This window comes from Bufo gargarizans, chromosome 6, assembly GCF_014858855.1.
Source record: "Bufo gargarizans isolate SCDJY-AF-19 chromosome 6, ASM1485885v1, whole genome shotgun sequence".
In the NCBI taxonomy this organism is placed as follows: domain Eukaryota; kingdom Metazoa; phylum Chordata; class Amphibia; order Anura; family Bufonidae; genus Bufo; species Bufo gargarizans.
In genome coordinates, this window is record NC_058085.1 from 170,291,663 (window position 1) to 170,363,751 (window position 72,089).

The following is a 72,089-nucleotide window of genomic DNA, read 5'->3' on the forward strand; positions in this document are numbered from 1 at the left end:
GGGACACGACCACTGGCTCCCTACACTTAATATGGAGGGAGTCAGAGTCACCTGGGTTCCAGCAAACAGAAAAACACAAATGAGTGAACAAAACTTATCTGTAGAAGACTCAGAAGTAGGATCAGCATGCGCACACACTCCAGGAAGGAATGTAAACCGCAAAGTGAAGCAGTCTGGGAAGGGATTTAAAGGGATGCAATCAGTGCAACTACATGACAACTGAGAGAGGCTAACGAGATGAGAAAATGAAAGCAAAACAAAAGGAAGCTCAAGGAGGAGGTTCTGAAAGACATCAGTCAGAGCTTCTCAGATGTCTGGTGGTGACATTATCAAAATTAGGGTTATTCACTTTGGAAAAAAGACTACTGAGGGGAGATCTAATTACTATGTATAAATATATCAGGGGTCAGTACAGAGATCTATCCCATCATCTATTTATCCCCAGGACTGTGACTGTGACGAGGGGACATCCTCTGCGTCTAGCGGAAAGAAGGTTTGTACACAAACATAGAAGAGGATTCTTTACGGTAAGAGCAGTGAGACTATGGAACTCTCTGCCTGAGAAGGTGGTGATGGTGAGTACAATAAAGGAATTCAAGAGGGGCCTGGATGTATTTCTGGAGTGTAATAATATTACAGGATATAGCTACTAGAGAGGGGTCGTTGATCCAGTGAGTTATTCTGATTGCCTGATTGGAGTCGGGAAAGAATTTTTTATTCCCCTAAAGTGAGGAAAATTGGCTTCTACCTCACAGGTTTTTTTTGCCTTCCTCTGGATCAACTTGCAGGATGACAGGCCGAACTGGATGGACAAATGTCTTTTTTCGGCCTTATGTACTATGTTACTATGTTACTATGTAAAATGGTAATGTTACTCTCTTCAGAGACAGGATTTGTTAATTCCTTTTCTTAGAACACGGAAGACTTAGCAAATAAGATTTTACAATCTTTTAATAAAAGTTAAATGGAAAAACAGTGGATATACACTGTACATTTACAGAAAAATGACTATTCTAGATAATAATTAAAGGTAATTCACGACAGTTAAAATGAAAAGGGATAATGAAAAGTATACTTAAAGAGGACCTTTCACCGATTAGGACACTGTGAACAAAGTATACAGACATGTAGAGCGGCACCCGGGGATAACACTGCACTTACTATTATCCCTGGGCGCCACTCCGTTCTCCTGCTATGCCCTCCAGTACCTCCGGTCACAAAGTTATGGTAGGCAGAGTCTGCCCTTGTTCTTCTGTAGCGCTGGCCAATCGCATTGCAGAGCTCACAGCCTGGGAGAAAATTACCTCCCAGGCTGTGAGCTCTGCGCTGAGATTGGCCAGCGCTAGAGCAGAACAAGGGCAGGCTCCGCCTACCATAACTTAGTGACTTAAATCTCCGCCTACTATAACTTAGTGAGCGGAGATACCGGAGGGCACAGCGGGAGAACGGAGCGGCGCCCAGGGATAATAGTAAGTGCAGTGAGATCCCCGGGCGCCGCTTTGTATGTCTGTATACTTAGTTCACAGTTTAATAATCGGTGAAAGGTCCTCTTTAAGTTCCTGTGTTTCAGTCCTTGAAGCCGTTGTGCAATCCAACTGGTATAATATCAGTGGACCCTGAGCACTGACATTCAGAATGCGATACAAATCCAGGTGTTAAGGCAGGGCAGGGTTGCCATACAATGCTCTGACATTATCTTATAACAGTTCTAAAACAGGAGGTGCCATCGATTCTGCCCACCAATGGTACGAACATATGGGCAGGATCAAGAAGGTGTCAGCAAGGTTTATGACCCAGCTAAGGTCAGCCCAGAATGTCCTTATTCTCTAATTCTGGCTGGGCCCACAGTTCTGTGGAACCACTAAATACAGCTATGGCAATCAGATATTAATGACCCTTATGATTTTACAAGTCTAACAAGACCAAACTTGAGTCTGCTGGGGCTTGTGGTTCTCCAGGACGGCTTAAAGCTGGCTTTTCAGCCTTTTAAGGGCACAAGAACATACTGTTTGACATCTTCGTGATCACACTGGTCCACCGAGGTTGAATTCGGCCTTATCCAGTGCAGAATATGCCTACGACCAGAGATATGAAAAATGCCTATGTTTCAGTCCCTCAAAGGTTTAATAGGTCGTTTTCCCAGCTCTCTCTGGTTCCCTGTGTGGACTGTAGTCAAAATGTCTGGCTAATGTTATCCCAGGATCCAGTATTTTACGATGAGCCTTGGCAGGAGTGCTTTTGAAGCTCCCATCCTTATCTTTATGGCAGGGAAGTATAATTTTCAATTACTAGGACAGAGCTCCAAGCAAGGGAATATTTCTCTTTCAAAGCAGAATAAAAGGGGCCTTTAGGCCTGCAAGTGTGTATGTATTTAAAAAGGGGACTCTACTCTGGGTACCCTCGTCACAGAGAGCATTATATAAATGGGGCATTACACTACAGAGGGAGAGAATTATATATACATGGGAAATTATACTATGGGGAAAGCATTATACATAAGGGGCATTATACACCAGGGGGAGAGCATTATATATACACATGGCATTATACTAAAGGGGAGCATTATATATATGGGGATATTATACAGGATGGGCCATTTATTTGGATACACCTTAATAAAATGGCAATGGTTGGTGATATTAACTTCCTGTTTGTGGCACATTAGTATATGTAAAGGGAGAAACTTTTCAAGATGGGTGGTGACCATGGTGCCCATTTTGAAGTCGGACATTTTGAATCCAACTTTTGTTTTTTCAATAGGAAGAGGGTCATGTGACACATCAAACTTATGGGGAATTTCACAAGAAAAACAATGGTGGTTTTAACGTAACTTTATTCTTTCAAGAGTTATTTACAAGTTTGACCACTTATAAAATGTGTTCAATGTGCTGCCCATTGTGTTGGATGGTCAATGCAACCCTCTTCTCCCACTCTTCACACACTGATAGCAACACCACAGGAGAAATGCTAGCACAGGCTTCCAGTAGCTGTAGTTTCAGGTGCTGCACATCTAGTATCTTCACATCATATGCAGCACCTGAAACTACAGATACTGGAAGCCTGTGGAGGCACAGATACTGAAACAATGCACACCATTGTTTTTCTTGTGAAATTCCCCATAAGTTTGATGTGTCACATGACCCTCTTCCTATTGAAAAAAACAAAAGTTGGATTCAAAATGGCCAACTTCAAAATAGCCGCCATGGTCACCACCCATCTTGAAAAGTTTCCTCCCTCACATATACTAATGTGCCACAAACAGGAAGTTAATATCACCAACCATTCCCATTTTATTAAGGTGTATCCATATAAATGGCCCACCCTGTACTATAGGGATAGAGCATTATATACGCATAGCATTATACATACCATCACTATAGGGGGAATTATACTGCATGGGGCACTATGGGGGGCATTATAATACAGGCTAAACAACTACAGGTGGCAATATACAAAATAACACATTAGATGTACTGGTACTACAGGGGGCATTATAATACAGGGTGCACACTACAGAGGGTCATTATAACCTCAGGGCACACTGCATCAGGGCTTTATAAATACTGGAAACTACTAGGGACGCTATTTTTTAAAACATTTTTTTACTACTGGTGGATCTAAAGGGGTGCCATATAGATGGGCATTATTACTGCTGGGGGTATTAAAGGGAGGGTCTTAATACCTATGGGGCATTATTAATATTAGGGGTACTGTGTGGGCATTATTATTATTTGGCACAATATGGAGGGCATTACCATTAATGGAGTTGCTACTAGCGGTACTGTAGGGGGCATTGTTACTATTGAGGGCAGCCTGTGTGCCTTTAGGGAGGACTATCTGTATGACACTATTATTTCTGCAGTATAGTGTTTATGGGGATTGTAGAACATAGTATTTAGAGTAGCTGCAGGATTCCAATGTTGGGGCACCAGGACGGGGAAGATGATTGAAAAGTGTGGAACCTAAGATGTCTGTGTGTCAAACTGATCTCTGAATGGAGAAGACGAGGAAAGAGGAAGTCCACATCAAAGGAGACATCACTGGATGTAAGAGGCATGTGGTTCTGTATTGCCCTGTACTGTACATTTAGTAGTGCTATAGGTAATGTCCTTCTAAATATGCACACAACCATATTTTCTGTTCGTGTCCTTTCCACATTTTTGTGGATCAAATGTGGACCCATTAATTTCTAAATTTCGATTTTCACCTCAATTAGCAGAAAGGATAGAATTGGCACTGGACTGCAAGGCAAGAGAAAGCGATTGTCAAGATACAAGGCCGATGATTACATTTGATTTGATGGCAATAGTAGACCAAATTCAAAGGAGAATTGAAAGATGGAAATAACCCTGTAAAAATACAGTTTCACAGACTATTGGTGTCATAGTATGGCTCCATACAACTGGGTGGTTGTACCATGATGGATTGCATATGCCCTAAATATTACATTAAAACGTCTTAACATTTTGGTTACTGCACGGTTAATAATTAACATTCATGTAAGGGAGACTGAGGTAATTGTTCTTTTCTTACTGAAAAAAGCACATTTCTGAGTGAGAAAACGAAAAATTAGAAAAAGAGAATGATTTACATTTGGCATCAATTACACAAGGGCAAAGAGTGTACATGTAGATGTTGATAATCAACTGAGTCTTTCAAAATCCTCGCCAAATTAACAAAATAACAGAGACTTGATGAAATAATAGGAGTAATTGGAAATTATTATGTAGATCACATAGTCTCATTAGATGCAACTAATTTGTTTGGAACAAAGCAATTTTCTTATCTGTTTCCCTTTCGTTGAAATGTTTTAGAAAGCAAAGCTTTAATAAATTTTCTTCTTTATAAAAGTTTAAGATGCTGAACTAGATATCACTAAAAAAGGCTTGTCAAAACTTGGTCTAAAGAATATTTTTCAGTTTAAATTTGTATCATTAGCGTGAATATTAATTACTGTAGAGGCTATAAAGTAGAATAATTACTTTGAATCGGCATATAGTGTAATGCTATCATGCTAGCTCAAGAAACTCTTTTTTTTAACAAGTCTCTTTTTATTGTAAAAGTATGTAAGGGTACAAGTGTTATAAGACAGTATCTTGATGACATTAAGGGGACTTACACACCAATTTTTCCAAATAGTCATAACACATACAACAAGGTAATGAAGAACACATTGGGGGGGGGGAGAGGGGGAAGGATAGAAAGAAGGGGGGGGGGGACATGGGGAGTGGTACAAGTTTCAATCTCAATGTATACTTGTAGAACACAGGTACAAGATTGATGCACATCAGCACAAAGTATTATTCATAAAGATAAACATCCGTAGATAAGACATGTCAAGTGCGGGTACAAATTATACTGAAACCAGACAAGGAACATGAAGACCATGCTTATATACTGATACAACCTACATGTATTGCACTACAAGCTATCCCCTAGCACATTGCACATATTGTAGATGATAACATAGTAACTGTTAATATTTTGAGTCCAAGTTGAGGTTGATAGACATATGTCATAGGTCTCTCAGCAGCTTGGAGAATCACGGAACAGTTTCCATGGACTCCACAACTTATGGAACTTGGCATGCGATCTGGATGCCCAACTAGCTAGCTCCTCCATCAGGAAAATTTGGTCAATTTTGTCATACCAGCTTTTCAATGTCGGAGGGGAGGTATTAAGCCAATTCACTGGTATCAGCAACCTTGCTGCTTGGACTAGAAGGGTAGGTAGATCTGAAATCGAGGGCTGCCATGTTTTGGATGGTAACCATAAAAGAACTGAGTGGGGCGATAACTCAATTGTAGTTCCGCAGATGTCATTTATTTTCTGTTCAATTTGTTCCCAATATGAACGAATCAAAGGACATGACCACATGATATGGCCTAATGTGCCTTTCTGGGACTTACACCTCCAGCATGTATCATGTTCCATGAAGCCCATTCTAAAAAGCTTATGTGGGTCGTTGTACCACCTGGTCAGTGTTTTAAAAGAGTGTTCCTGCACTTTTATGCATCTGGAGAAGCCATGCGATCTCGAGAAAATTATATCAATTTCCTGAGGAGAAAAAAGCCGGTTGAGATCGTTTTCCCAAGCTCTTATGAAGGCCGGAACACTGCTTCCTTTATTAGGTATTAAGCGCTTATATAGAAGTGAAACACTATGCCTCGGGAGGTCATCGTGAGATAAGAGCTGTTCAAACCAGGTTGGAACAGGAGTGTTAGTAAATTTAGTGGAGAGATTCTGACACACATTGAGAAATTCTAGATTTGCCAGGAAATCTCCTCCTTTGATATATTTAGAACTTAAGGCAAGAGTGTCTTCTTTTCGTTTCACTATTTGTAGCAAATCAGTTAACGCTACCGCCTTAAGACTGTCCCAAAATTGCGGAATGTCGGCACCATCTGGTCTAACTAGGTAAGGAGTGAATTTTGCTGGTAGGCGAACAGGGGGATCAGAGAGAAGATGAAATTCGGATTGGAGATTTAGCATGGTTAGGTATATACCTTTGGATAACCCCATGGGAGCATTACTTGGAGTAGCAATTCCCCATAGTCCCGCTTGTTGTTTACTGGACATAAGGTCCAACTCTATATCCACCCCAAGTGTTCGGTAGCTGGGGACACAAACCTGCAACCAGCGTTTCAGCTGAATCGCCTTATAATAAAACTGTATATCAGGCAAACCCATACCTCCATTCATACGAGTCCTGATTAATTTGTCATATGCTATCCTGGGTTTTCTATTTTTCCATAAAAATGAGGTTAATACCTGCCTGACTCTTTTAAAGTACGAGTTAGGGATGTAAATGGGAACCATTTGAAGAAGGTACACAAGTTTTGGGACAATATATGTTTGGAGAAGGTTTTTAAGTCCAATCCAGGAGACCCAAGGTAATGTTAATGACTGGAGCTGAGTTTGAATTTTTGTCAGTAGGGGTAGGTAATTTAATCTAAACAAGTTAGAGGGGTCTTTCGTGAGCTCAATCCCTAGATAGGTGAGGGAGTTTTCGTTCCATTTGAACGGAAAGGACGTTTTAAGATAGTGCATTGTATGAGGAGTCATAGCTGTGCCCATAGCTACCGATTTTGAGTAATTTATTTTAAAATTGGATAGAGTGCCAAAAGTGGAGAAGAGGTCCAAGACGTGAGGGAAGGCCTGTTTGGGGTTCGTTATCAATAACATTAAATCATCCGCAAAAGCTGCGCATTTATGTACAGTCTTATGCAGGGTCAGACCTTGGATGTCTGGGTTGTCTCTAAATGCTTGAAGTAGCGTCTCCATCACCATTATGAACAAGGTAGGTGAGAGGGGGCAACCCTGTCTAGTGCCGTTGGTAATGGCAAAGGATTTGGACAGGGTACCGTTAACTCTGACTTTCGCACTTGGATTCCTATATAAGGACATAATAGCTTTAGTGAACAGATCAGGAAATCCGAATCTGTGCAAAGTGCGCTGAGTGTAAAGCCAACTGACCCGATCAAAGGCCTTTTCCGCATCGGTACTAAGTAACACCAATTGCTTAGAGTTTTTCCTGGCCCAGTAAATCGCATTTATAAGTCGACAAGATTGGGAATTGCCTTCCCTCCCCCTGACAAAGCCTGCCTGTTCTATATTGATAATACGGGGTATTATGGAACTTAGCCTAGTCGCGAGGATTTTGGCCCAGATTTTGACATCAATGTTGAGCAAAGATATGGGTCTATAGCTGCCACAATCCCTTGTATCTTTACCATCTTTTGGGATAATCGTAATTATTGCTTCTAACGCTTGCTTCGGAAGGCTCCCGCCTATAGATAATGCTTGGCACCAATTAACCAATTGCGGAGATAATACGTTTAAAAATTTCTTATAATAACCTATGGGTAGGCCATCTGGTCCTGGGGCCTTGCCCAAGGGCATACTTTTAATAGTTTTCCGCACTTCCAGTTCAGAAATCGGTTGAAGCAGAGAGGAGCTGTCCTCCTGGCTAATTCTGGGGAGATGTAAAGAGTCCAAAAAGCTGTCTATCTGATTCACTCTCTCTGAATCAGACGTAGTGTGTTGTGTTGTATTTTCCTTCCCGCTATCTAGATTATACAAGGCCCCATAAAAAGAACAAAACTCATCCGCTATGGCTTCTGTCGATGAGACCAGTTTACCGTTCCTGGCTTTGATCGAGGAGACAAACTGGGCAGCTCTTCTTTGATTAACCTGATGTGACATAAACTTGTTTCCCTTATCACCATGTATGTATTGTTTAAATTTTGTATATTGGTAGGCCTTTGCACATTTAATATTGAGTAGCTCTTTCAATTGTCTCCTCAAGTGCGTAAGTTCTTCCAGTGCTGCAGACCTCTTGGATTGTTTCTGAATAGATTCAATCACAGAGATTTGGCGTATAAGGGAATCAAGCCTCTTCTGCCTCTCCTTTTTAATCTTGGATCCTAAAGCTATAAATTCTCCCCGAATAAAGGCTTTATGAGCCTCCCAGATAATAGTTTGAGATGTGTCTTGCGGCTTGTTCTCTTGAAAGTAATAGGAGAGTTTAAGGGTGACGTCTTCAACATTTTTATCAGTGTCTAGTAACGTTTCATTTAAACGCCATACCCATTCTCTTGCTGGAAGATTGGAAAAATTTATAGAGGAAGTAACTGGGGCATGATCGGAAATAGTAATGGGGCCTATGACCGACTTTTTCAGCATAGTTAGGTGGGAATTGGACAAGAAAATATAGTCAAGTCTTTGGTAAGACTGGTGGACCGCTGAGTAAAAGGAATAATCTTTCACTAAGGGGTTGAGCGACCTCCAGGTATCTGTTAGATGTAGGTTGTGGAGAAGCTTATGAATTCCACCGAGTGTTTTCTGAGATTTGGTGGAGCTACCTAGTGACGAATCTAATTGGGGGTTCAGGTAGACATTTAAGTCACCACCAATTATTTTAATCCCCTCTGCGAAATCGTTTAATTTGGAGAGGGTTCTCTTAAGCCAATTATATTGCTTGACATTTGGTGCGTAAAGACAAGCAAGGGTTACTACCAAGTGACCGATTTTCCCTTTGATAAATAAGAATCTGCCTTCAGGGTCTTGTTGAGCAACAGTTAAAGCGAATGGGACATTCTTGCTAATGGCAATGCTAACTCCCCTGGAGGCAGATCCATATGTGCTGTGAAACCACTGCGGATATCCCACTTTTGGAACGTTAGGTATTTTATTAGTTTTAAAGTGGGTCTCCTGGAGAAAGCATATGTCACTCCTATTTTTCTTTAGGAGAGTGAGAATTTGAGATCGCTTCTGGGGTGTATTGCAACCTCTGACATTAAATGTAGTGACGTTTAAGTCTGTCATAAGGAGTATATAAGGTAATGATAATAAGCTAATTGTGCAGATGTGCAGAGAGGTGAGACTACTGTTGATTCAAATAAGTCTGATCCAAATTGTGTAGAGGGGTTGCAGAACAAGATGGAAGCGCACCATGTAAATATGCTGAGTGCAATTATACCAGAATTCAAGAAGCTAAGTACCAATGGGGGGAGTAAACTGGGTGTATAGGAAAGTGGACAAAGGGATAGGCAACTAGTGGGAAAGCGCCACTGAAGTGGGTTGCAGTGGGACATATAGGGACCGAGATGTATCCTAACCCGATTCATCAGAACCCACATTACTCATAATTAGAAAATTACAACCTTAAAGTATATGAATACTTAAATTATTATTAAAGCTAACGATCTAGGTAGCTAAAGGAATGCACACCTATAGAGATGCATAACAAGCCATAGAACATGAAGCAGCGTAAGGTACGATCAGATCCACTGCTGATATATATATATATAACAGGTTCCTATTAACTTACAGACATAACAATGATATCCTGTGACACTATTGGAAGAAATCGCCTGTAGCCAGCAGAGCTGCGACCTGACCCCCAAAGTCTCAGACACATAGGCTCTGTAGATAACATATCTTTGGACCGATTAAAGTCAGGAAAGATCTCTTTTCCCCACAGGCTTACTGCTGTTGGATGACCTTGATTTGGACGGGGTGGACCAGGTCTCTTGGGTTAGCAGGTGTGGAAGTTTGGGAACTGAGATGTCCACTGCAAGCCAGTTATCCACTCTAATAGGAGGAATATCTAGGATCTTCCAGGCCTGGGGTAGATCCTGCGGAGTGCGTATCGCACAGCGGCGACCGTTTCTGGCGAATGTGATGCCGAACGGGTACAACCATTTATACAAAAGCTTGTTGCTTCTCAAGTGGTCGGTCAAAGGTTTTAGAATCCTGCGTTTCGTTAGTGTAGATGATGCGATATCCTGGAACAGCAGGACGGCTGAATCCCCAATTGTAAGGTCTGAGCTCTTGCGGGCTGCTTGCAAAATGGCCGCTGTATCTCTGTAACTTAAAAGACCGCAGATCACATCTCTGGGGGCTTCACCCTCCTTAGGTATAGGGCGCAGGGAGCGATGTATTCTTTCAATCACGATCTTTGCAGCCCTGTTATCTCCCAGCAGCTCAGCAAACAGAGTTTTAGCAGCAGCTTCCAGATTATCTGGAGTAATAGATTCGTCCATCCCCTTTATCCTTATGTTCTTACGACGGCTCCTGTTCTCTTGGTCCTCTATCATGAGGAAGGCAGAGTTGAGAGAGGAGACTTGTGCTTCTAATGCCGTAATTATGCTGGCGCTATGCGACACTATGTGGTCTTGTCGGGTCTCTAGCTGTTCGACCCGATTCCCCAGGGCACGCATATCATGTCGCAGATCACGTACCTCCTGAAGCAGAGGAGCCAAAGCAAGGGATAGTGTTTCCTTGAAGAAGGCTTTGGTGAGCATATCGGTGTCCGTCTGAGCTGTTTCCTCCTCCGGAGTGCCTGTATATTCAGCATCTTCCTGGTCAGATTCCCGCTCAGCTTCTTTCTCTATGCGGCGGGCCGCCATCTTAGCCGCACGGGCCGGTGATAATGCCGACTTCTTACTGAAGAACCTGTCCATATCCCCTTGATTTTTCTTGGATCTTGGGGTATCAGGGGCATCTCTAGATCTGTCTCTAACGGTTTTGCCCATTTTGGATCAGTTTAAGGTGTGCAAAAGCTGTGTAATGTGGGTTTGATGGGAGAGAGCTCCTGCTCAAGCCTCCGTCTTGTTCAGCGGTTAGGCTCCGCCCCCAGCTCAAGAAACTCTTAACAATTTTATATTCAGTAAGGGCATTCATGTATCTGTAAACACACTACTGTTTGGCAAATAAAGTAATTTGCTTGTTAAATAAAGGGGTTGACGTACGAGCACTGCTGATCAGTGTGGGTACCGGCAGTTAGACCCCCCGCAAATATTGATGACCTATCCTGAGGATAGGTCAATAAAAAAAGTGGACAACCCCTTAAAGGGTCAATGTACTGTGTGTTGGGTTAAGGTGTGGAGCAGACTAAAGCTTCATGCAGGTTGCTGACCATGACAATCCAACACAATGGGCAGCACATTGAACACATTTTATAAGTGGTCAGAAACTTGTAAATAACTCATGAAAGAATAAAGTTGCGTTAAAACCAAGCACACCATTGTTAAGTTGGATTCAAAATGGCTGACTTCAAAATGGCCGCCATGGTCACCACCCATCTTGAAAAGTTTCCCCCCTCACATATACTAATGTGCCACAAACAGAAAGTTAATATCCCCAACCATTCCCATTTTATTAAGGTGTATCCATATAAATGGCCCACCCTGTAGTATATTACATCTTATCTATAATAATTATTTTATTATTAAACCTTGCATATCCTGCATCTGTATGTTCAGACAATTACTTAGACTAGAAATAGCCCCCATATAGTGACTCAGAGAATTACACTTTACAATAATCAATGCAACGGAGCTCAATTATCTCAATTTTACATGTGCTATAATAATCAGGAGGACCTTGCAGACAATATCTTACCCTCATGGATTATCTATTTATTAGGGGGCTTTATCATTTGTTTTCACTGCCAAAGATGGATGTGATGCAATTTTGCACTTGATTATCAATTGTGTAGTACTGATCATTAAAAAATAAATAAAAAAGCAGCCAAAATTCTAAATAAATTTGTTTTCTGAATAGTATGAATATTAAATAAAATAAAAAAAGCCTGATGGAATTATTCCTTAAAAAAATAGTTTTATACTTAGATATAGTACCAAATACTGATAAAGATAATTTGAGGGAATCCTACCTTAAAGGGGTTGCCCCAAAACTTATGGCTGGGATATGCCAGAAATACCAGACAGGTGTGGGTTCCAACTCTGAAATGGGGCCCTCAAAGTGAAGTAGAGCAAACTATGCATGCATAGACTCCTCTCATTCACTAATATTTGCCTTATATTTGCGACTGTTCTCCTTTCAATTGGGGGACCCCATTCTGGAAATAGTTTCCTCCAGAGGTGGGACTTATACAAATATTACATTTGTGGCACATCCAAGTGGTATGCTATAAATGTTCCGATGGGACAACCCCTTTAATAACACTCAGTATGATAGAGAACTTTGTTACTCTTCTTTAGGTTTAATATAACTTACATTAAAGGGCATCTGTCAGCAGATTTGTACCTATGAATCTGTCTGACTTGTTGCATGTGCATTTGACAACTAAAAGGCATCTGTGGTGGTTCCATGTGAAAAAAAAAAAGTTTTAACATATGGAAATACACCTATAGGAGCAACAGGGGCATTGTCATTACTCTTTCTGCAACTGCCGCACCCTCCTTATTTTTATTGAAAGGGTCAGGCAGTGTAAATGTGATCACAACTGGCCCTGTCAATCAAAGTGCAGAGGGCACAGCATTTGCCTCAGAGAGCTGAACCTCCAAGAGTAATGACAATGCTCCTGTTTCTCCTAGATGCTCATTTGCATATATAAAACCTTTTTTTTCCTGAGAGGTTTTTGCCAGTCCAAGAGCAGCAGAAAGCGTGGTTCTGTAGTTTATAGGTTTATTGCCAGCACCACAACAGAATACATTCTGCTGCAAATGCTGAGAACCTGTCCTTTATTTTCCCCTCAAACAACATTTTTAATGTATCCTTTTGTAATTGTGCATTTTCAGGGCACTTCAGTGCATCAACATACCTGTACTATTAAATGCATTGTATTACTGCAAGATAGCATTTAGTTAATGCAAAGTTGCAATGGCATTTTTGTTGTGAACACCATTGTTGTGTTCCGTTCCGCAAAATGGGGTTCCGTTGCTCAGTGATCCGTTTCCGTTTTTGTTTCCGTGTGTCTTCCTTTATTTTTGGAGGATCACCAGACATGAAGGAAAGTAAAAAAAAAAAGTCTAAGTCAAGTTTGCCATGCAAATGATAGGAAAAAAACGGACACGGACGCGGATGACAATCTTGTGTGCCTCCGCGTTTTTTCACATACCCATTCACTTGAATGGGTCCGCAAACTGTTTTCCGTGAAAAAAATAGGACAGGTTATATTTTTTTGACGGACTGGAACCACAAATCACGGACGCGGATGACTAACGGTGCATTAGCAGAGTTTTCAACAGACCTATTGAAAGTCAATGGGTCCGCAGAAAATCACGAAAAACGGAACAACGGACACGGAATGAAACAACGGTCGTGTGCATGAGGCCTTACTCTAAGGGCTGTTTCACACGAGCGGATGCCGTGCGTGACATCCGCTCTGTGAATGACAGCCAAGACCCGATGCGGACAGCAGAAGCACGGAGCATTAACATGATTGATAATGCTCCGTGCCTCTTTGTGATCTCTTTACTACGAAATCACAGTGACAACTTTATCTTGCTGTGATTTCGTAGTAAAGAGATCACAGAGAGGCACAGAGTATTATTAGTTATGTTAATGCTCCGTGCCTCTGCAGTCTGCATCGGGTCTTGGCTCTCATTCACGGAGTGGATGTCACGCACGGCATCCGCTCGTGTGAAACAACCCTAAGACAATGTGTAATCACAGCAAATGCATTCTACTGCAACCACTGCATTATACCCATGTTGGTGAATGCGTTTTACTACACAAACTGCATTTACTATAACCGTTTTAGTGAATGTGGTGCATTCCTTCAAGACACTGTGCATTCAAAGCTAATGCTTTTTCCTGCAAACACTGCATTACTACAACTGTGTTAGTGGATGCGTTTTACTGCAAAAACTGTATCTACTATATCTGTTTAGTGAACATTTGATATTACTTCAAGATACTGTGTACTCGCAACAAACACATTTTACAGTAAAAACTGATTTACTACCATTTTAAATATAAGTGTGAGTGTCTTTGTAGAAGGGGATATACATTTAATTGCACCTCTGAGTTTTAATTACAGAAAAAAACACGTTTATGCATACTACCATTTAAAAATCTTTGCACCAAACCTATGACTACATTTATATAGGTCTCATAAAAAAATGTCTGGTGACTGGTAAACTGAAGAGTGCAAAACAATAGACCCATGATAGAATTTGAGTAGTAGTGCAAACAGCAGTAGCAGCACCATCCATTCGTTAGGCAGCAGTAGTAGACCACAGTTCTCCCTGGCTTCCAATAGGCAAAATATTATTATTAAAGGGACTCTGTCACCAGTTTCTAACCCCCACTTTTAAAAATATTGTTCTGTCCATGGAGCCCTTGTGATTACTATGGTGTTGTTATAAGCTAAATCTGCTGGCTCGTTTTGTTAAAAAAACGTTTTATCTAACCTGTCAGTCATATTGTTAAGGTGCCCAAGGCGTTGCTCATGGCCTGAAGATGCCGCCCGCCGCCGCCGCCGTTGGTGCCCAGCTCCTCCTCTGCTCTCGTCAGCGCCGCCGGAAAATACTGAGATACGCCTCCGGCTCTCCCTCACTCCCCCCTCCTTCTTTTCTAAGATCCCGCGCATGCGGCAGTGTTCGTCTTATCAGGAGGTTGAGCGAAGTGCGCGCGCATGCGCACTTCGCTCAATGAGGCTGAACCGAAAAGTCCGCACGGGCGCATCAGGCACAGGCCTGTGCGCACGCGCGGGATCTTAGAGAAGAAGGAGGGGGAGTGAGGGAGAGCCGGAGGCGTATCTCAGTATTTTCAGGCTGCGCTGACGAGAGCAGAGGAGGAGCTGGGCACCAACGGCGGCGGTGGGCGGCATCTTCAGGCAATGAGCAACGCCCTGGGCACCTTAACAATATGACTGACAGGTTAGATAAAACGTTTTTTTTTTAACAAAACGAGCCAGCAGATTTAGCTTATAACAACACCATAGTAATCACAAGGGCTCCATGGACAGAACAATATTTTTAAAAGTGGGGGTTAGAAACTGGTGACAGAGTCCCTTTAAGGACAAAGAGTAGGAGATTGTGGCCTGGATGGCTCACTTCTCCTCTCACTCACATTAGGATGATGTTGAGGTCAGCTTTGAGTCTGACATCGTGCTTTGGAGCCAGGGGTCACAGCATTCCTCCTGCTACTCCTCCTTGTGGCCCCAGAATCACCTCTGTCTTCACTTCCCTTCCTAGTGAGGGGACTTCTTTTTACATAAGAAAATGTAAGAAAAACAAACAGTCAATGTTTGAAATGTCATGAGGAAGAGGGTCAGGGGGAGGTGGAGGACCTCATGCATAGCTGGTATTGATGGTCAGGAGGGGGGGGGGGCATGATGGCATATCACAGTCTATTAAAAGTGGTGGGAAGGGTGAGGATTCTGAAATTATTCTGTCTTAGACATAAACTAGAATCTGGATCGGATTGCTTAGGAAGAGGAGACATCATAGGAGAGTGGTGGCTACCGGTGATTGACTGTGGAGAAGGTAGATCAGTTTTCTATGTCTGGTATAACAAACGCCTGCTGATGATACAAGCATTGTTGTGGTGGTGACAATGAAGGGCAGAGGCAACCTTTGGCCAGGGCCACATTTACTTTTATTAAAACAAGCACAACAGAACTCTATTAAATGCAATCAGAATATTTAATCTTTATTAAAGGTGCTCCAAAATATATATAAAAATGGCTGACACTAGTGTTTCAGTCCCATAACATGGGCCTTGTTGACAGCCTGTACTATATACGGATAGAATCACCGGTAATTATAGAGAGAATCTACAAAATAATTTACATAACGTACAGTACATGGGATAGTAATCTTCATATATATTTTTTATTTCATATATATTTTTTAACTTTAATAAAGACTAAATACGCTGTTTGCATTTAATAGAGTGCTGTGGTGTTTGAATTTATTACAAATTATTCCTTTAGGCCTCATGCACACGACCGTTCTGTGCATCCGCGGCCGTTGTTCCGTTTTCCGTTTTCTTTCGCGGACCCATTGACTTTCAATGGGTCCCTGGAAAAATCGGAAAATGCACCGTTTGGCTTCCGCGTCCGTGATCCGTTTTTCCAGTCCGTGAAAAAAATAAGACCTGTCCTATTTTTTTCACTGACAACGGTTCACGGACCCATTCAAGTCAATGGGTCCGTGAAAAATCACGGCTGCACACAAGATAGTCATCCGCGTCCGTGATCCGTGATCCGTGTCCGTTTTTCCTATCATTTTCAATGCAAACGTGACTTAGTTTTTTTTTTCACTTTTCATGTCCGTGGATCCTCCAAAAATAAAGGAAGACCCACGGAAGAAAAAACGGTCACAGATCACGGAACAACGGAAATCCGTTTTGCGGACCGCAAAAAAAAAACGTTCGTGTGCATGAGGCCTAACACTGAGCACCAACCAATCTGCCCGAGGTGACGGACAGTTTTTGCATAACTGATTTTCTTATACTCAACCCAAGAATTAGTAATGCAGCTGATACTGTGACTAGAGATGAGTAAAGTGTGATTTGGATCCTAGACCTAAAGTCTCTTTGCTGAAAACTTCATTTTAATACTGTACAAAGATTCATCAGTACTGAAGCCAATGTTGGACACCTGTTTTAAAATGGTTTTCCATTTTAATAATCAAATGCCGAAGTTACTCACAAAAGTCTCCGATAACTCAGTTCACCTCGCAGGAGCCCATGCATTTTAATGACATACGAAGACAAATAACCGTACAGCATTAAAACTCTGCTCATCCCTACTCAAAGTATTAGCTGCATCACCAATTCCTGGGCTGATCATTGATAACGGAATGTGTGACCAGGAAACAACTCTACACGCCCCGCATCTGATAGTGTGTAAGGTTAAATCCTACCTGGCTAATTTGCTACTAGTGCAGACGCTGCCGTATCACTTAGTGCATTCTGCTGCCTTTAGGGAAATTATGTCATATGATCAGTGTCGCTGGAAAATACCTAGTTGGCATAATTTCTTTTAAAAAAAATCCCTGCTTTGTATTGTCACATGGTGAAAACTAAGGGCTCTTTCACACTTGCGTTGTCCGCATCCGGCGTGTACTCCACTTGCCGGAATTACACGCCGGATCCGGAAAAACGCAAGTGAACTGAAAGCATTTGAAGACTGATCCGTCTTCAAAATGCATTCAGTGTTACTATGGCAGCCAGGACGCTATTAAAGTCCTGGTTGCCATAGTAGTAGTGGGGAGCGGGGGAGCAGTATACTTACAGTCCGTGCGGCTCCCGGGGTGCTCCAAAATTACGTCAGAGCGCCCCATGTGCATGGATGACGTGCTATGCGATCACGTCATCCATGCGCGTGGGGCACCCTGACGTCACTCTGGAGCGCCCCGGGAGCCGCACAGACGGTAAGTATACTGCTCCCCCGCTCCCTACTACACTTTACCATGGCTGCCAGGACTTTAGCTTCCCGGCAGCCATGATAACCATTCAGAAAAAGCTAAACGTCGGATCCGGCAATGCGCCGAAACGACGTTTAGCTTAAGGCCGGATCCGGATTAATGCCTTTCAATGGGCATTAATTCCGGATCCGGCCTTGCGGCAAGTCTTCAGGATTTTTGGCCGGAGCAAGAAGCGCAGCATGCTGCGGTATTTTCTCCGGCCAAAAAACGTTCCTGTCCAGAACTGAAGACATCCTGATGCATCCTGAACGGATTTCTCTCCATTCAGAATGCATTAGGATAAAACTGATCAGGATTCTTCCGGCATAGAGCCCCGACAACGGAACTCTATGCCTGAAGAAAAGAACGCAAGTGTGAAAGAGCCCTTAGGCTTCTTCTTGCAATTCTCGCTGTGGAAAAGTGCATGCCACTGTGGAGACCTGAAACAGCTGCTACAGTCAAAGACGATACATGTCTTTCATGGCCCACTGGGCCAGTGTTTTTTATAGCAGTGGTGAGACAGCACCCCAGCAGTGAGGCCAGGTCATACTGACATCTCCACTCCACATTTGTGTCGGTCTGGTTCCCATACCAGGCAATTGCCCTCCTCCTCCATGTCCTCCTTCATGGACATTCTCCCATCCTCAACAGAAGCAGGGCAGAGCATTGTTCCCAATCCAATTCCTTCCTATGATATGTGAAAATTTAAGAGTTGCCATGCTGAGTTAGAGCTGATCAGCCTGGTGTCACGGCTGAGGATAGGGAAGACCCTCAGCCGTGCGATGCCAGAAGATGTTACGCGCTGCTTGACCAGGATGACAATATTAGGGAGCAGGTAACCTCGTATCGCGTCCCTAAACTGACCCTGACTCCTATCCATATGAGTAAACCCTGAAGGTGGGAGGACTCATACACCGGATGCCTAGGGGTCCCTACTAGCCCTCAGGATTGCCCTGGAACAAGGAGCAGGGTAAGACGACCTGTTCTTTCTGGACACGAATGAACAGGAGTCTCACTGGCCAAGCTGCAAGGAGCATAAACAGCCTATGGATATGGCAGGAGGCTGAAAAGCACTTCCACACCTACCTGCCACAGACACTCAGACTGGATCCCGTGCAAGACAGCAAGTGTCCACACCCAAACACCAGTGGACACCGCACACACACAAACACACAGGAACCCAGATCCATAGGTGCATAACATCACAAGGAAAACATCAAGTGGACATCACATAAACTTAAGAATGACAATTAGTTTATGACCACAAGGGTGGCCCCCACTGGCAGATGTAAATACCAGGAGAGTGTTTCCAGCAAAGCATGGCTGAAGCACCCCTCTGACCTGCACTATACACTGAGGCTTTATAGGCCCAAGTAGTCACACCCACATAGAGACACACCCAGTGTTCACACACACAGAAGGGAATTAACCCTTCCAACACCAGGGAAGGGAAGACAGCAACTTAAAGGGGAAGTGAACACACAACCAACCCCGTGCACACCAAACAAGGAAAGTGCACACATACAAACCAAGTTGCCAAGTACAACCGCATGCACTTACAGCAAGCTGCCTAGCAACAGCTCAGGCTGCTATGCTGCAACAGTACAACATAACTTGTTGCCCGCGGCAACCACAAGTGAGGCAGCACCCTAGCGGCCCTCACCTGTGGTTGAACACCTACATACAAACCGCAGCTTGACTCCAACTCCAACTTGAAAAGATGGTCAGCAAAAATAGAAGGAACATTGTTGCTGTGCTGCATTTGGGGGACATAACACATTACCAGCATGGCACACTAGATAAATCTAGCTGTGCAATGCCTTTTGAAAAAGTACTGTGCATCTCATTTCAGCCATTCTTATGTGCAAGGGACTCCATCCTAGACTTGCAGTGACAGAACGGTCTGCCATTGCACTGTTTGATCCACTACATTCCAACTTGCGAGAATTGTACCATGCATCTGTAGGATCAGCGTAATAATCTGTGAATGATAACTTCATGCACCAGATCACCTCGGCAGGAAACATGTGTTGTTTTTAATTTAGACAGTGGCAGCTCATCAGTGACACTTGTTACAGTCTCAGGTCCTTTGGTCAGGCTACCAGATTTGTCAGTAGGTACAACTGTGGCATCAACAATGTCATCCCCTCAGATTTATCTTAGAGCAGATGCTCCTGCTGATGCAACAAGTGGAGAAAGAAGAACAGACTCTGCATCTTGCTGGCTGCCCTGTAGCCCTGTTGGGGACTCACATTCATAAACTTTCATGGAGGAGGATGAGGAGCTACCACTAGAGAAGGTAGCTCCTCAGGAGTATTTGAGTAAATCCGAAGTTGATTTGCTCAAATACTTTGATTTTAATTCTATTTCCATACAGCATTAAAATGTATAGGCTCAGTGGAGCCAAAGTTCTTCTACTCCGAAGTTGCGCAAGACTTTGGTAATTTACTACTGTATTCATTTTAAAAACAATTTAAAATAGCAATCTGAAGTGAGCTTTGGTACTGGCTAGCCAGAACTGGTTCACTTATGTTTACCTAGTCTCTTCTCTCAGTAGTGCTTTTTTTTTTTTTTTTCAAAAACATTTTAAATTGAGGTAAAGAGAGAGTAAGCAAACAATGTAAAGTATAATATACAACATTTATAGTTTGACTATAGCAATCAGGTATTTAAACAATAAACAGACAATTTAAAGGGGTTGTCCTGCCATATATATTAATGACCACAAAAAGAACAATGTGAAATTAACATAGTTCAACTGGACTGACAAAAAGAAAGCATTTAAAGCATTAAAATCACTAAAACAGGAGGGTGGCAAGGAAGCACTGAAAAACTATAAGGAAAAAATAGAATATGTAAAAAAAAAACTAATAAAAGCCGCCAAACTAGAGACCGAGAGATTAATTGCCAAAAAGAGCAAAGCTACCCTAAAATGTTCTTGAAATTATATAAATGGTAAAAAGTATAAATCTGAAGGTGTCGGCCCTCTACAGAGCAATGAGGGGGGAGTTGCAGAGAGCGACGAGGAGAAAGCAAAGCTATTAAATATTTTTTTTCTCCACTGTATTCACTAAGGAAAATAAACTGTCAGATGAAATGCAGAATGTAAAAGAAAAATCACCCATTAAAATTGCCCTGTCTGACCCAGGAAGAAGTACAACAGTAAAAGATTAAAATTAGAGATTGCCTTGCGGTTCGCCCAGCGGTCGTTTCGTGGTGAACTTTGCATGTTCGAGATTCGCCGGACATTCAGTGTTTTGCCAGTGTAGGGAGAGGTTGCTGTGTGGAGCAGGGACAGGCTGTTAGGGACACCAAATTCTAGCTAATAGGGCCACAAAAGTCATTTTAAGCACTAATATAGGTGTGCTATCGATATGTGTGATACACAGAGGGGTGCGATATACTTATAATATACTTTTATAATGAGTCAAAAACACATACAGTACAGACCAAAAGTTTGGACACACCTTCTCATTCAAAGAGTTTTCTTTATTTTCATGACTATGAAAATTGTAGATTCACACTGAAGGCATCAATGCTACGAATTAACACATGTGGAATTATATACATAACAAAAAAGTGTGAAACAACTGAAAATATGTAATATTCTAGGTTCTTCAAAGTAGCCACCTTTTGCTTTGATTACTGCTTTGCACACTCTTGGCATTCTCTTGATGAGCTTCAAGAGGTAGTCACCTGAAATGGTTTTCACTTCACAGGTGTGCCCTGTCAGGTTTAATAAGTGGGATGTCTTGCCTTATAAATGGGGTTGGGACCATCAGTTGCATTGTGGAGAAGTCAGGTAGATACACAGCTGATAGTCCTACTGAATAGACTGTTAGAATTTGTATTATGGCAAGAAAAAAAGCTGCTAAGTCAAGAAAAACGAGTTGCCATCATTACTTTAAGAAATGAAGGTCAGTCAGTCCGAAAAATTGGGTAAACCTTTAAAGTGTCCCCAAGTGCAGTCACAAAAACCATCAAGCGCTACAAACAAACTGGCTCACATGTGGACTGCCCCAGGAAAGGAAGACCAAGAGTCACCTTTTGCTGTGGAGGATAAGTTCATCCGAGTCACCAGCCTCAGAAATTGCAGGTTAACAGCAGCTCAGATTAGAGACCAGGTCAATGCCACACAGAGTTCCAGCAGCAGACACATCTCTAGAACAACTGTTAAGAGGAGACTGTGTGAATCAGGCCTTCATTGTGGAATATCTGCTAGGAAACCACTGCTAAGGACAGGCAACAAGCAGAAGAGACTTGTTTGGGCTAAAGAACACAAGGAATGGACATTAGACCAGTGGAAATCTGTGCTTTGGTCTGATGAGTCCAAATTTGAGATCTTTGGTTCCAACCACCGTGTCTTTGTGCGACGCAGAAAAGGTGAACGGATGGACTCTACATGCCTGGTTCCCACCGTGAAGCATGGAGGAGGAGGTGTGATGGTGTTCGGGATTTATTCAAAATTGAAGGCATACTGAACCAGCATGACTACCACAGCATCTTGCAGCGGCATGTTATTTCATCCGGTTTGCGTTTAGTTGGACCATCATTTATTTTTCAACACGACAATGACCCAAACACACCTCCAGGCTGTGTAAGGGCTTTTTGACCATGAAGGAGAGTGATGGGGTGCTGTGCCAGATGACCTGGCCTCCACAGTCACCGGACCTGAACCCAATCGAGATGGTTTGGGGTGAGCTGGACCGCAGAGTGAAGGCAAAAGGGCCAACGAGTGCTAAGCACCTCTGGGAACTCCTTCAAGGCTGTTGGAAGACCATTTCAAGTGACTACCTCTTGAAGCTCATCAAGAGAAGCCCAAGAGTGTGCAAAGCAGTAATCAAAGCAAAAGGTGGCTACTTTGAAGAACCTAGAATATGACATACTTTCAGTTGTTTCACACTTTTTTGTTATGTATATAATTCCACATGTGTTATTTCATAGTTTTGATGCCTTCAGTGTGAATCTACAATTTTCATAGTCATGAAAATAAAGAAAACTCTTTGAATGAGAACTTGTGTCCAAACTTTTGGTCTGTACTGTAGATCTATATAGTGATCACCTGGAAGTCAGGGGCCTAGGGCCTGGGGGCTTACTAGGGCCATTTTTATATACGGTAAGGCTCCAGACGGGGTCGCTCTAATCAGGGCGGGTGGTCTGTGGTTAGGCTATCAGGGCCAGAATAGCACCCCCCTGTAGGGCAATATCAGGGACAGTTCTTTGCTCACCCTGTCCTTCAATACCACATCATCATCTAGCCCAGGGATAGATGTTTTTTGCTTTCCCTCTGGGATTCATGGATGTGAACTGGAACCCCACGGATTGTGGTAGAACATATGGTTTCTGATTTGGTGTCACCGAGCACCTGATTTAGTGCCGCCGAGCACTTGTTATTGTCTCCCACATCTATGCTTTTTGCTCAAAGGGGTTCTGCACTTTGTTTTTGGACCCTCATAGTAAAATTATCAAAGGTTACGTTTTATCTTTATGCATATTCTAATGGATTGCCTTCCTTGTACAATGTTATAATATACTTTCTATTTTAGAAAGTATATTATAGTGCATTTGTATTGTGCGGCAGTTGTGTTCAGTTCTGCTGCGATACTGCAGGTATATAGAGGGACAAGCGTTACTGGAACAAATAATTTCTACTGGTGTGATATACCAGTCGCCCCCCAAAAAACGAATTAAAGCAGGGTGTTATATACCAATATACTTTCTTTATAGTGCAATTGGGTACTGTACAGTGCATTTGTTCATGCACGTACGCAAAAATTATATTGCCGATATTTCGCATTGAAAAAAAAATTCATGGAGATCGCAAATTCGAATAATACATCTGGTATGTCACTGTTCATGTTGTGGGACTATTTGTGCACGTCTAGTAATTGTTTCTTGGCTGCAAATATAAGCTTAATGTTTTTCAGGTTCGCCTGCCATTAAAATGAATGGGACCCACCGCGAACTTGCGGTTCGCGAACATTTGATAGCTTTTGCGCAATTGCATTTGTGAACTGTCTCGGGAGATGTTCGTTCATCACTAATTAAAATAGATAAATTGACAGGGCCAGATGGCATAAACCCCCGTATCCTAAGAGAATTAAGTAATGTCATAGCCAGACCCTTATTTCTGATATTTGCAGACTTTATACTGACAGGGAGTGTTCCACAGGATTGGTGCATAGCAAATGTGGTGCCAATATTCAAAAAGGGTGCAAAAACAGACCCCGGAAACTATAGGCCGGTAATTTTAACATTTGTTGTGAGTAAACTGTTTGAAGGTTTTCTAAGATATGCTATCTTGGAGGATCTCAAGGAAAACAAGTAAATAACATCATATCAGCATGGCTTCATGAGAGATTAGTCATGTCAAACTAATTTAATCAGTTTCTATGAGGAGGTAAGTTCTAGACTTGACAGCGGCAAATCAATGGATGTCGTATATCTAGACTTCTCCAAAGCATTTGACACTGTACCACATAAAAGGTTAGTATATAAAATGAGAATGCTCGGACTGGGAGAAAACGTCTGTATATGGGTAAGTAACTGGCTCAATGGTAGAAAACAGAGGGTGGCTATTAATGGTACACACTCAGATTGGGTCACTGTCACTAGCGGAGTACCTCAGGGGTCAGTATTCGTCCCTATTCTCTTCAATATATTTATTAATGATTTTGTAGAAGGCTTGCACAGTAAAATATAAATTTTTGCAGATGACACTAAACTGTGTAAAGTAATTAACACTGAAGAGGATACTATACAGCTACATATGGATCTGGATAGATTAGAGGCTTGGGCAGAGAAGTGGCAGATGAGGTTTAACACCGACAAATGTATGGTTATGCACATGGGAAGGAATAATGCAAATCACCCGTACATACTAAATGGTAAAACACTTGGTAAAACTGAAATAGAGAAGGACCTAGGAATTTTAATAAACAGCAAACTAAGCAGTAAAAACCAGTGTCAGGCAGATGCTACCAAGGCCAATAAGATAATGGGATGCATCAAAAGGGGCATAGATGCCCGTGATAAGAACATAGTCCTACCACTTTACATATCACTAGTCAGACCACACATGGAGTACTGTGTACAGTTCTGGGCTACTGTGAACAAGGTAGACATAGCAGAGCTGGAGAGGGCTCAGAGGAGGGCAACTAAAGTGATAACTGGAATGTGGCAACTACAGTACCCTGAAAGGTTATCAACATTAGGGTTATTCACTTTAGAAAAAAGGCGACGGAGTGGAGACCTAATTACTATGTATAAATATATCAGGGGCAGTACAGAGATCTCTCCCATCATCCATTTATCCCCAGGACTGTGACTGTGACGAGGGGACATCCTCTGCGTCTGGAGGAAAGAAGGTTTGTACACAAGCATATAAAAGGATTCTTTATGGTAGGAGCAGTGAGACTATGGAACTCTCTGCCTGAGGAGGGGGCGATGGTGAGTACAATAAAATAATTCAAAAGGGGCTTGGATGATTTTCTGGAGTGTAATAATATTACAGGCTATAGCTACAAGAGAGGGGTTGTTGATCCAGGTAGTTATTCTGATTGCCTGATTGGAATAGGGAATGATTTTTTTGCCTTCCTCTGGATCAACTTGCAGGTTAACAGACCGACTTGGATTGACACGTCTTTTTTCGGCCTTATATACTATGTTACTATGTATACAGTACTTCTCAAGTTAGACTTCTCTTTTTTTCATGCATGTCATGATGAGTAGTGTCAAAACTAGTGATGAGCAAATTTTTCACAAATTCAATTCGGCTTCTTTGCTAAATTTGTTACAAATTATTTAATAATAAATTGCATTCCATTGTATTGAGCGTGTAATGACGGTGATTGCGCTGCCCCCCTTTCATTAAACCCCTCAGATGCTGCGTGCAACTCCGATTGTGGCATCTAAGTGTCACATTCAGTCTATCAATGGGTTAATAAAGGGTTAAACCAATAAAATACATACTCACCTTATCCATTTGATTGCTGATAGGCCATCACAGCCATCTTGATTAAAGAAAACAAGTCAATTTTCTCGTACAACGTCAGCATGGGTTAGAATTGGTGTCAATCAAGATGGCCGCTGCGGCCTCTCCACTATCAGATGGATGAGGCTAGTATGTATTTTTTTACCACCATTTCAAGGAAAAGTGATTTACCACGAAGTGCCAAGAAATTCATTATTGGCAAATCAAATTTTTCCTGAAATTCAGGTCGAGTTTTACTCCATTAACTTCAATTCACTCGAGTCAAAACCATTAAAAAAATGGAATAATATTTTGCAAAAAGAACACAGCTCTGAAATCTTTGCCTAGTCTTTCCTAGTATTGCAGAAAAAATTTGATCTGCTTCTTTGCCAGTGAGGAGCAGACATACTATAAACCCTTTGTTTTTGTTTTTTGCAACCTCAGCAGAGTAGTTTCCAAATATTAGGACTTTATTACTTCTCCTGAATCCGTTTTCAATATGATCTACTTTATGCATCAGTGCCTGGTTGCTTTTAAGCACTTGCCTCACTTGTTCCAATTCATCCTCTACTAGAGCCAATCACTGCTCTAGTTCAGACATCTGCCTAGTATGCACAGGTACCAGTTTCTGTATCTGTTAGAGCATGGAGGCCTTGATGTTAGAACTCAGGAGCTTTGCCACCTCAATAACTAGGTGTTTGTAAGTAACATCCAGCACTTCTATGACTTGCTCCTTTTCACCATCAATTTGTTCAGGGCTGGCAGAAGGTGGTTGTGACATGAACCTTATTAATTGAATAGTGCAGGATGGTCCAGGTGCCGTGTTGCCACAAGATTTTCTGTATTCTCTCTGTGGAAGGGAAATTAAACTGAAGTACTCACCACTACATAATACATATTTGTCCATGAGGTGCAAAACATAGCAGTCAAATGCCCAAGTTTTTCATGGCTCAGCAGTGGATCTCTGTTTCAATCAACCTGCCATGCATGCACTAGAACCCAAAGTCCCTCTCTGTAGTTTCTTGTCCAGCCTCCTGTGTCATTTCAGAGAGGTATTTCAGTGTGATGTCACACCCAATTGGACAAAGATAGCCTGTGCTAGAATACAAAACATCACTTTTGTAAAAATGAACAAGGCATGGATCTGTGGGAACTTTAGACACCTCCAACTGAGGCTGATAAATAGATCTGCCATATCTAGGGTGGCTGTTTATCACTGGCCCCATTACGCCACTGACTCTGCCTGCCATTATGTTCAATACCGTATGGCTGCTGCTGTTGCTGCCTCCACTGCCACAGCTGCTACACCTCACTGCCACCTCCATAACCTATACTGCCACTACCATTACTCCTGCACAACCATTACTACTTCTACTACTAATACTGTGACAAATCCACACACAAATCTACTGCCTTGTCAGTTCCATGTTTTGCTGCTACTGCTGGTCCTACTATTGCTGACAGTAATTGTCCCTACACAAGTTACTGTTTCTGCATCCACACTATACTGCTTATAGAGATAATTTTTGCCTTTTTAACTTCAGAACAAACCCCAGTTTCTGACAATTAACACTTCTGTGTGTATAAATATTGACAAACATGCTGCCCCCATTAACACATCATTTTTGGATGCTTGTGCAAAACAAGTCACTGTTTCTCATAACATTAACATGTTTGTATAAATAATTGCAGTAACATGCCCCCATTAAGGCTTAATTTGTGGATGCTTTGTTCCAACAAGCTATTGTTTTTCCAATAATATCTTGTGTATTTAAACACCATCTTTCCCCAATAAGGGACAATTTTCGGAATGTTTCTAATATTAAAAAGCATAACAAATGCCACCGCACAGTATGTTTTTAAACATACTGTTTGTTAACACCATCATACCTTTACCAATAGCTATATACAGATGAAGCCAAGCTAAACATGATAGTAAATTCTTTAAGTTAACAATGGCAAGAAAATGTTTTCAATGGATTTCAATGGCTTGTCACAAGATAACACTGTGACTTGTTATCAGAGTAAATTTTAGCTCAGCTACATTTGTATGTCACTGTAATTATTTGCTATTGCTGTCATTACATTTATAAATTTAAAAGGAAGGGGGAAAGAGCAAAAATGTGTAAACAAAAGAGAGAGAGAGAGAGAGTAAGACAGACAAGATATACAAACCGGATTCCAAAAAAGTTGGGACACTAAACAAATTGTGAATAAAAACTGAATGCAATGATGTGGAGATGGTAAATGTCAATATTTTATTTGTAATAGAATGTAGATGACAGATCAAACGTTTAATCCGAGTAAATGTATCATTTTAATGGAAAAATACGTTGATTCAAATTTTCACGGTGTCAACAAATCCCAAAAATGTTGGGAGAAGTAGCAATAAGAGGCTAGAAAAAGTAAATTTGAGCATAACGAAGAGCTGGAAGACCAATTAACACTAATTAGGTCAATTGGCAACATGATTGGGTATAAAAAGAGCTTCTCAGAGTGGCAGTGTCTCTCAGAAGCCAAGATGGGTAGAGGATCACCAATTCCCACAATGTTGTGCAGATAAGATAGTGGAGCAATATCAGAAAGGTGTTACCCAGCGAAAAATTGCAAAGACTTTGCATCTATCATCATCAACTGTGCATAACGTCATCCGAAGATTCAGAGAATCTGGAACAATCTCTGTGCGTAAGGGTCAAGGCCGTAAAACCATACTGGATGCCCGTGATCTCCAGGCCCTTAAACGACACTGCATCACAAACAGGAATGCTACTGTAAAGGAAATCACAGAATGGGCTCAGGAATACTTCCAGAAACCATTGTCAGTGAACACAATCCACCGTGCCATCCGCCGTTGCCAGCTGAAACTCTACAGTGCAAAGAAGAAGCCATTTCTAAGCAAGATCCACAAGCTCAGGCGTTTTCACTGGGCCAGGGATCATTTAAAATGGAGTGTGGCAAAATGGAAGACTGTTCTGTGGTCAGACGAGTCACGATTCAAAGTTCTTTTTGGAAATCTGGGAGGCAATGTCATCCGGACCAAAGAGGACACGGACAACCAAAGTTGTTATCAACGCTCAGTTCAGAAGCCTGCATCTCTGATGGTATGGGGTTGCATGAGTGCGTGTGGCATGGGCAGCTTGCATGTCTGGAAAGGCCATCAATGCAGAAAAATATATTCAGGTTCTAGAACAACATATGCTCTTATCCAGACCTCATCTCTTTCAGGGAAGACCCTGCATTTTTCAGCAAGATAATGCCAGACCACATTCTGCATCAATCACAACATCATGGCTTCGTAGGAGAAGGATCCGGGTACTGAAATGGCCAGTCTGCAGTCCAGATCTTTCACCTATAGAGAACATTTGGCGCATCATAAGGAGGAAGGTGCAACAAAGAAGGCCCAAGACGATTGAACAGTTAGAGGCCTGTATTAGACAAGAATGGGAGAGCATTCCTATTTCTAAACTTGAGAAACTGGTCTCCTCGGTCCCCAGACGTCTCAGTGGTGAAAATGGCCTTGTCCCAACTTTTTGGGGGTTTGTTGACACCATGAAATTCTGATTCAACATATTTTTCCCTTAAAATGGTACATTTTCTCAGTTTAAACTTTTGTTCCGTGATTTATGTTCTATTCTGAATAAAATATTAGAAGTTGCCACCTCCACATCATTGCATTCCGTTTTTATTTACGATTTGTATAGTGTCCCAACTTTTTGGGAATCCGGTTTGTAAAAAAGTCCAAGTAGATCTCAGATTGTCATATATAAATTTTCAGGACAATTAGAGCATACTTAATTTATGTAGAATGATTGTGACAACAAATTAATTATTTTTCAAAAATTCCACAAATTGGACATATATTTTTGTATTTCAGGAAGTTTGCTCAATAAAAGCAGGGGGGAGTGAAGATATTCGGTTGGTGGTTTACCATATTGTACTGCAGCGGCTTTACTAACATTTCTATTGATACTCCTGGCTTGACCTTGAGTATTCCTCTGATTAACCCTCTGAAGAAACTCTTTTACAGGACTAAAACCCTTTAATTTCTTTAACACCTCCTAAAAATTCTGGGCCCAACGGGGACTAAAGATCAATGACTAATGCATTCAGACACAACTGCCCCCCCCCCCCGGTTGGATAAACACTGCTGGAGATGCCTAAATGGGGTTGAAGAAAGATACGGATGGGGCTGAAATTTAGGCTGCGGAACGTGTAGGACAAAGGTGGTGTGGTGTTTTTAATATTGGTGGAACAAAGTAGCAAAGAGAAAGAGGGGAGAGGGAAGGGAAAGAAAGAGAAGAGAGGAAGAAGGAGGAAAGAAAAAAAAAGGGGGTCCTGGGTAGAGGAAATATCTAGCTGGTGGTCTATTATATTATATGGTAGTTGTTCTAGCCATCGACTCCCCCAGTTTAATTGTGCTTAATCTCATGAAGAATTCCCCCTTATGGTATTAACTTTTAACCCTTCTAACATTTCCATCCCTAAACCCCTCCCGGACTAAATCAGGACTAAGGACTATCACCTTTACCTTCAGCGTCATTGAACTCTATCCTATGTTGAAGATTTAATAGATAAGTGGACACTAAGTCATTGGCTTTTTGTTAACATCTGAGACGACTCTGAGTGTCCTTGCGGAAAACAAGGATAACACCTACAACTCAGCTGTTGGGTTTTGTTGGTGCTTTTGCGTTACCCTCATCTCCCCCTTGATTTTTTTTTTTTCTCTTTTCTCTGTGTTATTAACAAATTTTCATCACTTTGTCATTTCTTGGTGGTTTGTGGTGGATGGGTAGAAGGGAGGAAAGAAGGCGAGGGAGATAGGGGGAACCTAAAATGCCGGGTTAGAGAGCGGGCCCAAACAGCAGGGTTTAAATAAATTTTTAGCTCCTAACTCACCAGGTTTTAGATCCCCACAGAAGGAGAGAACGATAGAACCAGGGTCCCAAGGTCTGGTGCAGGACAATGGGACAGTGGGGGAAGGGGGGGAGAGGGGAACTATAGTGACATTCACAGAAATTGACGCAAGGATGATGAAAGACATATTTTGCACTCGAGGATAGAGAATGTAATGGGGAATATAGTGACTCAGATCAGGGCAGTGCAAACGGATGTCAGCGTAATACGGGACGAGATGGAGAAAATAAGGCAGCGCTTACATGAGATGGAGGAAAAGGTTCCTGTTTTGGAACAGTCGCTACAGAAATTAAAGAAAGAGGTGGTCTCGTTAAAGGAAATGAATACTAGGATGGAACAAAAATTAATAAGCCAAGAAGATAGATCAAGGAGATCTAATATAAGATGTGTAGGGATCCCAGAGCGCACAGAGGGCGATAACTGCACTGAATATATGGATAGATGGATAAGGGAGAATTGTAAGGAGGGTGTTCTTTCCCCATTATTTGCCATAGAAACAGCACATAGGGTCCCTACAAAAAAGAGGGTTCCAGGGGAATTTCCCAGACAGATATTGGTTAAATGTTTATTAGCTAAGGACCGTGATATAATAATATCTGATGCAAGGACCTCCGAAAAATATCAGATACAGGGTGTAAAGATAAGGTTATTTCCAGACTATTGTGCCCATACTAATGCCCACAGGAACGAGTATATTGCTGTTAAAAATAGATTAAGGGAAGCAGGTCTAAAGTATAGTTTACTTTTCCTGGCAAAATTAAGGGTGGAATATAAAGGCAGGACTGTTTTTTTTCAGACCCCGGAGGAGGTTAGCGACTGGGCGGATGGGGAGGTCCTTTAAGGTTGGGGGTCGCGGAGGGGAAAGGAGTTAGTATGCTAAGATATGGAGTCGCCCTGACTGCTGGCTAATGAAGGGGGGGGGGGGCTTTTCATGGTGGGTGGGTATTCATGGGTTGAGGGAGACGTGTGTTTTTTGTTTTTTTTTCCCCCTGTATATTTTGTCTTTCCCCCGCTGCTAGATGGTCAGGATTGTTTTGTTGAATGTGAGAGGTCTACGTGAGAGAGTAAAGAGATATGCTATCCTTGAGTGGATGAAGAGGTTCCTGCCAGCTATCATCTGCCTACAGGAGATACATTTGGATAAGGAATCTTTAAGATGGTTGGAGAAGAGATGGATAGGGGAAAGTTACCATTCCGTATATACTACTTATTTAAGAGGGGTCTCAATTTAATTCATAATAAAATTAAATTTGAGTGTCTGGTATATGAGGCCGATGATCGTGGTAGGTACCTCTTTCTAAATTGTAATATAGAAGGGGTTAAAATGGTAATTGCAAACATATATATTCCTCCACCATATAAGCCATATGTTTTGTATCAACTGTATAGATTTATGTTGAACAGACAGGAATCCATAATGATTGCGATAGGAGATTATAATGCAGTAATGGATCCACTCAGGGATAGAACGTCTAGCAGAGGGGGAAGAACACAAAAAGTAGATTTTTATAAACTAGCCCATGAATTTAATTAGGTTGATGTTTGGCGCTTCCAGAACCTGGATGAAACCATGTATTCCTGTTTTTCTAAAACACATCAAACTTGGTATAGAATAGATATGGTCCTGGGAAATAAAAATGTAATGTCTTATAATAGGATTAAAATAAAGTACTTGCCCATGGCCCTATCAGATCATAATGCGGTGGTAATGGAACTAGATCTGAATAAAAAGAAGGTTTTTCCACTGTTTAAGTTTAACCCCCATTGGCTATCAATGATTCCAGATAAAAAGAGTATAATGGAAGAATAAAATAAAAAAATCAGTGAGAATAATCATTCCGCGAGTAGGTTAATCGTTTGGGACACTGCTAAAGCATATGTAAGAGGATTGCTTTTAAAAAAAGTGAATTACTGGAAAAATACACTAGAGAAAGGGGGACTGTACTGGAAAAAAAGTTCAAGAAGCAGGAATAACATGCATAAGACACCCTACTGATCATAATAAGAAAATATGAGAGGAAGAACAAGAAAAGTTAAAGGTATATCAAATGGAGAGAAGCAGGAAAGAACTACTTTTCCAAGGGATTCGGCTAGCCTCAGAGGGAGAAAAAGTTGGTAAAATTTTGGCAAGTATAGTAAGAAATCAAAGAGGGAAATCTTGGATAGGGGCGATTAAAGATAAAACGGGCGAAATAATCAATACACCTGAAGGAATTAAAGAAGTGTTCCTAGAATATGTCCAGGAGTTATATAAGTCCAAGGTACAATACACAAAACAAGATCTAGATCTATACCTAGGCCAGATTCCCCTTAGAGAGATATCCCAGGCCCAAAAAGAATTTTTAGAAAAAGAAATATCGATGGCGGAAATAAATAAGGTTTTGGGGCAGGTAAAATCTGAAAAAGCACCAGGATGTGATGGGCTTCCTTTTGAAATATATAAAACTTTCTCCCAGGTGCTAGTACCCGAATTAAAAACAACATTGGATGAGGCTAAAAAAATAGGGGATCTACCAGATTCTATGCAAGAAGCAATTATTACACTAATCCCAAAAAAGGGTAAAGAACAATTAGACCCTGGATCATACAGGCCAATATCTCTTTTAAACACGGATGTTAAAATTTTGGCAAAAGCTTTGGCTGATAGGTTATCAAAGGTGGTTAAAGGTGTAATAAATGAATATCAAACAGGCTTTATACCTGGTAGAACGATATATTCAAATATAAGAAGGCTGTTTTTAAATATTGAAGCCAATAGATCAGAAGTGGGGGAGAAAGCGGTACTTTCATTGGACGCCCAAAAGGCATTTGACTGCATTGAATGGGAATATTTATGGATAGTACTAAAAAGAGGAGTAATAATATCGGAAATAGAGTCTTAAATTTACTTGAATACATATGGGTGGAAATAAAAAAAATATTAGAGATTAAAGGGTTTTTGCACTATACACCTATTTGGAAAAATATTAATCTTAAGGAACTGCAAGGGATTAAGACGTATATAGACTGGGAAAAAAAATGGGATGAAATACTTAAACCAGATATTTGAACAGGGTAAACTGAAAGACTTCAATACAATGGTTAGAAAGTTTGGTATACCGCAAAAGGATATATATAAATATTTTCAGCTTAGGAATGCATTGCGAACAGTTATGCAAGAGGATAAATATAAGATGGAAAAATCTGATACATTGCACAATTTTGCCAACGTGGGTGAAAGAGGAGGAACAATGGCTAAAAGATACAGGATATTGATGGAGGGAAAAAAGAAACGGGTTACAATACTTGCCAGAAAAAAATGGGAAAATGAACTCCAATTCTTTAGGGAAGAAAAATGGAACGATGCTTTAAAAAACTATTCTGGAGTTTCTAATAGGGGCTCACATAAGATCTCACAATTTTTCGTAGTTCATAGGCTGCATCGATCCCCACGGATATTGAAAAGAATGGGTGTTAGAGTTTCGGATAATTGTACAAAATGCAGGGGAGAGAATGCTGATTTAATACATTGTTTCTGGAGATGTCCAAGACTGTTCAGATATTGGACAGAAATAACAAATACTGTATACCTAATTTTGAAGGTTCAAATATCAGAAGATCCCGTGACTTGTATTTTGGGGGCAACCAAACATTTGATGCTAAATAGAGATACACGAATGGTCTTGAGTAAAGTGCTATTTCAAGCTAGACTCCTTATACTTAAGAAATGGGTAGCGGCGGACCCTCCAACAGTGGGGCAGTGGAGAAAAGCAGTGGATAACCTGATTAAAGAAGAACGAGTGATGGAGGGCCATAGTAGAAAAGTAAAAAGTGTCGATGAAATATGGAAGAAGTGGTTACTTTAGGGCTGGATAGATTGAGGATTTTTTTTTGTTTTTGTTTATTGCACGTCCCCCTCTCCCTCCCCATAAGGTTGGTAGGTGTGTGGGTAAATGGGGATTGAAGATATTTGGTTATTTATCGAAAAAACTAGTATGTTTTTGATAGACCAAAAATGTAACTTTTTCTTATTGATGTTGAATTTTTTTCTATTCTGTTGAGATGATGGAAATAAAGAGATATTTAAAAGAAAAACAAAGAAATCAAAAAGAATGATTGTGACAACAAATTAATTATTTTTCAAAAATTCCACAAATTGGACATACATTTTTGTATTTTAGGAAGTTTGCTCATCTCTAGTACATACCAAGTGGTGCCTATTATTAGGAATAGTGGCCAGTGCAAAAACTAAAGGATTTTAGGATTTTTTTTCTTTAAATATAGACAATAACATTTAAAATTAAAAATAACATTACTAAAAATTATTTCAAAATATATTTAACATAAAAACCTTATATAGCTTTTATTCTGCTGCCCAGAAACAATAATTTCACATGATGAGCAGCACTAATGATGGTTTCTCATGCTGAACAAACATTTTGCTTATTTATCGGGTTATCAGCTTGTACTTTTGGATGGGCAGATTTTCGGGAATTAGCATTTGCTAGAATGTTTGTCCCTGTCAATCTGCCTGAATGTCTGCATGTGTAGACCCACCATTAGAAGTGGTGTCCAATAGTAAATCCAACACTCAATTTATCTTTCCTGCTTTCACCACAATGCTTTCCACAAATAATTGGAGGTTCTCAGTCATATGTTTAACCATTGTTGAAAGGCATACACATTAGCTAGAATAACCAGGGTGTTACCAATTTAACCTGTAGCCAAAATATATCTGCCCTTTGGAATTGATTGATTGACTAAGATTTGAAAGGGGACATGTCTCCTTAAAGCAATACTAGTACTGTGCGCCTCTGGAAACAAATGAATGGGCACTGTAAAACTATAAGGGAATCTGGAATAAGATAAAGCCAGAATTTGAAGGTGCCTGAAATGTGTTTTTTGGATGAGCAAATCAATTCTAAACAAACTTAATTCAACTCAAATTTTCCATAAACGTGGGTCGATTCCGAATCCAAATTATTAGCAATTTGATTCAGGCGAATTTCTCTACATGGTAGGAGCCAGTTTTCTTATCAGAAGACACACATAATGAAGAAGGAGGATAACATGATTTCGGGTGGTTTGTATTTATACATACTCACAAGTATTTGCCACCAAAAAGCAAACAGTATTTTGGAAATGTAAGATGTCAGTGATTGGTTTTAACAGATGCCTCTTCCTAATAGCAATGGGAGTAAGTCTTTATATATAAAAGGAACAGGGACTGTTCTCTCTGTGATTTCTAGCCTCTTTTACTAAAGTCCATTAGATCACAAATTACATTCATAGGAGGGTAATTGGTTTTGGCCTAAGAGCTCTGTGAGCCCTTATAATTGTAATGACTTCTGGATAGTCATCCTCCAATATGTTGGCAAAATTAGCTTAACTATTGCCAGGATAGATTCAGGGAGGACACATTCCCAAATTCTTTTAATCTGGATATTATTTCTCCTTCCTCTATTATTCTGGTCCTCCAGGTAGGCTAATAAAGTGTTCTTGGCACTTGACGTGGTAGGCCATTGCTTCTCAGTGTCTTCTAGTGGCCACTTGGGAATATTCTATGGCAGGCATGCTCAACCTGCGGCCCTCCAGCTGTTGCAAAACTACAACTCCCATCTTTCCCCGACAGCCTACAGCTTTCAGCCTACAGAAGGGCATGGTGGGAGTTGTAGTTTTACAAAAGCTGGAGGGCCGCAGTTTGAGCATCCCTGTTCTATGGCTTCAACCAGTAAGCTAATTTGGTGCATATCTTTTTGGAGCAGTGAGAGTGAAATCTTCATTATTATCAGATTATCTCTCACTAATTCTTCACTGGAATGTGAGTGGTTAAATTGTTGAGAAGGGTTTTTATGAGAAGAAAAAAAGAAATAAAGAAATGAAACATTGGTAGATTTTTACTCAAAAATATATCTAAGTTACCCATTTTATTAATTTGTTTGGATACTATGCCTATGTCTCTTTAGGAACACTGTCTCTGTATTTGATAATGGTTGCATGATTCAGTATAAGAAATCAGTGCCATGGCTCTAGTTAGAATCATGGCCGAAGATGACCTATTCAGTTGTAGAATCAGCTCAGCAGAGGAATAGAATATTTCTATTGCAGGTTGGCAAAGAACATATACACATAGTTTACTTATAATTATGTTATATGTGAACCTTCCCTTTGCTCTTTCCTACAGGACCACCTATAAACACAAGAATACAGTGTCAAAAAGTGAATCCAGCCCTGGCCCAATGTGTGCTTGAACAAAGTAACTAAGAGCAAGTCAGAAACCATTCACAAATGTATAAAATATAATTTTGTTTCCCACAATAAAATGTACGTGTGACTGTGTGCTATAGACATAAGATTGTTGAACCAAGTTATATAATACATACTGTATATATTGAAGGTGAAATAATCATGCTAAAATAGAGGAAAAACTACTTTTGCGGATCTGTGAGTCACTAAAGTATATCAAATTCTCACATAAGCACAGTATATCAAACTCTCAAAAATCCTACAATGTCTTTCAGATGTTCTTTCTATGCCTTGTCTCATTATACATTTAAATATAACCTTTGCAGTTTTTTTTTATTCAATGATTATAGGACATCTAACATTGTAAAAGGAGCAAATATAGCATTACACGATTGTATAATATCCTCAAAACTCTCAGGTCCTAAATTATTTATAGTTTTTCCTTGCTGTCTACATTAAATTACTATTAGAAGTTGAAAACTGCATTAACTCTACAAGTCCATGAAAATATAAATCTTTTAATATTAGTTTAACTTTTACTAGATATCAATACATGCATGGTGACATATATTGATGTGAAGCCTCTTCACTATTAATGACGTTCCTAATCTGATTCATCCTTATGTCATAGCATGTACTTAGAGCACCTTCACACATGACAGGAAATCCTACGTTATGAATGCAGGACTTAAAGTAGAAATGACAGGGTCAAGAGTGAAGATGACCAATTAATATCACAGAGTACTTCAAAAGACTTTGACATTTCTTGAAGGGTAAGTAACTTTCTAAGCAATTAGAAAGCCGAAGCCAGTCAAAGCAGATTAAAAAGCCAGGTGGCACCATTGTTCAGAATGATGCCATTTATGTCTACAAAATGTTAATATTTGATACTAGTTGAACTTTTATCATTCTAAAAAGAGGAAGTTTGAAGTGTTCAAATACAATGAAACAGTGGGCATCTGTAATAGTGGATCCATTCCAAATGTAATAATTAATGATCGAGCACCAAAGTATTCGGGTGTTCGGCCCGAACACATTGCTATATTCATGAGCTCGGCCGAGCACCTGAGTATAATGGAAGTCAATGGGAGACAACCAGGCACCGCCTGCTCTGAAGAGGGGAGGGTGCCTAGTCATTTAAAAAAGTCAGAAAGGATCGGGAACAGCATGGGGATGATGTCTGGATGCATCTTGGATTCCCAGGTCGCTGCTGGGAACCATGTTGTCCGAGTTGTACGTCACTTTTACAGACTGACAAAAATACGCACAAAACTCCCCCCAAAAAATCTATTTTATATTCAATTGTATATACAGTGCAAGTGCTGCAAAAAATTACAAGCAATAGGCAACCTGTATATCACATAAAGGAGGGCCTCATTCACAATGTGGTACAATTGTTCAGGTAGTGGGACTCCTACACTCATAAAGCCTATGCACTGAATGAAAGGGCTACCAAAAATTATAAGGAACCGGCACTCCAAAAAACACTTTGTTACACATAAAGGAGGGCATCATACACACCATTGAAAAATGATTATTGATGGCCGCTGGTGACCCTCAAAAACATTTGGAGCAAGGGCCTGCTGATCTGACCACCTAAAACCTTAGGGGTGAGGGCCTGCTGCCGCATTGGTGACTCTAGATAACCTCTGGGCGATTGCACATCCCTGTGACAATCCATTTGCATCAACTTTCGATGTTCTTTTCTGCGCATACCATGGTGATCACGGGTAATGTAGAATCAGGGTTTGATGCCAGAGAGGGAGCTTGAGAAAGGGATACCACATCCAAGGGAGGTCAATGTCTGAAATCTGATTGGCTGTTATTGCCTTGCCCCTTTTTTTTTTTTCCTAATTGTGAACCACCCAAAGAGGGTGGGTCAAGGTATTAAATGCACAAACATCCAAGGAAGGCAGCAGGCACGCAGCAATTACCCACTCCCGACTCGGGTAGGTAGTGACGATAACTAACAATACAGCACTCCTAAGCGGCCCTGTTTTTGGAATGAGTACACTTTCCGTTAACAAGGATCTATTGGAGGGAAAGTCTGGAGCCAGCAGCCAACTTGCTCCAGGCCTCCAAAACATTCACCTAGTGTGCCATCATGGTGAGGATTGTGTTGACCAGACTCTTGGCTACTGAGACTGGACTCGTAGGTGAGGGCCTGCTGCCGCTTTGTTGACTCTAGATAACTTCTAGGCAATTGCACGTCCCCGTGACGGCAACGATCCATTTGGATGTCTGCCCTATCAACTTTGGAGCAATTTTTCAACAAGGACCTTCTGGTATAGCACAATGAGAGATGCAGGCATGAGAGATGAGACGTTCTCTTTGTAGCAGGGATCAAGAAGGGTTAACAACCAGTAATTGGTGAGCTGACACTCTAAAACATAATATGCGAGTGCCTGCTGGAGAGCTGACGCTGTAAAACAAATGCGAGTGCCTGCTGGTGAGCAGACGCTGTAAAACATTATATGTGAGTGAAAGAAAGGGGCACACTCAGATGGGAGCACTGGAGTAGCCAAGGTATACAATTTAGTAAAACATATAAAACAGATAACAAACCCCTAAAAAATGGGCATAAAACCATACATAAACATAGCCCTATACAACCTGTACTGGCTACACACCGCTTGAGGAGCAAGTGATGCGTCTCATGCACCAGTGTACAGCTTTGCCCTTGGCTACTCAAGATGAAAACAATAGTTTAAATGAGACCTGTATTAGCTCTGCACCGTGATAAGTGCACCAGATGGTCAGTCCCATATACAAATGCGCTACAATGTGAATAGCCGTTTCAATGTAAAGAGACGTTTAGCGATTTGTCTACTCAGACATGTGGCTATCCCAGCAGCATTAAAACATACTCCAAATGCAGTCCAGTTCATAAATGTGATAAGTTCATAGTCAGTCACTTAACAGTGCCCGGTGTATGCACAGCTACAAAACAAACTCCCCACAGGAGCAGGGTCTTACCCTTCTTCACTGCCACTCTGCAGCGCTGGTCCCAGGCGGCTAAACACCAGTGGCATCCCACGTGGTGTGCTAGACCTCAGTGTGGCGTCCCACGTGACCTGGTTGCTCGGGAAACCAGATGAAGCTGAAGGGAGGGTTTTTACCAGATCCAAATGTAACAGACTTTCTTTGTCTCTTTGTAGATTTTGTCTCTGCTGGACTAATGAGTCGAATGCTCACTCCTTACGCCAGACGTGTTTCGAGGTGCTGTACCTCTTTTTTCAGCGGCGAACTGAGTGAGCATATCCTCACTCTTATATAGGGGACAAATATTCCCATAGTGCATCACTTTATCCTGTATTACTAAACTCTAAAATGGAGTAGGATCTCCACAATATCATGCATTCTCAAATCCTGGTGTGGAATCGGCCAATATACTGTAAAATACCCAATCACATCCTAAATGGCATATTATACATATATATATATATATATATATATATATATATATATATAATAAAATGATAAAACAAATATGTATCCTAGCATATTTGGGACTGGAGAAAATCACATAGGTTACACAGTAGCGCAACAAAAAAAGCACCAAGAACGCATCAGAATTTAACTGGCGTCTTTCGTGCAGTTCTGCTATTTTTGGGTTACAATTCCCCATCATAAGTAGGGTATTTATGAATTTGTCAATAATAACACTTATGGGTCTGAAAGGAACGCACCAATATAAAGAGAACGTTTTGCCCTGCAGTTTTGCTATATTATTATTATTTTTTATGGAATTCCCTCGAGAGACAAAGTTCATGCATATTAATTCCTCAAGATCCTTGTAAGAGATGGAACATCCTTACAAGGATGGGATCTGGGATCCAAGATGTTCCATCTCTTACAAGGATCTTGAGGAATGAATATGCATGAGCTTTGTCTCTCGAGGGAATTCCATAATAAAAAAATAAAAAATAAAAATATATAGCAAAACCGCAGGGCAAACGTTCTCTTTATATTGATGCGGAGCTAATACAGGTCTCATTTACACCATTGTTTACATCTTGAGCAGCCAAGGGCAAAGTTGTACACTGGTGCATGAGACGCATCACTTGCTCCTCAAGGGGTGTGTAGCCAGTACAGGTTGTATAGGTGCTACCTTTGTATAGGGCTATGTTTATGTATGGTTTTATGCCCATTTTTTTTAGGGGTTTATCTGTTTTATATGTTTTATTAAATTGTATACTTTGGCTACTCCAGTGCTCCCTTCTGAGTGTGCCCCTTTCTTTCACTATTTAATTTTTCACTCTGTGCCTGAGGGTGGGCCAATAAGGTGAGCACCTTATCCATCCACGGTGAGAGGTTAAGCCGCTGAGATTTCTATTTCATCATATGTGAGGGCCTGCAGTTGAGTTGACCCTATTAAAAAAATTTGAGCGGAGGAAATATATACAATCTGGAGGAGGAGAAAACAAGATTTAAATATATATATGCCCTTACATATATGCATGTATATTGGCCCTTTTGCATGGGCCGATCCAGGTGGTATGGGTGTATACATGGAGATGTATGTATGCCCTCTTGTCAGCATACATCTCTATGTATAATATATCCATAGGCAGGTGGGCTTATTACTGCCCATTTATGCCCCAGAATTATATTGTGTGTATGTATATACATGTATGCCTAAGTGCCCCAGGTTGGGTGGATATATATGTATATACTGATTTGATCCCCAGGTTGTGTAGTGTGTATATGTGTACATATATATATATATATATATATATATATATATATATATAGATATATACGTGGGAGTGTGTGATCTTGTGATGTTTAGCAGCTGGGGGAGGATGCTCTCAGTTACAGCTTGGGCAGGAAGTCCTTTGTTTCAGTTCAAGCATTCCGTCACATGCCCACGATTATGTCATCACCCTCTTGTTGTAGGAGGGGGGCTGCTTTTGGGCTATATTAGCCCAAGCAGGACAAAGGGGCGGCCTCTTGGAACCATACTACAATCAGAGACACATGGGAACAGCTCCCTGAAGGAAGAGAAGCCACATGCCCCTGGAGATGGCTGAGTAACCCTTTCCCTCCAAACCCCTAATCCCCCTTGAACCCTTGGTAACCCTTACCTTCCCCTGCCCTGATTCCCCCTATACTCCTACATCCCCTGTGTTCCCCCAGGATTGTAGATCCCTCATATCCCCTGCTACCCTGGCATTGCCCCTGTGCTTCTAACCCTGATACCCCTTCACGGCTGCCCTGCTTAACCCAGCAGCAGCAGTGTCCATAATAACCCCTTGTTATGCCCCGTAGGGATAGTAGATTGACAGGATTGTGTGGGCTACTGGTAAAGTGTATGTATGTGTATTATTGTAATTGTAGTTAGATTCTGGGGGGAACTTGGGAACTGTGTAGTGTAGTTTAGTGCTGTATTTATAGTACTGTATTGTTAGTGTATTGCGTGCGTAGTGTATTGTGAGTATTAATAAATATCTTGTTTTATTCGTAATTATCTGTGTAACGTGTGGTTATTAGCGATAGTTCAGTAAGGCGCATGCAGCTAGTTTAGTGATTAGCGTAAGGCAAGGTATAGTGAAAGTATTGCATTATTAATATAAATGTATAAAAAGGCGGAGTCATCAATAGACGGCCCCTCCTATTTATGAATATTAATTATCAATATTTGCATAAATATTGGTGATTAATATTCCCCCTTTACAGGAATACACTACAGTAGATTGAGTACATTATAAATTATAGATTGAAATTGCCTTTGTGTTTATTATCAGCTCAGCTCTCCTCTGGTGGAGTTGAGAAGTCAGGGGCAATCCAGGCCTTGTTCATTTTTATCTGAGTCAACCTGTCAGCATTGCCAGTGGACAAGTGGATACGCTTATCTGTTATAATGTCACCAGCAGTACTAAATACACATTAATACAAAACACTGGCGGCAGGGCAGGCCAGCACCTCCAAGACGTAGAGAGCAAGTTTGTGCCACGTGTCCAGCTTGGACATCCAGTAGTTGTAAGGTACTGAGGGATCATTTAGGACTCTGACATGGTCTGCTATGTATTCCTTCACCATCTTTAAAACGTTTACCTCCTTGTACCACTAGGCCGCGCTTCAGGGTGTGGTTGCTGGTAGGGTGTCATGAAAGTGTCCCATGCCTTGGAGAGTGTTGCCCTACCTTTGTTGGAACTCCTGTGTGTTCCCCTTGTCTCCCTTCCTCGGTTGCTTAAGGAAGTACAGACTCTGCCACCAGTATTGTCAGATGGAACATTTTGGAGCAATCTCTCAACAAGTACCTTCTGGTATTGCACCGTTTTACTCATCCTCCCCACCACAGGAATGAGAGATGAGAAGTTCTCTTTGTAGTGGGGGTCGAGAAGGGTGAACACCCAGGAATCTGTGTTATCTAAAATGCGTATAATGCGAGGGTCGCTGGAAAGGCAGCCTAACATGAAGTAAGCCATGTATGCCAGAGTACCAAGAGGCAAGACATTGATGTCAACATCAGGATGACTCTCCATCTCCTCTTCCTCCTCCTCCTCTTCTGCCCATCTGCCAATCCATGCTGAACAGGTGGAATTAAAGTTCCATGGGTACTACTCTATGTAGCAGAGTCTTCAGCTCCTCCTCCTCCTCTTCATGGTCCAATTTGCGCTGAGAAGACAAACTGAGGGTGGGCTGGCTATCACCCTGTGTAATGTCCTCCCCCATTTCCTCATCTGCCACATTCAGAGCGTTGTCCTAATTGTGAGCAGCAATCGTTTGAGTAGACACAGCAGTGGGATGGTTATGCTGATAATAGCGTTATGGCCACTAACCATCTGTGTGGATTCATTAAAGTTTTTTAAAACCTCAGAGGTCAGACATCAATGCCCACTCCTCGCTTGTGAATAGTGGCAGTTGACACAAAAGGCGCCGACCATGTTGCAGCTGGTATTCCACAACTGCCCTCTGCTGCTCACAAAGCCTGTCTAACATGTGGAACGTAGAGTTTCAGAGTGTGCTCACGTTGCACAACAGTCGGTGAGCTGGTAGCCGCAAGCGCTGCTGCTGCGTTGACAGACTGCCTGAAGCTGTGGACAACTTGCGGAAATGGGCACACACATGGTGTGTTTTCACTAGTAGCTCTGACTAATTGGGGTAGGTTTTCATAAACCGCTGAACCGCTAAGTTTAAGACGTGGGCTAGGCATGGGATGTGCGTCAGGTTGCCGAGCTCCAAAGCCGCCACCAAGTTACGGCCATTGGTTGTAGATTGAGTGGCGAGAACCACAGCTCAGTCTAGTCCCTTATACCCTGCCACAGCTCTGCGGCTGTGTTATGTTTGTCCCCTAAGCAGATCAGCTTCAGCACGGCCTGTTGACGCTTATCCACAGCATTGCTACACTGCTTCCAGCTACCGACTGATGGCTGACTGCTGCCGGAGGTGGAAGTGAAGGAGGAGGTGGCGGAGGAGGAGAAGTGGGGGTTGGAGCCAGTAACATAGCTGCTGGCGGAGACCCTGATGGACGTAGGGCCCGCAATCCTGGGCGTGGGTAGCGCCTGTGCCATCCCAGTGTACGACTCACTCCCGCCCTCCACAACATTCACCCAGTGTGCGGTCAGGAAAAAGTAGCATCCCTAGCCACCAGCACTTGTCCATGTGTCCGTGGTTAAGTGGACCTTTCCAGTAACTGCTTTGGTCAGGGCACGGGTGATGTTCTGAGACACATGCTGGTGTAAGGCAGGCACGGCACACCGTGAAAAATAGTGGCGGCTTGGGACTGCGTACCAAGTGTCCACAAGCCTAAATGGCAAAATTTGAAGGGGCAGAAATTTCTAAAGTTGCACCTTTAGTCCTATGGCCTGTGGGTGGGTATTTGCTCTTGCATTCAAATGTGTTATGGACATTTGGATGCTGTGCTGAGACAGGGAAGTGGATGTTGTTGCTGATGGTTAATGCAAAAGTCCAGTTGCAGGGCGAGGGGCATCCGGGCCTGCACCTTCGACAGGACATTGGCCAGCAGTGTGTAACACAGGAGAAGAGGAGGCAGTGCTGTAACCCGCAGACCCAGATTGTGGACCCGGGCGTTCAGCCCACTTATTAGGGTGCTTGGATGCCATGTGGCGGATCATGCTGGTGGTGGTGAGGTTGCTAGTGTTAACGCCACGGCTCATTTTAGTAAGGCACAGGTTGCAAACTTCTACTCTTTTGTCATCTGCACTTTCATCCAAAAAGCACCATACTGCGGAACACCTACCCCTTGGCAAGGTATATTTACGCATAGGGGTGCTCGGTGTAATGGTTGCAGGCCTGTTTGGTGTGGGCCGACTTCTCCCTTTTGCAACCCCACTGCATCTTCCAGCCTGTATTGGTGCTGCGGATCCCTCCCCCTCTGTACTGCTTTCCTCACTCGGTTTTTCACCTTCCCATGTTGTGTCAGTGACCTCCTCGTCCACCACCTCCTCTTCCACTTCCTCACTCTGCTCATCCTCCTGACTTGATTAACCACAACCTCAGTGATTGACAACTGTGTCTCATCATCATCTACCTTGTGAACGAATGATTGCGATTCACCACCGTCATCTTCTTGAGACTGTGAAGGCTCAAGAGGTTGTGAATCAGGAGACAATATCTCAGGTCCCTCTTCAAGTGTGCTGGGCGCGAGGGCCAAAATGTACTAGTGGCGCTGGAAAGAGCTCCTCAGAATATCCGAGTGTGGGATCACTCGTTTGGCAAGCCTCTCCATGGTGGGAGGAAGGATGATCAGAGTGAGGGTTCGGTTGACCAGACTCTTGGCTACAGAGACTGGACTTGGTGGAAGAGAGGGTGGTGCTTAACCGACTGGAAGCATTATCTTCAGCAATCCAACCGAACAACTGTTCGCACTGGTCCGACTTGGACAGTGTTGTCCTGCACAGCCCAGCTAAGTTGGACATGAAGCTGGGTACCCAGGGCCACGGTATCGCCTTCTTCATATTAATGGTTTTGTCACTAGATGTGGCGCAGATTTTTTTACTGTATGCTGTAGTTTATATATACAGTATATTTATATTCTTCACTGTATCTGGGCCTGACAACCTCATAAGGTGTTGAAGCACAGATAACTCAATTCATGGATTACACCGTTTACATAAAAAATGTGGCTAGATTATGGGGAAAAAAATAGTGTTTTCAGTATTCAAATTTTTTCCCTATATCTGGGCCTGACAACCACACAAGTTATTGAAGCGCAGATCACACAATTCACAGATTACACCATTGACAGCAAAAATGTGGCTAGATTATTGGGGGGGGGGGGGGGCGGAATAGTGTTTTCTGTATTCTAATTTTTTTCCCTATATCTGAACCTGACAACCACACAAGGTATTGAAGCGCATATCACACAATTCACGTATTACACTGTTGACAGCAAAAATGTGCACAGATTATGGGAAAAAAATTGTTTTCTGTATTTTACATTTTTCCCTATATATGGGCCTGACAACCACACATGTCATTGAAGCACAAATCACACAATTCACGGATTACACCGTTGACAGCAAAAATGTGGATAGATTATGAGAGAATTTTGTTTTTCTGTATTTTACATTTTCCCCTATATATGGGCCTGACAACCATACAAGGTATTGAAATACAGATCACGCAATTCACGGATTACATCGTTGACAGCAAAAATGTGGATAGATTATAGGGAAAAAAATAGTGTTTTCTGTATTATAATTTTTTCTCTATATCTGGGACTGACAACCACACAAGGTATTGAAGCGCAGATCACACAATTCATGGATTACACCATTGACAGCAAAAATGTGGACAGATTATGGTAGAAAAATTGTTTTATGTATTTTATTTTTTTCCCTATATCTGGGCCTGACAACCACGCAAGGTGTTGAAGCACACATGACACAATTAACGTATTACACCGTTGACAGCAAAAATGTGGACAGATTATGGGAGAATTTTTTTTCTGTATTTACATTTTTTTCCTATATTTGGGCCTGACAACCACACAATGTATTGAAGCACAGATCACACAATTCACAGATTACACCATTGACAGCCAAAATGTGGATAGATTATGGGAAAAAAATAGTTTTCTGTATTTTGAATTTTTCCCTATGTATGGGTCTGACAACCACACAAGGTATTAAAGCGCAGATCACACAATTCATAAATTACACTATTGACAGAAAAAATGTGGATAGATTATGGGAGAAATTTTTTTGTTTTCACTAATATTCTATCTATCTCTACCACTGACACACAGAAGGTATTGCTGCACAGATGTCACAAGTCACTGCAGACACCTTCTATATACCAAAACAATTGCTATTTTGCAAAGTATAAAAACAAAAATCGAGTACTACTTTGCACAATTAAATTGCTGCCACCACACACGATAGTCCTTAAAAGGACTTTTGGGTCATTGAAACATTATTCACTGGAATATATTGCTATCACAATCTCCCTACACTATCTGTCCCTTCCTAAACGCATCTCTCCCTGACTCGTAATGAGCCGAACCCGCATGATCAGTTGCTAAATAGCACCTGATGATGCGTTCCGGCCAGCCAATGACTGAAATGCCAGTACTGCCAGTGATGGCAGTACTTATCTGCATGCTTATTGGCTGCTTAGCATTAGTGATGTCGCGAACATAAAATTTTACGCTCGCGAACGGCAAACGCGGATTTCCACAAATGTTCCATTGCGATTACAACTGAGTTCCTAATGGTTGTATTGCTAGAATTGACGAATATAACGAATATAGCACTATATTCTCAATCTTCGTTATATTCTAGCAATACAACCATTAGGAACTCAGCTCTAAGTTGAATTCGCAATGCGATTAATATAACCTGTATTAATCGCATTGCGATTACAACTTAGGTCTGAGTTCATAATGGTTGTATTGGTCGCACCGTCACATGGTAAAGGGGGACGGGGGTGTGACTCACTGCAGCCTGGTGAGCGGTGGGGCGCCACAGCAGTTGCCCTGCAGGAGTCTCTGGTGCCGGGAGGAGGAGGTAGGTAGAGCGGCTCTGACTTTATAGACCAAATTATTTTAATAATACCCCAATAATAATAAGTTAATAACCTAAACCCATTCATAAATTACTGTGGATTATTATAGAGACGGCCCCAGGCCAGGAAACATAAGAGGTTGGGTTGAACTGTGGGCTGGGGCCACCATTTAATAATCTTTGCTCAGGGGGGCCCTCATAAATATAGACCCACATGGTGTGGACTGGTTATTTTTTACTAAGGAATATAGTTTAAATGTTTATGTGCAAAAGAGAAAATAAGAAGTCAGCTCCAATCAGATATCTGCACATAGACCAAGACTCTGGGTCTAGGCAGATATCTGATTGGAGCTGACTTAGTGATTTTTTTTTCTCTTCATCTCTTTATTATGGCTTCGGGGGGGCAACGCCACTGTAACCATTAGGAACCCAGCTCTAAGTTGAATTCGCAATGAGATTAATATAACCTGTGTTAATTGCATTGCGATTACAACTTAGTCAAATTTGTGACACTGCAGCTTCAGAATGAATCTAAGATGGATGCTGTCCCTAAGATGGATGCTGTCCTTGCTATTTGATAGGAGGTGGGAGGGTATGCTGATTGGCTGGAATGTGTCTGCTGACTGTGAGGTACAGGGTTAAAGTTTTCTCATTGATGACATATAGGGCGGCAGACCGGCGAACAAGCTATGTTCGCCGGGAACAATTCGCCGGCGAATAGTTCGGGACATCTCTACTTAGCACGTGCCGAGCATAGTCATGCTCGAGCCGAACAGGTATTCGGCCGAGCATGCTCGCTCATAACTAATAATATAAATAATTAGAGTTGAGCGGACACCTGGATGTTCGGGTTCGAGAAGTTCGGCCGAACTTCCCGGAAATGTTCGGGTTCGGGATCCGAACCCGATCCGAACTTTGTCCCGAACCCGAACCCCATTGAAGTCAATGGGGACCCGAACTTTTCGGCACTAAAAAGGCTGTAAAACAGCCCAGGACTAGAGGGCTGCAAAAGGTAGCAACATGTAGAGAAGTCCCCTGCAAACAAATGTGGATAGGGAAATGAATAAAAAAATAAAAAATAAAAAAATTATCCAATATCAATTGGAGAGAGGTCCCATAGCAGAGAATCTGGCTTCACGTCACCCACCACTGGAACAGTCCATTCTCAGCTATTTAGGCCCCGGCACCCAGGCAGAGGAGAGAGATCCCGTAACAGAGAATCTGGCTTCATGTCAGCAGAGAATCAGTCTGCATGTCATAGCAGAGAATCAGGCTTCACGTCAGCCACCACTGCAACAGTCCATTGTCATATATTTAGGCCCAGCACCCAGGCAGAGGAGATAGGTCCCGTAACAGAGAATCTGGCTTCATGTCAGCAGAGAATCAGTCTGCATGTCATAGCAGAGAATCAGGCTTCACGTCAGCCACCACTGCAACAGTCCATTGTCATATATTTAGGCCCAGCACCCAGGCAGAGGAGAGAGGTCCCGTAACAGAGAATCTGGCTTCATGTCAGCAGAGAATCAGTCTGCATGTCATAGCAGAGAATCAGGCTTCATGTCAGCCACCACTGCAACAGTCCATTGGCATATATTTAGGCCCAGCACCCAGGCAGAGGAGAGAGGTCCCGTAACAGAGAATCTGGCTTTATGTCAGCAGAGAATCAGTCTGCGTGTCATAGCAGAGAATCAGGCTTCACGTCAGCCACCACTGTAACAGTCCATTGTCATATATTTAGGCCCAGCACCCAGGCAGAGGAGAAAGGTCCCGTAACAGAGAATCTGGCTTCATGTCAGCAGAGAATCAGTCTGCATGTCATAGCAGAGAATCAGGCTTCACGTCAGCCACCACTGCAACCATAGGCGTGCGCAGCCTACTGCATTAGGGTGTGCACCCTAAAGCACAAACACACACGCCCCGCGCACGTGTGTGTATATATATATATATATATATTATATACATACACACACAGGCCGGGCCTCACCCTAGTGTTGTCGTGACTCCGCCTCTGCGCCTAGGAACAATATATAGGGGGGGCACATAAGATACCACAGTCAAAAATGGGGGGGTCACTAATAATTTTTACCACTTAATCATACTACTGAAAAAAACTAAATAAGTATATCTAAATAAGATTACAAAATACGAGAGTATTGCGGTACGCAGGGATACCTTTTTATTGTACAATCCTAATACTTAAAAGACAAGCTTTCAAGAGTTTTCCTTTCTTCCGCGGTATTGCTTCAGACCTGAGAAAGAGAGAAACACTCTCCAAAACTTTTCTTTAGAGTTTAAAGCGTTTCATCACTATAATAAAATAATTTACTTACAAAAGAAGCTGTTCAGTCGTCTGCTGTGCCTTCCTCTACTTGCTTCCGCGGATCTTCCCCTGCTTTCAGTCTCTCCTCAGTGCGCAGGTGCACTGTTATGGGGCATCTGTGAATGACACACTGTTATGGGGGCATCTGTGGATGACACACTGTTATGGGGGATCTGTGGATGACACACTGTTATGGGGCATCTGTGAATGACACACTGTTATGGGGGCATCTGTGGATGACACACTGTTATGGGGGATCTGTGGATGACACACTGTTATGGGGGATCTGTGGATGACACACTGTTATGGGGGATCTGTGGATGACACACCGCTATGGGGGATCTGTGGAGGACACACTGTTATGGGGGATCTGTGGATGACACACTGTTATGGGGGATCTGTGGATGACACACTGTTATGGGGGATCTGTGGAGGACACACCGTTATGGGGGCATCTGTGAAAGACACACTGTTATGGGGGATCTGTGGATGACACACTGTTATGGGGGATCTGTGGATGACACACTGTTATGGGGGATCTGTGGATGACACACTGTTATGGGGGATCTGTGGATGACACACTGTTATGGGGGCATCTGTGGATGACACACTGTTATGGGGGATCTGTGGATGACACACTGTTATGGGGGCATCTGTGGATGACACACTGTTATGGGGGACCTGTGGATGACACACTGTTATGGGGGCATCTGTGGATGACACACTGTTATGGGGGACCTGTGGATTACATATGACTTAGGAGGGCTATCAGTGGATATTATACAGGGGGTAATATAACTGAGGGGTATCAGGGTAAATTATACATGGGGTAATATAACCAGGGAGTATCAGGGTAAATTATACATGGGGTAATATAACTGAGGAGGGCTATCAATGACATTATACAGGGGTAATATAAGTTATATTACCCCTGTATAATGTCCCCTGATAGCCCTCCTCAGTTATGTTACCCCTGTATAATAATGTCCACTGATACCCCTTAGTCATATTACCCTGCCCTGTATAATTTAACCTGATACCCCTCAGTTATATTATATAACTGAGGGGTATCAGGGTACATTATACAGGGGTAATATAACTTATCTTACTCCTCACCCCTGTATTATGTCCCTGATAGCCCTCCTCAGTTATATTACCCCTGTATAATTTAACCTGATACCCCTCAGTTATATTATATAACTGAGGGGTATCAGGGTACATTATACAGGGGTAATATAACTGAGGAGGGCTATCAGGGACATAATACAGGGGTGAGGGGTAATATAAGTTATATTACCCCTGTATAATGTCTGATAGTAGCCTAGCCCTCCTCAGTTATATTACCCCTCATGTACCCGGATACCCCTAGTTATATTACCCCCTGTATAATATACCCTGATACCCCTCAGATATATTATATAACTGAGGGGTATCAGGGTAAAACAGGGGACAACAGAGGAGGCGTAGCACTGTGGGACAGGGGGTTACAAAGGTACATACTTCTTTTTTTATGTGCCCTCAGCCCTCACCCCCACCTCACCTCACCAACTTGCAGGCGCGCTATGTGCACACAGACGCAGTGTGACGTGACGTGACATGACGTCAACTCCTGCGCCGCACAGCACGCACCGTACGGCTCCCTCTCTGCCTCCGCTGGGTCCAGGACTCCACCCCCTATGTGAATACTAGCCGCCGCCCGCCCACAGCCAGGTATTGTAAATTAATTTACAGTGCGGCGGGCGGCGGCAGCCAGCATAACAGACAGGGGAATCAGCGGCGGGCAGTGAGCACGAAGGTGGCTATTAGGGTGTGCCCAGGCACACCCGGCACACCCCGTGCGCACGCCTATGACTGCAACAGTCCATTGTCAGATATTTAGGCCCAGCACCCAGGCAGAGGAGAGAGGTCCCATAACAGAGAATCTGGCTTCATGTCAGCAGAGAATCAGTCTGCATGTCATAGCAGAGAATCAGGCTTTACGTCAGCCACCACTGCAACAGTCCATTGTCAGATATTTAGGCCCAGCACCCAGGCAGAGGAGAGAGGTCCCGTAACAGAGAATCTGGCTTCATGTCAGCAGAGAATCAGTCTGCATGTCATAGCAGAGAATCAGGCTTCATGTCAGCCACCACTGCAACAGTCCATTGGCATATATTTAGGCCCAGCACCCAGGCAGAGGAGAGAGGTCCCGTAACAGAGAATCTGGCTTTATGTCAGCAGAGAATCAGTCTGCATGTCATAGCAGAGAATCAGGCTTCACGTCACCCAACATTGGAACAGTCCATTGGCATATATTTAGGCCCAGCACCCAGGCAGAGGAGAGAGGTCCCGTAACCCTCCCAGTTAGGGGGAGGTAGTTAATGTCTAATCTGCAATAGGGATGGACAGGTCCTGTGGGATCCATGCCTGGTTCATTTTTATGAACGTCAGCTTGTCCTCATTGGCTGTAGACAGGCGGCTGCGTTTGTCTGTAATGACGCCCCCTGCCGTGCTGAATACACGTTCATACAAAACGCTGGCCGCCGGGCAGGCCAGCACCTCCAAGGCATAAAAGGCTAGCTCTGGCCACGTGGACAATTTATAGACCCAGAAGTTGAATGGGGCCGAACCATCAGTCAGTACGTGGAGGGGTGTGCACACGTACTGTTCCACCATGTTAGTGAAATGTTGCCTCCTGCTAACACGTTGCGTATCAGGTGGTGGTGCAGTTAGCTGTGGACAAAACTTGTGTTGACAAAACCTTTCCACATCTCTGCCATGCTAACCCTGCCCTCAGAGGAGTGGCCCTGACACAGCTGCCTTGGCGAACTCTTGCTCCTCCCCTGCCTTGGCCTTGGGCTTCCACTTGTTCCCCTGTGACATTTGAGAATGCTCTCAGTAGCGCGTCTACCAACTTGCGCTTGTACTCGCGCATCTTCCTATCACGCTCCAGTGCAGGAAGTAAGGTGGGCACATTGTCTTTGTACCGTGGATCCAGCAGGGTGGCAACCCAGTAGTCTGCACACATTAAAATGTGGGTAACTCTGCTGTCGTTGCGCAGGCACTGCAGCATGTAGTCGCTCATGTGTGCCAGGCTGCCCAGGGGTAAGGACAAGCTGTCCTCTGTGGGAGGCGTATCGTCATCGTCCTGCCTTTCCCCCCAGCCACGCACCAGTGATGGGCCCGAGCTGCATTGGGTGCCACCCCGCTGTGACCATGCTTCATCCTCATCCTCCTCCACCTCCTCCTCATCTTCGTCCTCCTCGTCCTCCAGTAGTGGGCCCAGGCTGGCCACATTTGTACCTGGCCTCTGCTGTTGCAAAAAACCTCCCTCTGAGTCACTTCGAAGAGAGTGAAAGTGCCGCAGCTCTGACATGTCGGGGTAGTAGTGAATGAACTTCTGCACCACCAAATTCAGCACATGCGCCAGGCAAGGGATGTGCGTCAAACCGGCTAGTCCCAGAGCTGCAACGAGATTTCGCCCATTATCGCACACCACCAGGCCGGGCTTGAGGCTCACCGGCAGCAACCACTCGTCGGTCTGTTGTTCTATACCACGCCACAACTCCTGTGCGGTGTGGGGCCTGTCCCCCAAACATATGAGTTTCAGAATGGGATGCTGACATTTACCCCGGGCTGTGCTGAAGTTGGTGGTGAAGGTGTGTGGCTGACTGGATGAGCAGGTGGAAGAAGAGGAGGAGGAAGCTGAGTAGGAGGAGGTGGCAACAGGAGGCAAAGAATGTTGCCCTGTGATCCTTGGCGGCGGAAGGACGTGCGCCAAACAGCTCTCTGCCTGGGGCCCAGCTGCCACTACATTTACCCAGTGTGCAATTAGGGAGATATAGCGTCCCTGGCCGTGCTTACTGGTCCACGTATCTGTGGTTAAGTGGACCTTGCTACAGATGGCGTTGCACAGTGCACACTTGATTTTATCGGATACTTGGTTGTGCAGGGAAGGCACGGCTCTCTTGGAGAAGTAGTGGCGGCTGGGAACAACATACTGTACGACAGCAAGCGACATGAGCTGTTTTAAGCTGTCTGTGTCCATCAGCCTAAATGACAGCATTTCATAGGCCAGTAGTTTAGAAATGCTGACATTCAGGGCCAGGGATCGAGGGTGGCTAGGTGGGAATTTACGCTTTCTCTCAAATGTTTGTGAGATGGAGAGCTGAACGCTGCCGTGTGACATGGTTGAGATACTTGGTGACGGTGGTGGTGGTGTTGGTGGTACATCCCATGTTTGCTGGGTGGCAGGTGCCAACGTTCCTCCAGAGGCGGAGGAAGAGGCCGAGGCGGCAGCAGCAGAATAGGCCGAGGCGGCAGCAGCAGAAGAGGTAGCAGGGGGAGCCTGAGTGACTTCCTTGGTTTTAAGGTGTTTACTCCACTGCAGTTCATGCTTTGCATGCAGGTGCCTGGTCATGCAGGTTGTGCTCAGGTTCAGAACGTTAATGCCTCGCTTCAGGCTCTGATGGCACAGCGTGCAAACCACTCGGGTCTTGTCGTCAGCACATTGTTTGAAGAAGTGCCATGCCAGGGAACTCCTTGAAGCTGCCTTTGGGGTGCTCGGTCCCAGATGGCGGCGGTCAGTAGAAGGCGGAGTCTCTTGGCGGCGGGTGTTCTGCTTTTGCCCACTGCTCCCTCTTTTGCTACGCTGTTGGCTCGGTCTCACCACTGCCTCTTCCTCCGAACTGTGAAAGTCAGTGGCACGACCTTCATTCCATGTGGGGTCTAGGACCTCATCGTCCCCTGCATCGTCTTCCACCCAGTCTTGATCCCTGACCTCCTGTTCAGTCTGCACACTGCAGAAAGACGCAGCAGTTGGCACCTGTGTTTCGTCATCATCAGAGACATGCTGAGGTGGTATTCCCATGTCCTCATCATCAGGAAACATAAGTGGTTGTGCGTCAGTGCATTCTATGTCTTTCACCGCTGGGGAAGGGCTAGGTGGATGCCCTTGGGAAACCCTGCCAGCGGAGTCTTCAAACAGCATAAGAGACTTGAGGCTGAGACAGTTTCCCTGGTATGCATGGGGGTGATGTGACAGACTGATGGGGTTGGTTTTCAGGCGCCATCTGTGCGCTTTCTGCAGAAGACTGGGTGGGAGATAATGTGAACGTGCTGGATCCACTGTCGGCCACCCAATTGACTAATGCCTGTACCTGCTCAGGCCTTACCATCCTTAGAACGGCATTGGGCCCCACCATATATCGCTGTAAATTCTGGCGGCTACTGGGACCTGAGGTAGTTGGTACACTAGGACGTGTGGATGTGGCAGAACGGCCACGTCCTCTCCCAGCACCAGAGGGTCCACTAACACCATCACGACCATGTCCACGTCCGCGTCCCTTACTAGATGTTTTTCTCATTGTTATGGTTCACCACAACAACAAATATATTATTTGGCCCAATGTATTGTATTCAAATTCAGCGGGATATAAATTTGAGGCCTAGTATTTAGGCGCTGGGTGACCGGTATGGATTTAGTGACAGAATTAGACTTGGAAATGCACAGAAGCGTGTGTGTGAAGTTATTCTGAATGACCCTATGTGCACCTTCAATATGATCTACCCTTTTAGGGATAGATTTCAAATAGCTCTGATATAGCAGAAACGACTAAATTATGAAATTGCTAAATTGGGAATTGTATTTCAACCCAGAACAAAAAATGTGCTTTGACGGACACTAAATAACTTTCCCAGCCACAACAGTACAGCGGTAACGAGAGATTTAGCGGGATATAAATTTGAGGCCTAGTATTTAGGCGCTGGGTGACAGGTATGGGTTTAGTGACAGAATTAGATTTGGAAATGCACAGTAGCGGGTGTGTGAAGTTATTCTGAATGACCCTATGTGCACCTTGAATATTATATACCCTTTTAGGGATAGATTTCAAATAGCTCTGATATAGCAGAAACCACTAAATTATGAAATTGCTAAATTGGGAATTGTATTTCAACCCAGAACAAGAAATATGCTTGAACGGACACTAAATAACTCGCCCAGCTACAGCACTAGGGACAGATTTAGCGGGATATAAATTTGAGGCCTAGTATTTAGGCGCTGGGTGACAGGTATGGGTTTAGTGACAGAATTAGATTTGGAAATGCACAGTAGCGGGTGTGTGAAGTTATTCTGAATGACCCTATGTGCACCTTGAATATTATATACCCTTTTAGGGATAGATTTCAAATAGCTCTGATATAGCAGAAACCACTAAATTATGAAATTGCTAAATTGGGAATTGTATTTCAACCCAGAACAAGAAATGTGCTTGAACGGACACTAAATAACTCGCCCAGCTACAGCACTAGGGACAGATTTAGCGGGATATAAATTTGAGGCCTAGTATTTAGGCGCTGGGTGACAGGTATGGGTTTAGTGCCAGAATTAGACTTGGAAATACACAGTAGCGGGTGTGTGTGAAGTTATTCTGAATGACCCAATGTGCACCTTGAATATTATATACCCTTTTAGGGATAGATTTCAAATAGCTCTGATATAGCAGAAACCACTAAATTATGAAATTGCTAAATTGGGAATTGTATTTCAACCCAGAACAAGAAATGTGCTTGAACGGACACTAAATAACTCGCCCAGCTACAGCACTAAGGACAGATTTAGCGGGATATAAATTTGAGGCCTAGTATTTAGGCGCTGGGTGACAGGTATGGGTTTAGTGCCAGAATTAGACTTGGAAATACACAGTAGCGGGTGTGTGTGAAGTTATTCTGAATGACCCAATGTGCACCTTGAATATTATATACCCTTTTAGGGATAGATTTCAAATAGCTCTGATATAGCAGAAACCACTAAATTATGAAATTGCTAAATTGGGAATTGTATTTCAACCCAGAACAAGAAATGTGCTTGAACGGACACTAAATAACTCGCCCAGCTACAGCACTAAGGACAGATTTAGCGGGATATAAATTTGAGGCCTAGTATTTAGGCGCTGGGTGACAGGTATGGGTTTAGTGCCAGAATTAGACTTGGAAATACACAGTAGCGGGTGTGTGTGAAGTTATTCTGAATGACCCAATGTGCACCTTGAATATTATATACCCTTTTAGGGATAGATTTCAAATAGCTCTGATATAGCAGAAACCACTAAATTATGAAATTGCTAAATTGGGAATTGTATTTCAACCCAGAACAAGAAATGTGCTTGAACGGACACTAAATAACTCGCCCAGCTACAGCACTAAGGACAGATTTAGCGGGATATAAATTTGAGGCCTAGTATTTAGGCGCTGGGTGACAGGTATGGGTTTAGTGCCAGAATTAGACTTGGAAATACACAGTAGCGGGTGTGTGTGAAGTTATTCTGAATGACCCAATGTGCACCTTGAATATTATATACCCTTTTAGGGATAGATTTCAAATAGCTCTGATATAGCAGAAACCACTAAATTATGAAATTGCTAAATTGGGAATTGTATTTCAACCCAGAACAAGAAATGTGCTTGAACGGACACTAAATAACTCGCCCAGCTACAGCACTAAGGACAGATTTAGCGGGATATAAATTTGAGGCCTAGTATTTAGGCGCTGGGTGACAGGTATGGGTTTAGTGCCAGAATTAGACTTGGAAATACACAGTAGCGGGTGTGTGTGAAGTTATTCTGAATTACCCAATGTGCACCTTGAATATTATATACCCTTTTAGGGATAGATTTCAAATAGCTCTGATATAGCAGAAACCACTAAATTATGAAATTGCTAAATTGGGAATTGTATTTCAACCCAGAACAAGAAATGTGCTTGAACGGACACTAAATAACTCGCCCAGCTACAGCACTAAGGACAGATTTAGCGGGATATAAATTTGAGGCCTAGTATTTAGGCGCTGGGTGACAGGTATGGGTTTAGTGCCAGAATTAGACTTGGAAATACACAGTAGCGGGTGTGTGTGAAGTTATTCTGAATGACCCAATGTGCACCTTGAATATTATATACCCTTTTAGGGATAGATTTCAAATAGCTCTGATATAGCAGAAACCACTAAATTATGAAATTGCTAAATTGGGAATTGTATTTCAACCCAGAACAAGAAATGTGCTTGAACGGACACTAAATAACTCGCCCAGCTACAGCACTAGGGACAGATTTAGCTGGATATAAATTTGAGGCCTAGTATTTAGGCGCTGGGTGACAGGTATGGGTTTAGTGCCAGAATTAGACTTGGAAATACACAGTAGCGGGTGTGTGTGAAGTTATTCTGAATGACCCAATGTGCACCTTGAATATTATATACCCTTTTAGGGATAGATTTCAAATAGCTCTGATATAGCAGAAACCACTAAATTATGAAATTGCTAAATTGGGAATTGTATTTCAACCCAGAACAAGAAATGTGCTTGAACGGACACTAAATAACTCGCCCAGCTACAGCACTAAGGACAGATTTAGCGGGATATAAATTTGAGGCCTAGTATTTAGGCGCTGGGTGACCGGTATGGATTTAGTGACAGAATTAGACTGGGATATGGCCAAAAAATAAACAGACTATTGCTGGTTAAATGCACTTGGTGTGACAGCTTCACCCTGATGTAGGCTTTAGCCAAAAAACAACCACACCATTGAGGGTTAAATGCACTTGGTGACAGGCGCAGCTTGCCCCTGATTTAGTATATGGCCAAAAAATGAACAGACTATTGCTGGTTAAATGCACTTGGTGTGACAGCTTCACCCTGATGTAGGCTTTAGCCAAAAAACAACCACACCATTGAGGGTTAAATGCACTTGGTGACAGGCGCAGCTTGCCCCTGATTTTGTATATGGCCAAAAAATGAACAGACTATTGCTGGTTAAATGCACTTGGTGTGACAGCTTCACCCTGATGTAGGCTTTAGCCAAAAAACAACCACACCATTGAGGGTTAAATGCACTTGGTCGCAGCTTGTGCTGGCGCACCACAAGACACAAAATGGCCGCCGATCACCCCAGAAAAATGTGACTGACAAACGGTCTGGGCAGCCTAAAAACAGTGAGCAATTGAGGATCAGCAGCTCAATGATCCACAGCTGCAGATCGATCAGTTAATCAAGTCCTTTGGAGGAGTTAATCTGCCTAATCTCGCCCTACTGTCGCAGCCGCAACCTCTCCCTACGCTAATCAGAGCAGAGTGACGGGCGGCGCTATGTGACTCCAGCTTAAATAGAGGCTGGGTCACATGGTGCTCTGGCCAATCACAGCCATGCCAATAGTAGGCATGGCTGTGATGGCCTCTTGGGGCAAGTAGTATGACGCTTGTTGATTGGCTGCTTTGCAGCCTTTCAAAAAGCGCCAAGAAAGCGTCACAAAAGCGCGAAGAAAGCGACGAACACCGAACCCGAACCCGGACTTTTACGAAAATGTCCGGGTTCGGGTCCGTGTCACGGACACCCCAAAATTCGGTACGAACCCGAACTATACAGTTCGAGTTCGCTCATCCCTATTCCTTCACATTGTCTCCCACCCAGTCTCCTGCTGAAAGATAAGAGATGGGACCTGCAGCCGATGTCCATCAGTCTTTCACCTCACCCCCTTGCAAATCAGCCAAGCAGTCTGAGCCCCAAGTCATGCAGCAGTCTCTTCTGCTTTTTGATAACTCTGTTAGCAGGGTTTCCCAGGGCCATCCACTTAGCCCTGCCACAAAAGTGGAAGAGGTTGAGTGCACGGATGCCCAACCACTTATGTTTCAAGATAAGTACATGGGAGAACCATTGCAACACGTCTGGGATGATGACAAAATACAGGTGCCAACTGCTGGGGCTTTCGAAAGTGTGCAGACCGACAAGGAGGGCAGGGGTGAAGACTGGGTGGAAGATGATGTGGAGGACGATGAGGTCCTGGACCCCACATGGAATCAAGGTCATGCAAGTGACCTGTGTAGTTCGGAGGAAAAGGCGGTGTTTGCACAGAGCCACCAGCACAGCAGAAGAGGGAGCAGAGTGCAAAAGCAGAGCGGCCATCCCCTAGACAGTACACCTGCTACTGCCCACCGCAGCAAGGGACCGAGCACACCAAAGCCAGCTCCAAGGAGTTCCCTGGCGTGGCAGTTCTTCAGACAATGTGCTGACAACAAGACACGAGTGGTTTGCATGCTGTGCAATTAGAGCATGAAGTAAAGCATAAACGTTCTCAGCCTGAGCACAACCTGCATGACCAGGCATCTAAGTGCAAAGCAGGAGCTGCAGTGGAGTAGACACCTCAAAAACCAAGAAAGGTCTCTTGCACCTCCTGCTTCCTCTTCTGCTGCAGTCTCGGCCTCGTCATCCCGCTCTAGAGTGACGGTGCCAACTGCTACCCCGCAAACAAAGGATCTGCCAGCAACACCACCAGCTGGGTCAACAAGCATCTCCACAATGTCCCACGGAAGCGTTCAGCTCTCCATCTCCCAAACACTGGAGCGGAAGAGGAAGTACCCCCCTACCCACCTGTGATCCCTGGCCTTGAATGCCAGCATTTCAAAATTACTAGCCTTTGAAATGTCGTCATTCTGTCCTGTGGAGACGGAGAGTTTTAAAGGCTTTATGGCGGTGGCTGTCCCACAGTACGTCGTGCCCAGCCGCCACTACTTTTCCAGACGAGCCATACCTTCCCTGCACAACCAAGTGGGGGACAAAATCAGGCGTGCACTGCGCAACGCCACCTTTGGCAAGATCCACCTTACTATGAACACGTGGACGAGTAAGCACAGTCAGGGACATTATATCTTCATAACAGCACACTAGGTAAATGCAGTGGCGGCTGGGCCTGAGGCAGATAGTAGTTTGCCGCATGTCCTTCCACCACCGAGGACTGCAGGGCGCTTCAGTTTGCCTCCTGTTGCTTCCTCATCCTACATCGCTTCCTCATCCCCTCCTGCCTCCTCATCCTGGTCAGCGTAACACCTTTACCACCAACTTCAGCACAGCCAGGGGTAAACGACAGCAGGCAGTTTTAAAACGTATCTGTTTGGGGGACAAGCCGCACACCACGCAGGAGCTGTGGACGGGCCTTGAACAACAGACCGATAAGTGGTTGGTGCCAGTGAGCCTCAAGCCTGGCCTGTTGGTGTGCGATAATGGGCGAAATTTCGTAGCAGCTCTGGGACTAGCCGGTTTGACACACATCTATTGCCTTGCGCATGTGCTGAATTTGGTGGTGCAGAGCTCCTTAAAAATTACCCACGATATGTCAGAGCTGCTGCATAAAGCATGGGCCTGCTGCTGCTCGCCTGTCAGCGCTGCAGTGTAACTTCGGCCTTCCTGCTCACCACCTCATTTGCGACGTGCCTACAAGGTGGAACTCCGCCTTGCACTAGCTAGCCAGACTGTGCGAGCAGCGCCACTTCACCACCAATGACTGGGCCTCCACGCGAGACCTGTGTTCCTTGTTGCGCAGTTTCGAGTACTCCACCAACATGGCCAGTGCCGATAACTCTGTTCTCAGCGTTGCTATCCCACTTCTATGCATCCTTGAAAAAACGCTGCTGGTGATGATGGAAGAGGATGTGGCACTGGAGGAGGAAGAGGGTTTCTGGCTAATCATTCACAAGTGGCTCTGAGGGTGGGTTCCTGCACCCAAAAACGCCAGGTACACAATTGTCCAGCCAGGGCACAGTTCTGGAGGATGGCGAGGTGGAAGATGAGGAGGAGAAGATGGAGGAGGAGGAACCTTGATCACAGCAGGGTTGCACCTAGAGAAGCTCATGGCCATCACTGTTGTGTAGCTGGGGGGATACAGAGGACACAGACGATACACCTCCCACAGAGGACAGATTTTCGTTGCTTCTGGGCAGCCTGACACACATAAGTGATTACATGCTGCAGTGTCTCAGCAACGACCGCTGAGTTGCCCACATTCTAACTTGTGCTGATTACTGTGTGGCCACGCTGCTGGATCCCCGTTACAAGCAGTGGCGTCTCTTGCTTTCAAATTTTTTTGGGGCGGGGCAGCTATAACCACGATACATTTACACAAGTATGCTTAGAAATGCTGCGATACTTTACCCAGTACCTAAAACCGCAACAGGGAAGATAACCTGCTGTCTGTGGTTTAAAAAAAAATAAACAATCACTCAGATTTCAACATGTCCTAGTTGTCTGTGGATGACATTTTTATAGGGAGGGGGATCTGTGGATGACACTGCTATGGGGGGGGGGGGGGGGAATCTGTTGATGACACATACCGTATATAATATCTTATGCTATATGTGTCATCCACAGATCCACCCCATGACAGTGTCATCCCCATTTCTCCCTCCATAACAGTGTCATCCACAGATTCCCTTCCCTATAACAGTATGATCCACAGATCTCCCTCCCCGCCTCTCACAGGAGTGTACATTTGACATTTTTAAACTGTAATCCATATCCTGCAGTAACTAACTTTAAATCTCTACTAGTACCTTAACCTTACACCATTCAGCTAGCTTCGGTAACAGGGCCAGGCTACAGCCTACAGGCACTGCCTGTTAGTTGTTACCGAGCGAGTGATGATTTTTGCAGGTCAGAGGATACGGATTAAAGTTTAGAAGAAATGTACACTCCTGTGAGCGGTCCAGTGGCGGATCCAGAGCCTGGTCTCGGGAGGGGCACTTCCAGATTATTTTCTGTCTGCCGGCACAGAACAATGGTGCTTATAGAACAGACTACACAGTGTATAACAAACATATTTCACACGAAAACTTACAATTACTTTGCTTGGCCCTTGGGGATCTCGGACACCACTTCAACACTTTGCTGGGGGGCTCGGTGGAGCTGATGTTGTGTTTTATCCTAATGAGACAAATTTGGAGAAGGATTTGGAGAAGGAACAGAGGGATAGCAGAGCAGGGAGAGGCTGGTGCTGTTACTAGCGGGTCATACCATGGGGGAGTAATAAAGCCCACCATAATGCCCCCCCCAGTAGAAATAATTCTCCTTATAAAAATACCCCATTGTAATGCCTCCAGTTGAGCTAATGTCCACAGAATGTGCCTGTATAAAATACCCCTATATAGTGCCCCAGTAAATGCCCCCATAGTGCTCATCTCCCCCCTTCCTCCTAGTGCTCCCCATAATGTACCAGTATAAAATGCCCCATATATAGTGCCCCAGTAGATGCCCTCAGTGTCCCCCATAATTTGCAAGTATAAAATACCCCTTCTTAGTGCCCCCCGTAGATGACTCCATAGTACTCCTCTCCCCCTTCCCCATAGTACCCACCATAATGTGTCCCAGTATAAAATGCTACTGTACAGAGCCCCCATATAAAATACCCCTTTTTTGTGGCCTCAGTAGATGCCCCTATAGTTCCCACCAATAATGTGGGAGGAATAAGTGCCCCCCATAACGTGCCAGTAATAAGTGCCCCCAATCACATGCCAATAACATGAGCCCCCCCCAATGTTCCAGTAACAAGAGCCCCCCATCATGTGCCAGTAATAACCTCTGATCATGTGCCAGTAATAACCCCCATCTTGTGCCAGTAATAAGCCCCCCATCATGTGCTAGTAATAAGCCCATCATGTGCCAGTAATAAGCCCCCCATCATGTGCCAGTAATAAGTCCCCCATCATGTGCCAGTAATAAGCCCTCCATAATGTGCTAGTAACAAGAGCTCCCCTATTGTGCCTGTAAAACTATTGTAAAAAAACAAAAACAACTTATACTTACCTCCATGTCAGCGATGTGATGCAGGCCTCTTCCGGCCTGTGTCGCGCGCTGTATGGCTCTGGCGGCTCAATGATGTCATTGCGCCGCCTGCGCCGGACTATGACGGCAGCCTATCAGATGAAGGGGAAGGGACATGCCTCTCCCTCCCCTGCCCCACCGCAGCACAGGCAGATGACTATGGAGATGAGCGCAATGGAAGCGCTCATCTCCCTGTGCCCTGCTGCAGCCGCTCAGTTTCGGGGAGGCATTTTAGTTGGGGGGGGCACAGCGTGATGTAGGGGGGGTGGCCCCCCTGGCAACGCCCCCCTGGCGACGCCACTCAAAAATTATTGAATTTACCCGAAAATGTAACAGACAAATTAGTGAATTTTTTTGTACCTGTTTACTACGTAAAGCAGTGATATATCACACCCAAAAATTGGTGAATTCGACCCAAAAATGTAACAGACAATTTTGTGAATTTTTTTTAACCTGCCTACTAGAAAGAGCAGTGGTATATCACACCCAAAAATTGGTGAATTTCACCTTAAATTAGTGAAACAACATAAAATAAAATAAGTACAAATAAAATTTAAAAAACTTGATTTATGAGGTGGAGGTCCATATGGAGTAGGAGTTTGAGGAGGAGGTGGACGTAGCAGTGTAGGTGGAAGCAGTGGTGGAGGAGGATGAGGTAGCCAACACTGGTTTTTGGTTTATTTATTTTTTATTTTTATTAATGTACACTCCAAAAGAGTGTGAAATATCCAAAATAAAAGATTGAGCAAGTGTGGTATAGTCTAACAAGGGCTGGTTATACATATCTATTCTGCACAAGGTACGGGCAAGTCCTGTGGAATCCATGCTTGGTTCATTTTAATGAACGTGAGCTTTTCCAAATTGGCTGTGGACAGGCGGCTGCACTTGTCTGTGATAACGCACCCTGCCGTGCTAAACACACGTTCAGATAATATGCTAGCTGCAGGGCAGGCCAGCACCTCAAAGACGTAAAGGGCAAGCTCAGGCCATGTGCCCAATTTGGAGACCCTGAAGTTGAAGTAGGCAGACCCATCATTCAGTATGTGTAGGCATTTGCACACATACTGCGCCACCATATTGCTAAAATGGTGCCCCCTGCTAAGACGTTCCATATTAGCTGGTGGTGCTGGTTGTTGTGGCGTGCTGACAAAGCTAACCCTGCCTTCTGAGGTGCTGGCGGTGCCCCTGCTGCACTGGTGACCTCTTCCTCCTCCTCTTCCTTCGCCTTGTGCTTCCACTGTGCCCCCGCTGTCAGGTGGGAATGCCACCAGCAGTGCGTCTACCAGCGTGTGCTTGTACTCGCGCATCTTACGATCACACTCCAGTGAGGGAATTAAGGACGGTATGTTGTCTTTGTAACGGGGATCCAGCAGCGTGGCCACCCAGTAATCAGCACAAGTTAGAATGGCCAACTCGGCGGTCATTGCGGAGAAACTGCAGCATGTAATCGCTCATGTGTGTCAGGCTGCCCAGAGGCAACGACAAGCTGTCCTCTTTGGGAGGTGTATCATCTGCGTCCTCTGTATCCCACCAGCCACGCACCAGTGATAGCCATGAGCTGGCTTGGATGCCACCCTGCTGTGAACACAGTTCTTCCTCCTCCATCTCCTTATCCTCCACCTCGTCATCCTCCAGAACTGTGCCCTGGCTGGACAATTGTGTACCTGGTGTTTGTGGGTGCAGGAACCCATTCTCAGAGCCACTTGTGAATGACTGGCCTGAAACCCTTGGAAATGATCTCTCATCCTCCTACTCCTCCTGTGCCACATCCTCTTCCATCATCGCCCGAAGTGCGAAGGAGGCATAGAAGTGGGATAGTAAAGCTGAGAACGGCGTCATCGGCACTTGCCATGTTGGTGGAGTATTCAAAACATTTCAACAAGGAACACAAGTCTCATATGGAGGCCCACTCATTGGTGGGGAAGTAGTACTGTTCTGCAGAGCGACTCACCCGTGCGTGCTGTAGCTGAAACTCCATTATCGCCTGCTGCTGCTAGCACAGTCTGGCCAGAATGTGCAAGGTGGATTTCTACCTTGTGGGCACGTCGCATATTAGGCGATAAGCAGGAAGGCGGAAGTTATGCTGCATGCTATCAAGCAAGCAGCAGCAGGGTGAGAATGCCGAAAGCGCGCACAGACGGTCCACACTTTCTGCAGCAGGTCTGACATATTGGGGTCATTTTTAAGGGACCTCTGCACCACCAAATTCAGCAAATGTGCCAGGCAAGCAATGTGCGTCAAACTGGCTAGGCCCAGAGCTGCAACAAGATTTCGCCCATTATCACACATTCCCAGGCTGGGCTTGAGGCTCACTGGCACCAACCACTCATTGGTCTGTTGTTTCATGCCTGTCCACAGCTCCTGCACGGTGTGGGCTTTGTCCCCCAAACAGATACGTTTTAAAACTGCCTGCTGTCGTTTACCCCTGACTGTGCTGACGTTGGTGGTGAAGGTGTTACGCTGACAAGATGAGGAGTTGGTTGATTTTGTCCCCCAATTGGTTGTGCAGGGAAGGGATGGCTCACCTGGAAAAGTAGTAGCGGCTGGGCACGACATACTGTAAGACAGCCACTGCCATAAGGCTTTTAAAACTCTCCGTCTCCACCAGAGAGCATTTCAAAGGCTAGTAATTTTGAAATGCTGGCACTCAGGGCCAGGGATCGCGGGTGGGTAGGGGGGTACTTCCTCTTTCGCTCCAGTGTTTGGGAGATAGAGAGCTGAATGCTTCCATGGGACATTGTGGAGATGCTTGTTGACCTAGTTGGTGGCGTTGCTGACAGATCCTCTGTTTGCGGGGTGGCACGTGGCACTGTCACTCCAGAGGTGGATGACGAGGCCGAGACTGCAGCAGAAGAGGAAGCAGAAGGAGCCAGAGACCTTTATTGGTTTTTGAGGTGTCTACTCCACTGCAATTCCTGCTTTGCACTTACAAACCGGATTCCCAAAAAGTTGGGACACTATACAAATCGTGAATAAATACTGAATGCAATGATGTGGAGGTGCCAACTTCTAATATTTTATTCAGAATAGAACATAAATCACGGAACAAAAGTTTAATGTACCATTTTAAGGGAAAAATATGTTGAATCAGAATTTCATGGTGTCAACAAATCCCCAAAAAGTTGGGACAAGGCCAGTTTCACCACTGTGTGGCATCTCCCCTTCTTCTTACAACACTCAACAGACGTCTGGGGACCGAGGAGACCAGTTTCTCAAGTTTAGAAATAGGAATGCTCTCCCATTCTTGTCTAATACAGGCCTCTAACTGTTCAATCGTCTTGGGCCTTCTTTGTTGCACCTTCCTCTTTATGATGCGCCAAATGTTCTCTATAGGTGAAAGATCTGGACTGCAGACTGGCCATTTCAGTACACGGATCCTTCTCCTACGCAGCCATTATGTTGTGATTGATGCAGAATGTGGTCTGGCATTATCTTGTTGAAAAATGCAGGGTCTTCCCTGAAAGAGATGACGTCTGGATGGGAGCATATGTTGTTCTAGAACCTGAATATATTTTTCTGCATTGATGGTGCCTTTCCAGACATGCAAGCTGCCCATGCCACACGCACTCATGTAACCCCATACCATCAGAGATGCAGGCTTCTGAACTGAGCGTTGATAACAACTTGGGTTGTCCTTGTCCTCTTTGGTCCGGATGACATGGGGTCCCAGATTTCCAAAAAGAACTTTGAATCGTGACTCGTCTGACCACAGAACAGTCTTCCATTTTGCCACACTCCATTTTAAATGATCCCTGGCCCAGTGAAAACGCCTGAGCTTGTGGATCTTGCTTAGAAATGGCTTCTTCTTTGCACTGTAGAGTTTCAGCTGGCAACGGCGGATGGCACGGTGGATTGTGATCACTGACAATGGTTTCTGGAAGTATTCCTGAGCCCATTCTGTGATTTCCTTTACAGTAGCATTCCTGTTTGTGGTGCAGTGTCGTTTAAGGGCCTGGAGATCATGGGCATCCAGTATGGTTTTATGGCCTTGACCCTTACGCACAGAGATTGTTCCAGATTCTCTGAATCTTCGGATGATGTTATGCACAGTTGATGTTGATAGATGCAAAGTCTTTGCAATTTTTCACTGGGTAACACCTTTCTGATATTGCTCCACTATCTTTCTGCGCAACATTGTGGGAATTGGTGATCCTCTACCGATCTTGGCTTCTGAGAGACACTGCCACTCTGAGAAGCTCTTTTTATACCCAATCATGTTGCCAATTGACCTAATTTGTGTTAATTGGTCTTCCAGCTCTTCGTTATGCTCAAATTTACTTTTTCCAGCCTCTTATTGCTACTTGTCCCAACTTTTTGGGGATTTGTTGAAATTTTGAATCAACGTATTTTTCCTTTAAAATGATACATTTACTCGGATTAAACGTTTGATCTGTTATCTGCGTTCTGTTACAAATAAAATATTGACATTTGCCATCTCCACATCATTGCATTCAGTTTTTATTCACGATTTGTATAGTGTCCCAACTTTTTTGGAATCCGGTTTGTAGATGCCTGGTCATGCAGGTTGTGTTCAGGTTGAGAGCATTTATGCCTCGCTTCTGGCTCTGATTGCACAGCGTGCAAACCACTCGTGTCTTGTGGTCAGCACATTGTCTAAAGAACTGCCACACCTGGGAACTCCTTGGAGCTGGCTTTGGTGTGCTCGGTCCCTTGGTGCTGTGGGCAGTAGCTGGCGTACTGTGTAGGGGACGGACGCTCCTCTTTTGCACCCTGCTACCTCTCTTGCTGTGCTGGTGGCTCTGTGCAACCACCGCCTATTCCTACAAACTACACACTTGATTCCATGTGGGGTTGAGGACCTCATCGTCCTCCACATCATCTTCCACCATCTTCCCTCCCCTGCCCTCCTTGTTGGTCTGCACACTGCAGAAAGCTCCAGCAGTTGGCACATGTGTTTTGTCATCATCCGAGACGTGCTGCGGTGGTCCTCCGATGTACTCATCCTGAAACATAAGTGGTTGGGCATTGGTGCACTCAATTTCTTTCACTTCTGGGGCAGGGCTATGTGCATGGCCCTGGGAAACCCTGCTAGCAGAGTCATCAAAAAGCAGAAGAGACTGCTCCATGACTTGGGGCTCAGACTGCTTGGCTGATTTGCAAGATGGGGAGGTGAAAGACTGATGGCCATGGGCTGCAGGTGCCAACTCTGATCTTTCAGCAATAGACTGTGGGAGATAGTGAAGGAACTGGAGGCACTGTCAGCCACCCATTCTACTATCACCTGTACCTGTTCTGGCCTCACCATTTGACAAATGCAGCAAAGGCCCCAGATGTAGGGTCTTGCAAAAAATTGCATTTTTTTTTAAACCCAGAATATAACTGCAGTATTTAAAGTTTGTATTTGATTGTCCAAATGCACATATGCTGTGCTGGTGCACTAAACTTGCACAAATTAGCCGCCGACGCCCACCTAACTAACATACGGATAAAAATTATTTTTCTGTGTCACTGGGCTCAGAGCAGGGTAAAAAAGTGGTGCACTGCACCCACGAAACAAAATCGCTACAAAAGTCACAAATGCAACAAAAGCAGCAAATCTATTATCTTGTAAAAAATGTGTGTTTTTTTTTAACCCAGAATATACAGTAACTACAGTATTTAAAGTTTGTATTTGACTGTCACAAATTCAGCAAAGGACCCAAAATGTATTATCTTGCAAAAAATGGGTGTTTTTTTAAATACCCAGAATATAATTGCAGTATTTAAAGCTTGTATTTCACTGTGACAAATGCAGCAAAGGCCCCAAAATGTTTTATCTTGCAAAAAAATGGGTGTATTTTTAAACTCTGAATATAACTGCAGTATTTAAATCTTGTATTTGATTGTCCAAATGCACATATGCTGTGCTGGTGCACTAAACTTGCACAAATTAGCCGCCGACGCCCACCTAACTAACATACGGATAAAAATTATTTTTCTGTGTCACTGGGCTCAGAGCAGGGTAAAAAAGTGGTGCACTGCACCCACGAAACAAAATCGCTGTAGATCGCAGATTTAACATGCACTTCTGATAACAGATTATTTCTTATTCTCTCCCTCACAGCAGCAGCATCCTATCCCTACACTACACTATCCCGTCATGGCTATGGTAGACATAATACACCCAGATCCATTCATGATGGATGTATGCGGTTGTATTATTGTAACGGAAGCGTTTTTGCAGATCCATGACAGATCCGCAAAAAAACGCTAATGTTAAAGTAGCCTTATTCCACACTGCTGGAAGACAGAAGCAATGCCCTGCACAAGAACAAATCAAGATGTTGGCAGGAAAACACAAACATAGGCACCACAGCTCTATTAAACAACATAAAGCAGCATCACTCCATCCCAAGCTCTAGCAAAAGTGGCAACCAGCTATCGCAACAGGAGTTGCCTCCTTCTCCCAATCCCCCTTGCGGCATCCAGACCACATCCACGGTAATACGGTGTCTTTCACATCATCATTATCCCTTTCTGCTTTTACAGGAAGGGACATTACATGTCTTTCACGGCCCGCTGGGTCAATGTTTTTTGTGGCAATGGCGAGGCAGTACCCCAGAACAAGGACGGGTCCTTTTGACAACCCCACTACTGTGTCAGCCTGGGTCTCACACCAGACACTTATTTATTTAAATCTTGTGGTGAACCCTCTGTATTCACTTTGGTGAAGTCTTCTCTTGATTGTTGACTTTGACACACATACACCTACCTCCTGGAGAGTCTTCTTGATCTGGCCAACTGTTGTGAAGGGTTTTTTCTTCACCAGGGAAAGAATTCTTCGGTCATCCACCACAGTTGTTTTCCGTGGCCTTCCAGGTCTTTTGGTGTTGTTGAGCTCACCGGTGTGTTCCTTCTTTTTAAGAATGTTCCTAACAGTTGTTTTGGCCATTCCTAAGGTTTTTGCTATCTCTCTGATGGGTTTGTTTTATTTTTTTCAGCCTAATGATGGCTTGCTTCACTGATAGTCACAGCTCTTTGGATCTCATCTTGAGAGTTGACAGCAATAGAATCCGAATGCAAATAGCACACTTGAAATGAACTCTGGACCTTTTATCTGCTCATTGTAATTGGGATAATGAGGGAATAACACACACCTGGCCATGGACCAGCCAAGAAGCCAATTGTCCAATTACTTTTGGTCCCTTAAGTAGGAGGCACATATGCAAACTGTTTTATTCCTACATGTTAACCTGATTTGGATGTAAATACCCTCAAATTAAAGCAGTCTGCAGTTAAAGCACATCTTGTTTGTTTCATTTCAAATCCATTGTGGCGGTGCATAGAGCCAATAATGTTAGAATTGTGTCGATGTCCTAATATTTATGGACCTGACTGTGTATATATATATATATATATATATATATATATATATATATATATATAGTGTGTGTGTGTATATATTTATATATACATAACGTATATAATAAAAAAAATGCTTAACCCCTTAATGATCTGCTCATGTACAGCGCAATCGGACGTGACTTAATGCCCAGCTCCTTACATGAAGTCCCAAAGTGGGACAAAAAAAGTTTTCCCCAAAAAATTAAAAGTTTCAAGTAAAAAAAAAAAAAGTGTCCTTTTCCCAAATTAAAGTAAAAAAATTTTTTTAAAAAAGGGAATAAAAGAAAAGTAGGCATATTAGGTATCACCGCATTCGTATCAACCGGCTCTAAAAAAAAAAAAAATATGGCTCTCAGTCTGTGGAGACACTAAAACAAGATTTTTTTTTTTTGTTTAAAAAATGATATTATTGTGTTAAATGTAAAAAATAAATAAAAAAGTATACATATTAGGTATTGCCACATCCGTAACAACCTGCTCTATAAAAATACCACATGATCTAACCCCTAACAAGATAAAATGAAAACTGTGTCAAAAAAGCCATTTTTTGTCACCTTACATCACAAAAAGTGTAATAGCAAGCGATCAAAAAGTCATATGCACCCCAAAATAGTGCCAATCAAACCATCATCTCATCCCACAAAAATGATATTCTACCTAAGACAATCGCCCAAAAACTGAAAACACTATGGCTCTCAGACGCACCCTAAAATAGAACCAATCAAACCGTCATCTCAAACAAACAAAAAAATGAGCCCCTACATAAGACAGTCGCCCCCAAAAAAAAAATATATATCGCTTTCAGAATATGGAGACACAAAAAAAACATTTTTTTTTACTATGTAAAACTGAAACAAGCAACCCAAAAAAGTTGTCATATTTGGTATTGTCGTGTCCGCAACAACCTACTCTATAAAAATACCACATGATCTAAACCAGGCATCCTCAAACTGAGGCCCTCCAGCTGTTGTAAAACTACAACTCCCACAATGCCCTGCTGTAGGCTGATACCTGTAGGCTGTTCGGGCATGCTGGGAGTTGTAGTTTTGCAA